This window comes from Punica granatum, chromosome 2 (assembly GCF_007655135.1).
Source record: "Punica granatum isolate Tunisia-2019 chromosome 2, ASM765513v2, whole genome shotgun sequence".
NCBI classification, from domain to species: Eukaryota; Viridiplantae; Streptophyta; class Magnoliopsida; order Myrtales; family Lythraceae; genus Punica; species Punica granatum.
The window spans coordinates 4,851,103-4,910,966 of NC_045128.1; the positions used below are offsets into that span (position 1 = coordinate 4,851,103).

The 59,864-nt window shown below is 37.8% G+C and overlaps 9 protein-coding genes across 15 annotated transcripts; all 9 read left to right on the forward strand.

The window, feature by feature from the left end:
- Positions 1-14,200: 14,200 nt before the first annotated feature.
- LOC116198047 (auxin-responsive protein SAUR24-like) lies at positions 14,201-17,206 on the forward strand. The gene has a single exon (XM_031528358.1). It carries the CDS (start codon positions 16,892-16,894, stop codon positions 17,186-17,188), a length of 297 nt encoding a protein of 98 aa, XP_031384218.1. The 5' UTR covers positions 14,201-16,891; the 3' UTR covers positions 17,189-17,206.
- An 889-nt stretch (positions 17,207-18,095) lies between these two features.
- On the forward strand, positions 18,096-18,808 carry LOC116194706 (auxin-responsive protein SAUR24-like). Its single transcript, XM_031523592.1, has one exon. It carries the CDS (start codon positions 18,403-18,405, stop codon positions 18,688-18,690), a length of 288 nt encoding a protein of 95 aa, XP_031379452.1. The 5' UTR covers positions 18,096-18,402; the 3' UTR covers positions 18,691-18,808.
- A 7,070-nt stretch (positions 18,809-25,878) lies between these two features.
- On the forward strand, positions 25,879-26,474 carry LOC116194705 (auxin-responsive protein SAUR24-like). Its single transcript, XM_031523591.1, has one exon. The coding sequence runs from the start codon at positions 26,041-26,043 to the stop codon at positions 26,335-26,337; it is 297 nt and encodes a 98-aa protein (XP_031379451.1). The 5' UTR covers positions 25,879-26,040; the 3' UTR covers positions 26,338-26,474.
- A 3,475-nt stretch (positions 26,475-29,949) lies between these two features.
- LOC116194508 (auxin-responsive protein SAUR21-like) lies at positions 29,950-30,661 on the forward strand. Its single transcript, XM_031523321.1, has one exon. It carries the CDS (start codon positions 30,229-30,231, stop codon positions 30,523-30,525), a length of 297 nt encoding a protein of 98 aa, XP_031379181.1. The 5' UTR covers positions 29,950-30,228; the 3' UTR covers positions 30,526-30,661.
- Positions 30,662-32,112: 1,451 nt separating this feature from the next.
- LOC116194507 (auxin-responsive protein SAUR24-like) lies at positions 32,113-32,776 on the forward strand. Its single transcript, XM_031523320.1, has one exon. The coding sequence runs from the start codon at positions 32,327-32,329 to the stop codon at positions 32,621-32,623; it is 297 nt and encodes a 98-aa protein (XP_031379180.1). The 5' UTR covers positions 32,113-32,326; the 3' UTR covers positions 32,624-32,776.
- A 1,738-nt stretch (positions 32,777-34,514) lies between these two features.
- LOC116194924 (auxin-responsive protein SAUR24-like) lies at positions 34,515-35,151 on the forward strand. The gene has a single exon (XM_031523847.1). The coding sequence runs from the start codon at positions 34,732-34,734 to the stop codon at positions 35,026-35,028; it is 297 nt and encodes a 98-aa protein (XP_031379707.1). The 5' UTR covers positions 34,515-34,731; the 3' UTR covers positions 35,029-35,151.
- Positions 35,152-39,711: 4,560 nt separating this feature from the next.
- On the forward strand, positions 39,712-40,667 carry LOC116196626 (auxin-responsive protein SAUR23-like). Its single transcript, XM_031526459.1, has one exon. The coding sequence runs from the start codon at positions 39,834-39,836 to the stop codon at positions 40,128-40,130; it is 297 nt and encodes a 98-aa protein (XP_031382319.1). The 5' UTR covers positions 39,712-39,833; the 3' UTR covers positions 40,131-40,667.
- A 1,452-nt stretch (positions 40,668-42,119) lies between these two features.
- On the forward strand, positions 42,120-47,861 carry LOC116196624 (pentatricopeptide repeat-containing protein At2g13600-like). Of its 7 annotated transcripts, none has more exons than XM_031526458.1 (4): positions 42,120-42,986; positions 43,167-44,209; positions 46,686-47,297; positions 47,457-47,861. In XM_031526458.1, the coding sequence occupies exons 1-2, from the start codon at positions 42,278-42,280 to the stop codon at positions 43,697-43,699; spliced, it is 1,242 nt and encodes a 413-aa protein (XP_031382318.1). In that variant the 5' UTR covers positions 42,120-42,277; the 3' UTR covers positions 43,700-44,209; positions 46,686-47,297; positions 47,457-47,861. The 7 variants fall into 7 exon arrangements, with proteins under 7 accessions (XP_031382318.1, XP_031382314.1, XP_031382315.1 ...); XM_031526454.1 differs by having other exon boundaries at positions 42,122-44,209; positions 46,686-46,798; positions 47,119-47,297; XM_031526455.1 differs by having other exon boundaries at positions 42,122-44,209; positions 46,714-46,798; positions 47,119-47,297.
- A 4,084-nt stretch (positions 47,862-51,945) lies between these two features.
- On the forward strand, positions 51,946-52,955 carry LOC116194723 (auxin-responsive protein SAUR50-like). The gene has a single exon (XM_031523609.1). The coding sequence runs from the start codon at positions 52,160-52,162 to the stop codon at positions 52,475-52,477; it is 318 nt and encodes a 105-aa protein (XP_031379469.1). The 5' UTR covers positions 51,946-52,159; the 3' UTR covers positions 52,478-52,955.
- The last annotated feature ends 6,909 nt before the right edge of the window (positions 52,956-59,864 follow it).

Below are 59,864 nucleotides of genomic sequence, written 5' to 3' on the forward strand. Positions count from 1 at the left end.
AAGTCATAACCTACGCCGTTTGACCAACAAAGTGCATTTGCCTCTATTTATCCACAAGTTGCCCTCATCAATCTCTCAAGCTTGCACAAGTTTTTTTTTTTTAATCTAGAAATCATTTTATTTCGGCAGGTGTCACGCCTTGAACTGGGAGTGACCGGCCATGCTATATAGCGGGTCAATATATATAGCATGGGACCCGAAAGAAAGAGATTCAAGCTCATTTAAAAGCCACTCATCAAAAACTGTCTCTTGCCCTTTTTATAAATCATGTACATAGATCTGTGTTCAACATCTTTTCCACAAGAAAACTCGAATTAGAGTACGCAACAACTATGAACAATCTACAAAAGCCAAGAATAGTGACATGCTTCATCTATACACAAATGCAGCCTCCTAGACATGGGAGTCCCTCACCGGCTCGTCTTTCTCGACTCGATCCCCTGAAATGTATTTTGGTGAGCTAAAGCCCAGTAGGTTTAAAGCTAAATTATATACTCCATCTAACACTATTGCAAAGCAAGGACAATCAAATCATGATATTCAAACATTTAGTGGCACCGAGGATATCATATCACATCATCAACAAGCCTAACACTTTAATGGTAAAACTAACGATGTTAAGCATGTCTCCATATTTACCAATCTTTCCATATCGATGCCTATAAGATAACGGGTCATCATTTAGACTAAGAATATATCCAAATAAGAATAATCTTTCAGTAAACACGCAATATATGCAACCACACCTCATTATAACATATATTCACATCTTTGATCCTCGAAACCATCGCATGCAGCAATTAACAACCCTCCAGAGGTTTAGAGTCAACACACACGACGCAAGGGCAACTCGCACGCCATTCCATCCTTGGTGTTCCCATTAGCTCAGTAGATCCATAACTTTCTCAACACAAAGCATCCATTAACATTTACTGTAGCTTCACGGCCACTTCAACTAATATCAACCAAGTCAGCATACCGATGCACTTACCTTGTTTCATAATCATCAATAACCTTCCATGGCTATCTATTCCCATTGCGCAAATGAAGCAATCAGCCTACATATCATATGGGCTTTTCGATGGATCACAACCATGGCCCGACTATTGGTCCAGCCCAATATTTTTCAAACCATTAATCAGGCCCAAATCAAACATATCAAGTCACGGGCTTGGCCCTTTGGCCCGACCCAACACTAATACAGCTTTAGCATAAACATGAAATTCGATAAATTATCAAACAATCATCGAAGTTAAGCAAGTCTCTGAATTCACTAATTCATATCAATTGAAGTAAATAGAAAAAACTAGCATCAAACCATTTATACAAGAAATGTGAAGCCAACACCTATATGCAAGCATGTGTGGGGTGATCATCATATTAATACCAAAAAGAGAAACTCAAATATGCACTCACACACATTCGAAGTTTTCATCTCTAACCGACTATGGATTTCTTCTTAGAATATATAGCCTTAGAGTTCCAGCCAATCCAAACCAATCATAGAATTAAGGCCGAGACCCAAACAAACCATATGTGAACCATACAATGCTCTAGGCGATGCCCTAATAAGAAGCAAACTATAGCACTCATCTAGTTCAAAACTCATCAAACATCATCGAATTCTAGGCTCGGAATAACTATGTGGCATACATCTCTATAATCCTTCCGATGGCCTTAGGTTATAAGTTTCAAACTAATTGGGCCGTTACAGGCGGCCTGCACAAGTTGTCCTCTGTAGTCTTAGGAGAAGTTAATGTATTCATTGCCAATTTCCTGATGTTAAGTTAGAAGACATGACCACGTGAACTCTCATATGAATATATATATATGGTGCAACTACCATTGCCACAGCCACATCAAACACTCAGCTTCTCGAATTATTCTAAGAAAACCTTCAAGTTCTTCTAAGCAAATTTGCATCCATCGTCAGAGTCTTCTGAACTGACTAAGATGGCCATTGTCTGTTGGCTGTTGCTCATGCTAAGCAGGTTCTTCAGCGATCACTTTCCATTGGTAGAGAAGGAATGTCTCCTAGAACCCCAACAGGCCTTCTTGTAGTTTATGTTGGGGAGGACGAGAAGCAGAGATATACAGTGCAGATATTGCACCTGGATCAGCCTTTGTTCCAGGACTTGCTGAGAAGGGTTGGAGAGGCGTTCGGATACGACCATCCCATGGGTCTCACGATACCTGCAGAGAAGATGCATTCATTGATCTTATTTCTCAGTTGAGTGACTCGTAAGATGAGGGAAGCGGAAACAAGGGAAAGCAAATTTTGTACACTTCGATCCCACAGAGATACAATATGTACAGTACATGTTATATCTGTACAGTTTCATGATTTAGTGAAATGTATACTCGTTTACAATCGGTTGACATGGACTTCGTTCTTTTTTTCACCTCTTTATTCACCAATTCTGCAAACAACAAAGGTTCATCACATAAATAATTCCCATTTAGTTTTGTTAGTAAAGAAATCACGGCATACAAGTTTTAGGGTGGTTTGCTTCAGACGATATGACTATGGCCATTGGCCAGGCTTACTTTCAGATGGCCGTTTTCCTTGAAGTCTGGCGGAGAATACAAATATTCCTCGTATTTCTTCTGGTTTGCAACCACTGACTACTTAAAATCTTCAAAAACTCGGTATCTCATTAGGTTCATGGAATAAAAAGTTTTGCAGAAAGTCTGTTACTCTGTATGTGACTTTCACGAGCACTGTCAAAATGAAAATCTGAAAAAATATTTTAACGGACATCTCAAATCAATACTAATAAATTGACATTCATTCGTTTACTAGATAATTTATTATTGCATACAAATTCAAGCAAACTCGATCATAGAGAGGACTTATCTGGTGTCAAAGCCGGCTTTGTGACGTTTCATAATTCTTGTTGATTTGGTAAGAGACAACTGAGAGTTCCGTGCTTTGCACCAACCCTTCAAGTCAGGCCCATGTTTATATCAGCTATAGAAAGGCATCACAAGAGCTGATTGTCGATTATCTTCAGACCAAACTTCGACAATGCTGTTGAATGATCAGGACAGTTTGATAGATCCAGTCCACTTGTTAACGACTGCAAGCCTTGTAGTTTAAAGCGAAGAAAGCCTTGTTAACTTTAAATGGTAGATTGGCACACTACATAGGGTACACGTATGGTGATACTGTAACGCCCCAGTTTTCAAACCACGAAAATCCGAAATACGAGAGATTATAAAAGACTTAATATCCATACATTTCAATAATTCCATAAAAATATACAAATAATAAATAATACATGATTTTCTATAATAATTTGTAAATACAATTTGGACATCAATGATAAAATAGACGAAATCTGTTGCGCCCACTTTCATATTCAATATTAGCCCCCAAGAGAACTTTTTTGAAAAACATGAAATTTGAAATGGATTGATCTCGACAGTCCAGTGAGTAATCACACCTGAACCTTGCCAAGTTTACATATGGGTTCAATATACAAAAAATACCATAATCACGATATCATTATCAGATCATCCCTAGCCCCTTCTCAGCTCCCTGATCACAGTGGCGGCTCCACATCTGGCGGTCTCTTTGCTCCAGTGTAGCCCTTTTCTCCTGCCGGGTCAGTACTCTTTCAGGCGCCAGGGTCCACTAATCACTCGAAATTTGTTTGGAAATGTATCAAATATCATAATCATAATGTCCAAAATCAAATTGCTTCATACCAAAAATATATGCGCGACTCGAACATTGCATGGCCATGACAATGAATTTAAAAGATCATATACATACATTTTGAAAACACTAATTTAGGATAGATTACTCAGAATGCAATGAATCGCCTGACTCCATTGAGAAAAAAAAATGAAAAAGCTTTCAGTTTTCCCTCTAGTATTATTTCTCGAGTTCTCTGAATACTTTTCTAGGGAAAGACGAATATTCTAATAAAGGGCAATATACATACCCTCTCTCTCTCTCTCTCTCTACATATATATATATATATATAAATGAAAATTTGAGAGGCTCACGGATGATTCATGAAGGACAACATGGTTAGCAAAATAAAATAATCTAAGTTATGATTTAAGATCATAATTATTTCCAAAACTAATGAGAAGAATATTAATAGCCTGTCAAATTGAATGAGCAGACTTTACCAATAACACATTTATAAACATCAATGAGTAAATTGCCATTATTGTACATATAACCGTATAGGAATAATTTCTTAATTAAATCAAGTTGAATGAAATCAATCAATCGTTTGGCCTTACTGAGGAGAGATATTCGGGGGAATTTTAATTGATACTTATTAACAATCAGACAACCAATTTAATGACTTTGGATTAAAGGAAAATTCAATAACTACCCAAAATAATATAGTTTGATAATTGGCCCATTAAGCATTAGACCGATAATTATTTCTAAAATAGTCCAAAACATACTCTTAATATATTGGCTTCACAAAATGACATAGAGATAAAATTACACGTGAAAAATCTGCCATAATAGAAAAATATGTGCATTACAGATACCTTCAGTCTCTTTACTAGCAGTCATCAGAAACTTTAAATGGTAGATTGGCACACTATATAGCGCACACATATGGTGATACCTTCAGTCACTTTACTAGCAATTATGTATATTGATTCCCAAGACAAGGCTATCGAACAAGCGGGTCCTTTAAAAAAAGTAATGCAAAATTTAGCAGGAACTAGTATCAGGTTTGCTCATTTGAGAAGTGGAACATGATGTCCATTGGACTGCAATTCAGATTTTTCAATCAGGACGCATGAGTCGATGGACATAACAACATGACCTATGTGACTTCTCAGGTGTCCATGTCTCGTAATGTGTCTTTGTGAAATGGCTCTTCGGGTCTGACAGCACAAGAACTTTAGTAGAACCTGCATCAGACATTGCCCTGGAAGAGCAAGGGCTCCTGGTACCTCCTTGAATTTCAGTCCTCATGACGAGTGAATATATTAGAAGCCAAATCATCAGCTCTGTAGTGAGTCAAACAATTACTGCAAGTCACTTGAATGATACACTCGGATTACCTTTTTCTCCTGTTAAATCCCGAACCTCCCCTCTTTTACTGACCTTGCCTCTCTCTCTCTCTCTCTCTCTCTATATATATATATAGGAATGCATCAAGAACCATATGAAGCATTCAACTTCTTAAGTATTTTTCAGCATATCTTTCGAAGGTGAAGTCGACTATCATGGCTATTGCATTTTTCCCCAGTGAAATCCATAATACAGTTTATTATACAAAAAACTTAAAGAATTCTATAAGCTTTCTTTGACAAGATACAAAACCAATTTAAAATTTAAAAATTTCCAAATTTTAAAGTACATCAAATTACCTGTCGAGTTTTAAAACAAGTTTCTCGAATATAACTCCTTGTTCGGGGAAAAACTCAACCCTTCAATACAGGAAAACGCATCCATCATAATAATCATATAAAAATAATATAAATTGTTTGGAACTTCAATTACAAATCGTAATCCTCTTCGTGTCTTATTTATTATCTCAATAATTTCAATTACATGTCGATTGAATATCCCAGAATCATTTGAGCCCCAGTTAAGCAAGTTTACAGCCAAGACACGCACCTCCACGTTCGAGAAACCACATAAAAAGCTGTCCTTTGAAAATCATTCTATGTGAAGATAAAGTGAGCTTACATAGCTCGGCATGTTTAACTCAAATAACCAAGTTAGTTAGTGTTGGGAATTGGTGTATGCCCTAGAGGCAATCTATAATCAGTTCTGTAATATGATATCTATTTCATTATATTACGAGGCATATCTGTTATTGTGTAGATTGCGCTAAATATGATTTTACACAATAATGTCCTTGGAATAGTAGGTTCAATAGGCATCAAGTGTGACTTGATTGTGAGATCCTATAATTAATGAACATTATTCCTAAATGTCCATAGTCAAAGTATTATCGTTAATTAGGACAACGATAATACGGTTAGACTAGTGTGAGTGTTGATTGATGACCAAGTCTCATAGGTCATGGATATGGAGATATCAAATCACACCACATGTATACATTAAGAGTAATGTGTATTGGACTGACCCACCATGAGATTGCTACATGGTTTGTTACGTGATTGTCATTAGCATATCTCAAAGTGACTATAGTGTAATGGTCCTTTGACTTGAGGTCACCATAGATTCCTACATGTAATGTCATATACTTTGATACTGTCAAACGCCACTGTAACAGGATGGTTATAAAGACAGTTATTGGGTATACCACAGAGCATGGAGAGGAATGTGAGTGATCAAAATAGAATTTGTCCCTCCTACGAAACGGGAGCGATATCTCACGGCCACTTGGTGGTTAAGTCTAAAAGTGTATGCATACCCAAATGAGTCGATATAGCGATATCGAGCTCATTTGTTCTGATAGACTTACCCAGTAAACCAAGAAAGAGAGATATTGAGCCATACAAGGATGTCATCGACCATGCCTTGGGCTCAATAGAGATATAGAGGACAATGGATTATATTACACGGTAATATAGGTTACAAGGTTCGTCGAGAAATTGACTTTTCGATTACTTGAGTAACAGTGATGCATTGCTAGATGCCGCTCACTGTTTGTAATATTAAAATAGAGATTTCGATATTACTATCAACGTAATTGGGAACCTACAGGGTCACACACTACGACTAAATTGACGAGATATTTTGAAACAATAAAATCGTCTAATAGAGATTAGATGATTTATGGTGCGACTAATTAATCGGATATTTAATGAGATTAAATTTGTCGATTAATTAGACTCGATTTATTAGATTAAATGGACCAAATTGATGCACGATTAATACGGTGACACATGGGCCATACATATGTCTACATTTATACATACACATGGGCTAATTAAATGATGCCATTTACCTAGACACATGTCATGTAGGGAGCCCATGTAATTCTAATCCCACATCGGTGGGATTTGAATTTTCTTCCCTTCCTGTTTGTTATATAAAGGGTACAGAGCATACAAATATTATATAGATGAGATATATATGTATGCATGTGTTTGTGTACGTTTACATACACAAATATATAAGATATACATGTATGTATATAAATGGGCATAATTGAGTTGAATTGTTCAACTCATTAGGTCCAATTAAGTCTAATAAATTTCGAGAGTCGCACCAGTGTTTCTTTCGAGTGTTGGTCACTAGCACCGCCGATCTCGAAGACTCGTCGACAAAATCGGCGTGGACACCGGTAGAGGCGTCACGCGTGGGACGCTCGGTCGACAACTTTAAATATTCCAGGTACGCTTTTATTTACTCTTATTCTTCTAGTAGATCCTTGGAATTAGTTTCACGGGTATGAAATTTTGAATTTCTGTTCCTTTTCGTTTCCGTTGCGCCCCGTGAAACTAGCAATTGGTATCAGAGCCTAGCTAGTTAGAATCTGAGTAGATAATAGCATAAAATATGATTTTATGCTTGGTACTGGTATGATTATGTTTGATATTTGCGGTGCATGACTGTTAAACATGGACTATGTCCTAGTTGTGTTAGTATAATAGTTATACGTGTGGACGATTATGTAATAGTTACATAATAGTGTATAGTGAGATCGATTAAATGTTAATCAAATCCCTCAAAATATTAAGTCCATATCCTTCCACCGTGTAACGCTCGTCAAGACCAAGATCGATGAGTGTGTAGACCTTGCCTTCGCAGGATGCCCTTATCTATCCTAGTAAGACGTTGTGTTTACCAGTGGGTCGGACTTAACTGAGCAAGCCTAATAGGATTAGGAGTTCAGAGGCATGTAGTTGGGCATCGATCTATAAGATAGATTTGAATAAGGAGTTATTCACTCAACTAATCAAGAGTTGCATGTGATGCAATTGGGAAAGTGAGTTCCCTACCTAAATAGCCAGTTCTGGGTGAATCAGCCCTCGCTGACTCAGAGCTTGGTGAGATATGGATCTTGAGCTACTATGAGAATGATATTCTCTGAATCAATGTTGAGGGTCATTGATTTGATATAAATAGTGGGAGCAATATTTATAAAGTCCTCATTAAATATTGTTGTGTCATAATACTTATTTTGTATATTTCTATGGTAGTTACCATGGCAGGGAGCACTTCTAGTACTTTCTGTTTGCGATCCGTCCTTGATAAGGACAAACTGTCAGGGAATAATTTCCTTGGTTGGTATCGAAACTTGAGAATTGTTCTCACCCAAGAAAAGAAGCTATATGTCTTAGAGCAACCTCTTCTTGCGCCACCGCCTGACGATGCCCCCCAAGCTGAGAAAGATGCTTATAGTAAGCATCATGATGATGCCGTAAACGTCGGATGTCTCATGTTAGTCACCATGGACTCGGAGCTTCAGAAGCAACACGAGAACATGAAGGCGTACGATATGATCGTGCATCTCAGGCAGCTCTATCAAGAGCAGGCCCGACATGAGAGATTCGAGATCTCTAAAGCACTTTTTCAAGCAAGGTTGACTGAGGGTAGCTCGGTGGGTCTTCATGTACTCAAGATGATTGGGTACGTTGAGACTCTGGGAAGACTGGGATTTCCTCTTGGTTAAGAGTTGGCCACAGATTTAGTCCTACAGTCGCTGCCCAGCAGTTATAGTCAGTTCATTATGAGCTATAATATGAATGACTACAATAAACCATTGCCTGAACTGCTTAGCATGTTGAGAACAGCTGAGCATGATATCAGCAAGGGGACATCCGTTCTAATGGTCCAAGGGACCAAAAGAAAGGGCAAGAGCAAGAGTAAAGGCAAGAAGGCTAAAGGTGCATCCAATTTTGACTTGGGTGCGTTGAAGCCTAAAGCCAAGGTGGCGAAGAATGATTACTGCTTCCATTGTGGCAACACTGGACATTGGAAGCGGAATTGTAAGATATACCTGGAAGAGTTGAAGAAGAAGAAGGGAAGTGAGACTTCCACTTCAGGTATCCATGTTATAGAGATTAATGTATCTACTACTTCTACATCTTGGGTATTAGATACCGGATGTGGTGCTCATATTTGTGGAAATATGCAGGACCTAAAGGACAGTAGATCGTTGACAAAGGGCGAGGTGGACCTAAAAGTTGGAAATGGAGCAAGAGTTGCTACATTAACTGTAGGGACTTATCACCTAGTTTTACCTACTGGGCTTGTATTAGATCTTAACGACTGTTATTATGTACCTGCTATTAGTAGAAACATAATATCTGTTTCTTGTTTGGACAAGAAGGGATTTTGTTTCACTATAAAGAACAAGTGTTGTTCTATGTACATGAATGATGTATATTATGGCAGTGCACATTTAAGTAATGGTCTGTATGTTCTTGATCTAGATACGCCTATTTATAATGTGGAAACCAAACGGCTCAAATCTAATGATTCGAACCCGACTTACCTCTGGCATTGTCGTTTAGGCCATATTAGCGAGAATCGCATCTCTAGACTCCATAAAGATGGATTACTGGACTCGTTTGATTTAGAATCGATCGAGACATGCGAACCTTGCTTAATGGGGAAAATGACTAAGGCCCCTTTTACTGGAAAAGGTGAGCGAGCTAGTGATCATCTGGCTCTCATACATACTGATGTATGTGGACCAGTGAACAAGCTTGCTAGAGGTGGGTATCTCTACTTCATTACATTTACTGATGATTTCAGTAGATTTGGATATGTGTATTTGATGAAACACAAATCTGAATCCTTTGAAAAGTTCAAAGAATTTAAGAATGAAGTGGAGAATCAGTTGGGTAAGAGCATTAAAGTTCTTCGATCAGATCGAGGAGGTGAATATTTGAGCTATGAGTTTGCTGACTATCTTAAACAGTGTGGGATTTTATCTCAACTAACTCCACCTGGAACACCACAGTGGAATGGTGTAGCTGAGAGGAGGAATCGAACTTTATTAGATATGGTTCGATCTTTGATGAGTCATGCAAACTTATCTGACTCCTTCTGGGGATATGCTCTACAGACAGCTGCTCTCATATTAAACAATGCTCCGTCGAAATCAGTTGAAAGGACACCATATGAGATGTGGTATGGGAAACGTCCCAAGATGTTTTTTCTAAAAATATGGGGTTGCGAAGCTTATGTGAAGAGATTGTCTTCGGATAAGTTTGGCCCTAAATCGGACAAATGTTACTTTGTGGGGTATCCTAAGGAAACTCGAGGATACTATTTCTATAATCCCATCGAGGGCAAAGTGTTTGTCGCTCGAACTGCGGTATTCCTTGAGAAAGAGTTTCTCTCCAAAGGAACTAGTGGGAGGAAATTAGAACTTGGGGAAGTTCTACCACAAAATGACATTGACCAATCGACGGGCGATGTTGCAGAACAAGTACCACAAGTTGTTGTGGCACAATCTTCTGCACAAGTGACACAGGAGCTTCGTAGGTCTGGTAGGATACGTCATGAGCCCGAGAGATATGGATTTCTCGTGACTCAAGATAATGACGTATTGCTCATAGATAATGATGAGCCTACAACCTATGCGGAAGCCGTAATAGGCTCTGACTCTGAGAAATGGCTGGTGGCCATGAGATCTGAAATGGAGTCCATGTACACTAACCAAGTATGGACTTTGGTTGATCCACCTGAAGGGGCAAAACCCATTGGGTGTAAGTGGGTCTTCAAGAAGAAGATTGACATGGACGGTAATGTGATTACCTTTAAGGGCCGACTTGTGGCAAAAGGTTTCAGACAAGTTCATGGTGTTGACTATGACGAAACCTTTTCCCCGGTAGCTATGCTTAAATCCATCAGGATCTTGCTTGCAATTGCAGCTTATTATGATTATGAGATCTGGCAAATGGATGTCAAAACTGCTTTCCTGAATGGGAATCTCCTCGAGGATGTGTTTATGACACAACCTGAGGGTTTTGTCGATCCACATTGTGCCGGAAAAGTTTGTAAGCTACAACGGTCTATTTATGGGCTGAAGCAAGCTTCTAGGAGCTGGAATCTTCGTTTTGATGATGCAATCAAAGAGTTTGGCTTCATCAAGAATGAAGATGAACCCTGTGTTTACAAGAAGGTTAGTGGGAGCGTAGTAATCTTCCTGGTGTTGTATGTAGACGACATACTTCTGATTGGGAATGACATTCCTTCCCTACAGTCTGTGAAGACTTGGTTGGGAAGGTGTTTCTCTATGAAGGACTTAGGCGAAGCTACCTACGTGCTAGGTATCAGGATCTATAGAGATAGATCCAGGAGACTGCTTGGCTTAAGTCAGAGTGCATACATAGATAAAGTGCTTCGGCGATTTAGCATGCAGGATTCTAAGAAAGGGTCGCTGCCTATGTTACATGGCATAAGCCTTTCGAAGGCTCAGTGTCCTTCTACTCGAGAGGAGAGGGACCGCATGAATAGGATTCCATATGCGTCAGCTATTGGATCCATCATGTATGCTATGTTATGCACTCGATCAGATGTCTCGTATGCTTTGAGTATGACGAGTCGATACCAATCAGATCCAGGTGAAAGACACTGGATTGCAGTAAAGAACATCCTTAAGTACTTACGAAGGACTAAGGAGATGTTTTTGGTATATGGAAGCGAAGAAGAGCTCGTTGTAAGAGGTTACACCGATGCTAGCTTCCAGACCGATAAGGACGACAGTAGATCGCAGTCAGGGTATGTGTTTTGCCTGAATGGAGGTGCTGTGAGTTGGAAGAGTTCCAAACAGGAGACAGTAGCCGATTCTACCACAGAGGCCGAGTATATTGCTGCCTCTAACGCTGCAAAAGAGGCCGTTTGGATCAAGAAGTTCGTGACAGAACTTGTTGTGGTTCCTAGCATCGCAGACCCAGTGGATCTCTATTGTGACAACAATGGAGCCATTGCGCAAGCTAAGGAACCCAGGTCTCACCAGCGATCCAAACATATACTCAGACGCTTCCATCTCATTCGCGAGATCATCGACAGAGGAGATGTGAAGATATGCAGAATACCAACAGATGAGAATCTCGCAGATCCACTTACGAAGCCTCTTGTGCAGCGCAAGCACGAGACTCACACTAGATCTATTGGCATTAGACAGATGCCAGATTGGCTCTAGTGCAAGTGGGAGATTGTTGGGAATTGGTGTATGCCCTAGAGGCAATCTATAATCAGTTCTGTAATATGATATCTATTTCATTATATTACGAGGCATATCTGTTATTGTGTAGATTGCGCTAAATATGATTTTACACAATAATGTCCTTGGAATAGTAGGTTCAATAGGCATCAAGTGTGACTTGATTGTGAGATCCTATAATTAATGAACATTATTCCTAAATGTCCATAGTCAAAGTATTATCGTTAATTAGGACAACGATAATACGGTTAGACTAGTGTGAGTGTTGATTGATGACCAAGTCTCATAGGTCATGGATATGGAGATATCAAATCACACCATATGTATACATTAAGAGTAATGTGTATTGGACTGACCCACCATGAGATTGCTACATGGTTTGTTACGTGATTGTCATTAGCATATCTCAAAGTGACTATAGTGTAATGGTCCTTTGACTTGAGGTCACCATAGATTCCTACATGTAATGTTATATACTTTGATACTGTCAAACGCCACTGTAACAGGATGGTTATAAAGACAGTTATTGAGTATACCACAGAGCATGGAGAGGAATGTGAGTGATCAAAATAGAATTTGTCCCTCCTACGAAACGGGAGCGATATCTCACGGCCACTTGGTGGTTAAGTCTAAAAGTGTATGCATACCCAAATGAGTCGATATAGCGATATCGAGCTCATTTGTTCTGATAGACTTACCCAGTAAACCAAGAAAGAGAGATATTGAGCCATACAAGGATGTCATCGACCATGCCTTGGGCTCAATAGAGATATAGAGGACAATGGATTATATTACACGGTAATATAGGTCACAAGGTTCGTCGAGAAATTGACTTTTCGATTACTTGATTAACAGTGATGCATTGCTAAATGCCGCTCACTGTTTGTAATATTAAAATAGAGATTTCGATATTACTATCAACGTAATTGGGAACCTACAGGGTCACACACTACGACTAAATTGACGAGATATTTTGAAACAATAAAATCGTCTAATAGAGATTAGATGATTTATGGTGCGACTAATTAATCGGATATTTAATGAGATTAAATTTGTCGATTAATTAGACTCGATTTATTAGATTAAATGGACCAAATTGATGCACGATTAATACGGTGACACATGGGCCATACATATGTCTACATTTATACATACACATGGGCTAATTAAATGATGCCATTTACCTAGACACATGTCATGTAGGGAGCCCATGTAATTCTAATCCCACATCGGTGGGATTTGAATTTTCTTCCCTTCCTGTTTGTTATATAAAGGGTACAGAGCATACAAATATTATATAGATGAGATATATATGTATGCATGTGTTTGTGTACGTTTACATACACAAATATATAAGATATACATGTATGTATATAAATGGGCATAATTGAGTTGAATTGTTCAACTCATTAGGTCCAATTAAGTCTAATAAATTTCGAGAGTCGCACCAGTGTTTCTTTCGAGTGTTGGTCACTAGCACCGCCGATCTCGAAGACTCGTCGACAAAATCGGTGTGGACACCGGTAGAGGCGTCACGCGTGGGACGCTCGGTCGACAACTTTAAATATTCCAGGTACGCTTTTATTTACTCTTATTCTTCTAGTAGGTCCTTGGAATTAGTTTCACGGGTATGAAATTTTGAATTTTTGTTCCTTTTCGTTTCCGTTGCTTCCCGTGAAACTAGCAGTTAGAACTCCTCGAAAGATCAGGAAAAATTATCAAATGACTCAACCTATACGACAAGAGACAACCTGACAAGAGCTCACTAACTTAATCACCACAAACAAGTAACCCCTGAACTGAGAACAGTATTAGAATAATTCCACAAACATAAGACAAGAACATCCCTCGACTGATTGAATCCTTTGAATACATCCCTCAGCAACAACATAAAATCCGTCAAATACTCGCAAGCAAAATCGCAAACATAGCATTTCATTTCCCAGTAATAACGACCAAGGATCTCACGCTTTAAAAGAAACCACTTTTGTATTTCCCATTCAACAGCCAAACAGAACACCAACGGTGGGAATTTAAATCAAGAATCATATCATATACATAAAGATAGCATCTTATATCCCTACATTAAAATCATAGAACTCAATTTACAATAACTTGAACTGTACTGTGACTCGACATGATCCTATCTATCTCCTTACATATCCCCCCTCAACCTCCACAACTCCCATAACACATCTCAATCTCAATGTCAATCTCAATATCATAAATATATCTCAATCTCTCCCTTTTCATATTCCGCCGGGCTCAGCGGTCGATCATGCCTCTTTCTTTATTCTGCCGAGTCCAACAGCTGATCTGGCTCCCTTCTTTATTTTGCTGAGTCCAGAAGCTGATTAGGTCCCGTTCTTTATTTTGCCGGTCCAGCCGCCAATCTGAGTCTTTTTATATTCCGCGGGGTCCAACGACCAATCAACCCATTTCATCTCCCGCCAAGACCAACAGACAACATCATAAACTAACATATAATCCGATTGCTTAATTTAACTTACATGATAATAACCTCGGCATGATAATTAACCTTTATCAATATAAGATAATCCTATAATATACACCTTGCACCACAACAACCTTCAATGATATAACATAGAACACACCACTCACCCTTATATGTCAAATCAAAGAAACAAGATCAAGCAAAGTCAACCACAAGGGCCAATTTACAGCACACAAAGCACCCAATTGCAATTCCAATCAATTCCATAGAAGTCCGACCATCACAGTCATTCAGATCACACTGGCTAATCCACTTAGAAATGAAAGCTACTAATTTATACAAACCAATAATAGAAAGTCGATCGTATAAATTAGATACAGCATTATATCACAATGATCCAAGGCAGCAAGCAAGTAGCTAAAATCAAATCCAGGGCAACAATCTAACCCTAGAAAACTATCAAATCAAAGGCAACAATCTAAAATCAAGCAAACTCAACCATAAGGAACTATACATAGTTCACAAACACATCTATACCCATTCGAGTTCATAAGATTCACTAGCTTTTTCAAATTTAACTAATTTTTCACACATGTCTAGGCTCAAGCAAGGAAAACATATAAAATTTAAGTATATTGGCTAACTTTGACTAATTTGGAGAAACCTACCTCGTTTCAAGTCGGAGATGAAAACAAATCCCAGGAAACTTTCTCAAATCGTTTAACCTTCAAACCTACAGCCAAAACCTCTACCATGGTACTGTCAAAACTAAATTTTCATTTATACAGTAGGATTCAAAGGGCTAGTCAAGAATCAAAATATTCAAGACCAAATTATGTAATATATTGGGAACTGTCACCATAAAAATTGCAATCAATTTCGAATATTCTTTATCTTGAATGTACACCCCATTAACTGAAAACAAAGGGAAAAACAAGGGGGTTCTAGTAGCTGTCCAGAAACAAGATCAAAACAGAGGAATTTTTGCTACGGTTGAAATCTGATTTTTTTTTTTCTTGTCTTTGCACGGCTGATATTCTCTATCCCCCTCACTGGGCTCTGTGGTTTTGCTCCAGCCGAAGAGATGAAAAGAAAAGAAAGAGAACGAATATGAAGGAAAGAAATAGGAGGAGGTGGAGAAGATTGGGTTTAAGGGAAATTCTTGGGTGTATTATGGTGCATGCTGGTCACCACTTAATTCCCCACTCATTTTAACTTTATAAACCTGATTATCAAACTTTAAGAAATCATAAAATTTTTAATACTTATTGCCAAATAAATTACTGATACCTAATGAATGATAAAAATAAATTCTAAATTTAAGCGTAAATATGTCCTATAAAAAATTCGGGATGTCACAGCTATTCACTTGTTGGGTCTTCTTCATGCTAAACACGTCGTTTGCTAGTTGCTTTCAATCGTGAAAGAAGGAATGTCATTGAAAACTAAGAGGCCATCTTGCAGTCTATGTTGGAGAAGAAGCCTTCATTGCCCAGAGCAGTTCGGCAAGGATCTGGCAAACTCAAGGAATTCTGTTATTTAAATGATAAGCAATAACTTACGCCCTTGACCAACAAAGTGCATTTGCGTCCATTTTATCCACATGTTGGGCCCTTATCGTAGATTCCAGCTAGCACAAGTTTTTCTATCTACAAGTCATATGTTTCGGTGCGCCTGCACAAGTTGTCCCCTGCAACTAGGAGAACTTAATGTATTCCAAGGAAGACACAAAATGTCAGTCGTTGCCAATTTCCTTGCGTTAAGTTAGAAGACACATCCATGTGAAGTCCCATAGGAATATGTCTCTAATTCGATCAAACTATCCTGAAAATAAGAAATTCCCCCACACCACTCATCCCGAACTTCCAAAGATTTCTGCACCATCTCGCTAACACTTTTTTTTTTTTTTGATAATTAAAAGGCCGGGAGGGGGAGAGACCAGTGTAGCAACCCCTCTGGAGACCAGAGGGGCCCCACAACCGCCATGGAATGTTCTATTCGCTCAAATAGGTAAAGGGTTCGGTGAGACATAGCCCACCTAGGTCACCATGACCCTACCAAAGCGCACAGTGGACCAGAACAACTTCCATAGGGTAGAAGACAAGGGTATACTAACGCAAGCGCTTTCGTGTTTGAGTTGAGTTTCGATCCCTTGATCTCCCCTTTGGAAAACAAAGTCCGTTACCAAGCTACCACCTTGGTGGTACCATCCCGCTAACACATATCTATATATATATGGTTCACTTAGCTTTGCCACAGCCACATCAAGCACTCAGTCTCTCGAGTTATTCTACACAAACCTTTCCGTTCTGCTGATCTTCACAGTCTACCCAAGTGATTAGCATTTAAAATGGCCATTCGTCGGTCAGCTGTTGCTCATGCTAAGCAGGTTCTTCGGCGATCACTTTCGATCGGTAAAGAAGGAATGTCTCCAAAAACTCCAAAAGGCCATCTTGTAGTTTATGTTGGCAAGGAGGAGAAGCAGAGATATACGGTGGCAATATCATACCTGAATCAGCCTTTGTTCCTGGACTTGCTGAGCAGAGTTGGAGAGGAGTTCGGGTATGATCATCCCATGGGTGGTCTCACAATACCCTGCACAGAAGACGCATTTATTGATCTTATCTCTCAGTTGAGTGAATTGTAAGATGAGTGGAGTAGAAGCAAGCGAAACAATTTTGTATATATAGATCCAAAAGAATACGATATGTACCATTATGTTTTATCAGTACAGGTTCATGAAGTGAAATATATACATTCTTTAGATCAGTTGATGTCGACACTGTGCATTCTTTCCCCTCTTTATCCACCATTTCTGTGAAATTCTCGGCAACCATAAAGATTCATTACATCAATTATTCCAGCTTAGGTCTATTCAGTGAAGAGACCGCGAATACCCACCGTCTTCCTAGAAGCCTGAAGGTGACCACCAGTGCTTGTATACATATTATCCAGTTATTGGCATTGGCTACTTATTCCTTTCTCGTTAACAGTACAGGATCTTTAGAACTTGGTCTCTCGACATGTTCATAAGATGAACAGTTCTGCAGAAAGTCTGTTACTCTGTATATGATTTTCTCAGAATGTGAACGCAAATGTTGAAAAGAAATTTTCAGGCTTATCTTGAATCATTGTATTTAAGGCTTTCATTTGATTTCTTGATATATTATCTTCAGATATAAGTCAAGCCAGCTCAATCATATAGAGAAACTTATCTGATGTCAAAGCCGGCTTTGTGATGTTTCATTATACTTGCTAATTTGGTAAGAGACAGCTGATGGTGATGTGATCTGCACCAACCGTTCAAGTCAGGCCCATGCTTTTTTTAACCTATGGAGAAACATCAGAAGAGCTGATTGTCGATCATCTCTAGTCCAAACTTCGACAATGTCATTGAGTAATTGAGATAGTTGGAGAGACACAGTCCATCTGTCAGAAAGATCTCTACCTGACGGGAATGCCGCCATTTCTCCTGCAAGATGGGACCATAAATTCAATATCCCCGGGTGGTCCATACAGAAGTTAAACCATTTGGATATATCAATGTATTCCAACAAACATACAAAACCCGAACCAATGCCACGTTTCTGATGAGATAGATGACAGGACAAGGTGAACTCTCATATGAACATGTCTCTCATTCGATCATAACATTCTGAAAACAAATGGCCCCAGACCACTCACACCGAACTTCCCAAGATTTCTCTGACCTTAACCAAGCCCCTATATATATACATACATAACTTCATCCTCAGCCATACCAAGCATTAAACTCCTCAGGTTATCCCAAGCACCTCTTTCTTTCTTCCGATCCCAAGATTCTCAGGATATCCATATTCATCCCCTTTAATATCTTCTAACATGGCCATTCGTCGATTGGGTGTCGCTCACGTACTTCGCCGGTCACTCTCAATCGGTAGAGAAGGAATGTCTTCAAAAACTCCGAAGGGCCATCTTGTGGTTTATGTTGGAGAAGCGGAGAAGAAGAGATACATGGTGCCGATATCGTACCTTAACCAGCCTCTATTTCTGGACTTACTGAATAAAGCAGAGGAGGAATTCGGGTACGATCATCCCATGGGCGGTCTCACGATTCCCTGCAGAGAAGAAACATTCATTGATCTCATTTCTCAGTTGAGTGAATTGTAAGAGAATAGCATAGAATGGAAAACAATTTTGTATACTGAGATCCCGAAAAATACATGGACAGTTCATTTGTTTTACAGCAGTTTGGTGAAGTGAAAGTAATCTTGCTTCTAGCAGCTAACGCGGCTTCTGTGTTCTTATTTTCACTCTGCATCAATTGCTGCAAATGGAATCACATAACTAAAGGACCATGGTAGCAAGTGTTTTTAACACGAGTGATTGTGGGCCCTGTTGGTGCGGGAACTCAAGGCTGATGAAAATGAACAAACGGGGAGAGATGGCTTCTAGGCATGTGATTGTATTCCTTAACACTTTATTCGCTTCCACCAATAGTGTGCAATCGGGATCTACGAAAATAAATCTCCAGTATACAAAGAAGCCAATGACCGCTGACTGCGTCTTACAGTGACGAAAACGATCCATTAAGTACTTGTAGATGTTTACAAGATTACAAAATCTCATTCTAAGTCATCTGCAGCAGACCGAGAACGAGAGCATTATGAGAAAGATGATAGAGAGAGGGGAGACGAGAATTTCTGATGAGAATGTTCCTTATCGTACCTTCTAATGTGAGAATATCTATTTGACACTTATGAGAGGCTTATGTGTCTCTTCGAAGGGAAACGTCCATTCGACTATTCTTGTTGAAGAGAGATGTCTTTTACGTCAAAAGGTTCAAGCAGTTAACATGTCTTTTCACGCACATCTATTTATATTATATTAATGTTGACTACTCAAGCAACGAAAGGCTCCCGTTCATTTCATGAGAGGCTGCCACTTCAGATTTTTCAGCATTTTCTAGGCTCCTCATCGAATGTCCTTTAGAATGCATCTAAATTAGTAAATTTAGACAAATGAATTTATTTTAATAAATAATATCAATCAATATATTTATTTATTGCAATAAATTAATATTCTACTATCTTCCCTTCTCTAGAATTCTCTTCTTATTGGCCCTCGCATCCCTCCCATTCCAACTATATATAAATCATCTCCTTGAAATATCATTGTTTAATGCAATCAAAGCACCTAATTAGTCGCCAAACACTCCATCTGATTCCTCAAGGCCAGGAAATATGTTGAGTGAATTGGCATCAGCGCTTCTATCTACCTCGCCGTTGTCCTCGAGTTTTTTGCCGCTGAGGTAACGATTGACATTCTTCACTTTTGATAATTTAATTTCAACCTTTTTACGTGGATCTCAATTCGAGATTTGGTGATTTGATTGATGTTCTTGAATCGAGGTGGAGGTGGCGGTAGTGACCGCAAGGTCCCATGGTTGGCGGGGAACATGGCGAGGGTAACATGAAGACACGGATCGTGCCAAGGCAAATTTGGTTGGTTGTGAGGAACAACGAGGTGACGATCGTGAAAGATGGCGTTCTGTCGAACATCCACAACATGTTCCTCCGAAAGAAGGCCTCCTTTGGGTCGAAATGCGACCACACCGACAACGTTGATTGAGCCCTTTGTGGATCATTGTTATTACCATTCTTTGGTTCTTTCAGCTTTCATGTATGACACTATGACATTGTAGTTTGAATTAATACTGCAAACCTAAGAGATTGTTTTTCGCCATGGACTAATTGCGTGAATGTACTCTCTTCATCTTCTTTTTTGACAGGAAAACAAAATTGTCTAATATTGGTGGATTGGGTTAATCATGGAGACTCAAAATTGCTATCGAGCTATTGGACTCAAAAATTTTCACTTTACAGTGGTATAAAGATGTTGGTTAGTTAATAAATCAAAAGAGTTGAAATATGAGATTGTTATATATGGTAAACTTGAATTATTAGGAATGTAAGTTGTGTAAATAATAAAATGTTATTTTCATAAAAAAGGTAACAAAATGCCCAAAAAACAGAGGAATTAATTCCAGGTTTGCCTTTCAAGGGTTGTTGGAGTTATTTATTCAATTGTTGCCTTACTAATTTTTGTCGGGCTTGGCTGTGCTGAATTTTCTTATTAATTGTGTACAAAATATTAACTGAATCGTGACCCGCGCAACGCGCGGTTTAAAGGACTAGTTTTGTTATAAAAATCTCTCTCTCTCTCAACATGGTATAAAACTTTTTATATTTACAAATCTGCCCCACTTTTTCTATATTATTTAATTATAGGCCAATTTCAAATTAATGAAGTTTGAAAATTCCCCGATAATCCCCTACCATTTTCAAATCTTCAGTAATCCTGGAACCTCGTGCGTAAATGAAGGTGTCTTTTGATTGAACCTCCACTTAGTGAATTCATATGCGAACTAATCTGAATTGCATGCTAGGCAAGTTTTGAACCAATTATCTTTTCTGAATAGTCTTGCACTCAATCACACACAAGATTACTACACTTCCAATTGCTCGGAATTATATTGACACTTTTAAGGCCATGGTCCGTGTCCTTTTCATAAGTATTTGATAGCGACGCCCTAGCTCCAAGAAGCCACACCACTTCACACTTATATAGGTAGACTCTATATCGAAAGTGCCTCTGTAACTAAAACACTCCAACAAAAGTATGTTATATGTCCATTAAGAGCATTTTGCTCAATATGCTCTTTCAATCTCCTCATGCACAATAGGAGATAGATAATGGCGTACTTTTGTTAACGAATTAAATTACATAGGATCTTCGGTTGGAATCGCGGACTTTGAACTCTTGCATTTCCTTCTAGGGGATATTCTTCGGAAAAACCAATCAAGAATCCTGATTACTAGAACCAAAAACACACTTTCACAACTCAAATTGCGAAGTTAGTAGCCATCTCCCTAAGTGATGCAAACGCTGTTTTCGCCAACTGAAAAATAAAGCCTTAAGATTGTTGGTGCAGGATCTCTGAGTTGACGAAAATGAACAAACGGGAGAGATGGCTTTCTAGGCACGTGATTCGCTTCCCTTAAGGCTTTATTCTTCCTTACCAATAGTGTGCAATTGGGATCTCCAGAGGAAACCTCCAGGATACAAAGAAGCCAATGACTGATTGCATCTTGCACTGACGAAATCAATCCATTGAGCACTCGCAGATGTTTACAAAATTACAAGATCTCGTTCTAAGTCTTCTGCAGCAGACCAAGAACAAAAGCGGTATGAGAAAAATGAGAGAGAGGGGAGACTAGAGAATTTCTGATGAGAATGTTTCATATTGAAACTTATGATCTGAATATATCTATTTATATTCGAAGGGAAATGTCCATTCGACTATTCTTGTTGAAGATAGATGTCTTTTACGTTAAAAGATTCAAGCAGTTAACGTACTGTGGCTTTTCACACACATTTTGTTATAAAAATCTTCTCTCTCTCAACTTGGCACAGAACTTTTTAATATTTACAAAGTTTCCCCATTTTTCCTATCAATATATAATATAAAGAGGAGTTGTGATGGCCCATCTGAACAGCCTCAAAATGTCCGGATTGATGAATGGAATTTTCTCAAATTTTTTTTAATTTTTAAATTTTTATATTGATCTTTTAATAAAAAGGATTTTGTTTAAATTCTTTAAAGTTATACAATATGATAAAATTCGATATTTTAAATTTTTATAGATATAATGATGATTGCGATTTCTAAACTGTGACACATTATATATATATATAGGTTTTAGAAACAAATAGTGCACACATGTCTGCAAACAAAGGAGCCCATGCTCTCACGACAAAATGAGCCCAAATTCGATTTTTTAAATTTTTATAGATATAATGATGATTGCCATTCCTAAACTGTGACACATTATATATATATATATATATATATATATATATATATATAGGTTCTAGAAACAAATAGTGCACACATGTCTGCAAACAAAGGTGCCCATGCTCTCACGACAAAATGAGCCCCAAGAACAAAGGCATTAGAAAAAGACTGAGCAAAACAAATCAAGGTAACGAGTGTATAGACTCACCGATCCCTCCATCAACATTTACTTATGTGATTAATGTATAGATTTTTTTCTTTAATTCTGATTTATGTATTATTTTTTCTCTTTGATTTTTTAGCGTGTCTTGCAATTTATTTAGTGAATGAGAAAGATTCGTGGAAGATAAAATTTAGAGCATTTCAAATTTTGGAACATAGTGAACACAAAGAATAATGATTTAATTGGCATGAATACGTTCCTTCTTGATGAAGAGATACAAAATAATTTATAATTTATTGCAATATGTATAATGAATAGGACAAATAAGCCAATAGTCCCACACTAATATTTTCTTGATTTTTAACTTTCTTACAAAAAGATTTTAAATTTTTTTATACTTTTAAAGCAATATAATTTGTGGGAGTTGTTGTTATTTTCTCAATTTTTAGCATCTTTTGAAAATGAAATTTTGATTTATTTTAAAATTTTTAAATATTTATAAATATAGATTTGTACTTTCCGTCATTATTTTGTCGATTATTTTGACTTTCTATAATTTTTTTAAAATTTTAATATATTTAAATCAGTATAATTCATGAGATCGTTTGCTATTTTCTCAATATTTTTCAGCATTTTTTAGGAAACAAGTTCTCGATTAACTTTCTTTAAAAAATATTTTTTAAATATTTTTAAAACCGAATAATTTATGAGATTGGTTGTTATGTTCTCGATATTTCAGAATTTTTTTTGGAAACGAATTTTCTGATTTTTGAATTTTTTAAAACATATAGATATATATTTGTACGATCTACACAAAATATTATAAAAATAGATATTCTATATAAGATGTTAAAAGATATGATGTGTTATATGATTTCATTAACCGTAAGTCACATATGCTATTATGTATATTAAATTTGAGCAGAGTTTTATCTATAAAGATAGATTATATTTTGCATTTTCAAAGACTTATTATCATATTTGCTTTTTAAAAAAATAAATCAAATCATAATTTTTATAGATATGATTTGTTATCATATTTTTCAATAAAAATAGAAAATGTTTTCTACCATGTCACACATATATTTCTAATTATATAGTTTTGATTATGGTAATTATGATTTATAAAATATACTGATAATATGTAACGCCCTGATTTACAAACATGAAAATCCGAAATACGAGAGATTATAAAAAGACTTAATATCCATACGATTCAATAATTCCATAAAATATACAAATAATACAATAGTACATGATTTTCTACAATAATTTGTAAGTACAATTTAGACATCAATGATAAAATAGACGTAATCTACAGCGCACTCTAATCTTCAATATTAGCCCCCCAAGAGAACTTATCTGAAAAACATGAAATTTGAAATGGATTGAGCTCGATGACCCAGTGAGTAACCACACTTAAACTAGCCGAGTCTACGGATGAGTTCGATATTCAAAAAGAACAATAAACATAATGCTGATCATCCCTAGCCTCTTCGGAGAACCTAGGTTCATTAATCAACTGAAACCTCATTCGAAAACATATCGCTTATCATACTTATATGATCAAAATCGATAATCATCATAACGAAAATACATGCGTGACTCGAGACATCGACATGGCCATGACAATGAATTTAAAAGATCATAAACATATTCATTTCGAAAACACTAATTTAGGATAGATTACTCACCTTGGTGAACCGCTCGAAATATGACGCTACATTCTCTCAATAATATAATACTTTATTTCTCATAAACCCTGAATGGTAGGTATGCTCTCTCTTACATCAGATTTTTTCTTAGATCCTAAATGATTGTTGCGCTCTCTATTCAACTTTCACTATCTAACATATATTTTCTCTCTCCTAAACAATAAATGGCAGTTCACTTATCTATCCCGTATTCTCTCTCTAACATGACACTTTCTTTCTTTCAAATCTTAAATTGTAGTTCCGCTCTCTTTGACACTTTCTTTCTCCTAACCATAAATGGTAGTTGCGCTCTCTGTTCAACTTTTTCACTCTAACATGACGCTTTCTCTCTCCTAAACTTAAATATTAGTTCCCCTCTCTATTGCATTTTTTTCCCTAACTTAACACTTTCTTTCTCCTAAACCGTCGATGGTAGTTGTATAATAGTCAATACGAACCTACGTGGAGAGAACACAAGTTCAAGTGTTATCATATGCAATGCACGGGTTTCACGACCAGTATTACTATAATTGTGAGCCAACTTCAAAGTAATGAAGTTTGAAAATTCCCCAACAGGCCGTCAGATTTTGCATTAAGATGTTAACTCACGAAGCCCATTGCGAAGGACACGTCTATTGAAACAAACTAAAAGCCCCATGATGAAAGAGCAATGATCCAATACTTTACATGGTAGATTGGGCAACTAAATATAGTAACTTGTCACGATACCATTAGAATGAATTGTGAATTGATTTCCAAGTCGAGTCTATCTAACAGATCGATGGACCTCCCGGGATTTCTTAATAAGCATCTTTCTCTTAAATAAAAGGTGGCTTGAACACTTTGGCCTTGATATCATACGACTTTACCAACTGTGCGCTTTCATGTTTATTTGTCATCCATCAAAAGGACAAAATAAATTCACTACACAATTATAAACCAAATAAGAGATCCATATAAGGAAGCACCAGGTTTATGATATATGTCCAATCTAATGGACTCATGACATAAGAAGCGGAACAAAACCATGTGAATTCTTCTACGTCTCATATGTCAATTTCCTACTGCGATGAAAAGAAAGGCCCTATCTGACTCAACCAATTTGTTCCCAAACCTAGGTCCTAAATTATCAAACTGACTGAGCATCCATTCCAAGGACATCATCAGATTGGAATCCTTAGTCAGCAACAATTTTTAGCAGAAGCCGAAAAGAGAGGATCTGAATGTGATACAAGTACATGACTAATCATACTATGAGCCAAGTATCAAAATGCAGTTCAAAACTCTGACTCAGGTAATATTTACAGTAAGATCACACTAAAATGTGGCGAGTTACGGGAAAGCTTGAGATTGATCATCATTACTATTGAAAGATTTCACCTTAAAGAAACTACCAACAGATCTTCTCTTATCAGAAATCCAATATTCCATATGGTCCACACAAGTTGCCCCCAGCAAATGCCTGGAGAAATTAATGTATGCCAACAAACATAAAAATCTCAATCAATGCTGATGTCCCCTGATGATGAGTTAGAAGACAGGACCATGTGAACTCTCATATGAATATGTCTCTAATTCAATCAAACCTTTCTCAACACAACTGCATGCCTTAGCACCACTCGTTCCGAACTTCAATGAATTCTCCAGTTTCCCACCACCACCTATATATATATATATACCGCAACTACTATATTTGCAACACATCGAGCATTACACTTCTCAAGTGATTGCAAGAAAATACTTTACTTTCTTCTGCCCTGAACCAGCAGTCTGAAATTCCTCATTCATCCTCGCAGTCTTCCAAAATGGCCATCCGTCTCTTGAGTATTTCTAATGCTAAGCGGGTTCTTCGGCGATCACTTTCAATAGGTAGAGAAGGATCATCATCGAAACCCCTGAAAGGCCAACTAGCAGTTTATGTTGGAGAGGAAGAGAAGAAGAGATATATGGTGCGGATATCATACCTGAACCATCCTTTGTTCCAGGACCTGCTTAGCAGAGCCGAGGAAGAATTTGGGTACGATCATCCCATGGGCAGACTCACTATTCCCTGCACAGAGGACACATTCCTTGATCTCCTTTCTCAGTTGAGTGAATTATGAGATGAGAGAAGTAGAAACAGGCTAGAACAATTTTGTGCACTGGATCGGGGAAATAGCTGTACAGTTCTTGTATTCTTTTACTCATGTACTATATCAGTCTCTCGAATGAAATGAAATGATAACCCATGTTCAAAGCACATGTTCTCTAACCGTTGCATCAAATTCCTGTCATCTTGACTCAGCATAACATCATGAAGCAATTATTAACGTTCAAGATAGCCATTCGTCTATAGGCTGTTGCTCATGGTAAGCAGGTCCTTCAGGGATCACTTTCAATTGGTAGAGAAGAAATGTCTCCAAGAACCCCAAAATGCCATCTTGTAGTTTATGTCGTAGAGGAAGAGAAGCGAGATATACAGTATTGATATCATTCTTGAATCAGCCTTAGTTGCTGGACTTGCTGGCCAGGGTTGGGGAGGATGATCATACTATTTTTGGTGTCACGATACTCTGCCGAGAAGATGCATTGATTGATCTTAATTCCCAGTTGAGTAAATCATAAGATGATCGAAGGGGAAAGAAGCAGAAACAATTTGGTGTAGTTCATGTTATGTTAGTAGAGTTTCATGAGGTGAATTGTATACTCGGTTTTAAATCAGTTAACATGGACTTTGGCATTTTATTTCCACTCTTTATCCACCAATTCCGTGGAATGCTCCATAATCATAAAGTTTCATCACGTCGATAATTCTTGTTTAGGTCTACTTGATGAAGAGAACACAAAGTCTACAGCTTTTAGGGTAGTTATCACCATATAATATGACTATAACCAGGCTGATTCTTCTTTAGGTCTACCTGATGAAGAGAACACAAAGTATACAGCTTTTAGGGTGGTTATCACAGTATAGTATGACTATAACCAGGCTTACTATCAGCCGGCTGTTTTCCTAGAAGCCAGTGTAATGACCTGACCTCAAAATCACCATTGCTTCCAGACTCCCACACCCCAAAATCCCACAGTGGTTGGAAAGGTTGTTAGGCCAGTTTTGTAGATTGGGTCGGGTCGTTACAAGTGGTATCACAGCAGTGTGGGTGGGAGCCACCTCTTGAATCACAGGAGCCACCTCTAGAATTCTACCTGCCTGGAGAAGTGTCCTAGGTCTAGATATGATTTGTTTGAGTAGCATGACATCAACAACTTGGGCCTAAGCATTTTGTCCCAGTGGTTGGGCTTCTTGACAGGTTGCTATGTCAGTTCCGTAGATTAAGTCGGGTCGTTACACTAAGGGTGATTACAAATCCTCGTAATTCTTTCGGTTTTCGAGCATTGCCAATCAAAATCCTTTGATACTTTGACAGAAATTTTCATGGATATCTTAAATCATTACTTACAAGCAACATTCATCTGATTCCCTGATATCTTGGAATACTGACCGACACAAACTCAATTATTGAGAGGGACTTATCTACCGTCAAAGTCGGCTTTTCGATGTTTCATAATACTTGCTAATTTGGTAAGAGACAACTGTTGGTCCCATGCTTTGCACCAACCCTTCATGTCAGGTCCATGATTTTATCTGCTACATGAAGCATCACAACAGCTGATTGTCGATCATCTTTAGTGCAGAGTTCAGAAATATCATTGAACGATCAGGTTGCTTTTGAGAGATCTGGTCCACTTGCTAGTTGCTACTGACAGTATGCCTGGTACTTTATAGCGATGAAAGTTCTTTAGCTGATGGGAGTCCCACCATTTCTGTTGCATCAAGCTGACCTAAAGAAGATAGCAATAGCTCTTTTTAATCCATAAATCCAATACTTCAGGCTAGTCCACAACGAAGTTAAATTGTTCGGAGAATTGATGTATTCCAACAAACATACAAGAACCTGAACCAATGCCACATTCCTGATGACTAGTCAGAAGACAGGACCATGTGAACTCTTATAGGAGTATGTCTCGGATTCAATCAAACCAATTTGAAAGCAAATGGCTTCACACAACTCATTCCGAACTTTTGAAGATTTCTCTGACCTTCCACCAACTCCTGTATATTCACAGCACAAAGACTTCATCCACAGCCATATCAAACATTAAATTTTTCAAAGTTATCACAAGCAACTCTTTCTTTTCCAATCTCAAGATTCCCAACTAATAGCTTCATATTCATCTCCATTATCTTTGAACATGGCCATTCGTCGATTGGGTGTCGCTCATGTATGCGCAGGTCACTCTCCATTGGTGGAGAAGGAATGTCTTCTAAAACGCCAAAAGGCCATCTTGCTGTTTATGTTGGAGAAGAGGAGGAGAAGAGATACATGGTGCCGATATTGTACCTCAACCAGCCTCTATTTCTGGACTTGCTGAACAGAGCAGGGGAGGAATTCAGATACAATCATCCCATAGGCTGTCTCACGATTCCCTGCAGCAAAGACGCGTTCATTGATCTCATTTCTCAGTTGAGTGAATTGTAAGAAAATAGAATCAAAATCAATTTTATATACTGAGATCCTGAAAAATACATGTACTTATCAAAGCTTTTGTGGTTTCTTTCTCTCTCCATTGATTGCCACAAAATGCAACAACAGAACCAAAGGTCCATTGAAAGAAATGCTTGAAATATGAGCGACCACGCCATCGAACTCTTTTGCATGCAGAGGTTAAGTTCATAGAGTTGGCTCCAAGAATGAACCTATTGCAACAATCTAAATGCCCCGTTATAACTGGAACCTTCAGGATTATTTTTTGAGTAGCACCTTCTCTAAAATAATATGTATTTTGAACACTTAGGCTTCAATTGATATGACTTTGGTAAACTATGAGCATTGATGTCCGTTTGTTACCCATCTACGCAGACAAAATAAATTGATTTCAGTAATAACTGAATCAGGAATCTGTACAGGACGCACGAGGTTTATGTAATTATGTCCGTTCTAACAGATTCATGACATAAGAGATGGTGAAGTGAACCAAGTTAATCTTCTTCATCTCTGATGCCAATCTCTGATGGGTAAATGAGAAGGCGTTTTCTGACTCATCCCATCTGTCCCCAAACTTTAGTCCTAGATTATCGATCACGAATCATTAGTAGATAGATTAAACCATGTGAACTTTGGTACCATGAATGTATTCATATATCTTTAAATTACTTTTATGTAAGTATACAATCATTTGAAGACAACTGATGGTCCCGTGATTTGTGTCAATCCTTCAAGTCAGGTCCATAGTTCTATCGACCATTGGGAGCATCATATGAACTGTTGACCGTCCATACCAAACACATAATCAATCCAGGGTCCTTGGTCAACAAAATTTTTTATCAGTAGCTGAAAAAAGAAAATGGATTTAATGTACTCCTACTCCTGACCAGTACATCTCACACTACAATCCGAGTATCAAAGTGCAGCTTGAGACTGTGACTCAAGCCAATCAGTAATTTTACCTCAGCAAGGATTGCCAAACTGGGTAATATGATATAGTTACATCATATAGGATCTAACTTCTGGCCAAGGTACGGGAAAAGTCGGGATTGCCCATCATTATTGTTGAAAGATTTCACCTGAAAGAAACTACCATCGAGTATTCTTTTCCCAGAAATCTAATGTTTCATGTGGTCCACATATGTAGTCCCCTGCATGTGCTTGGAAAAATAAATGTACCAACAAACATACAAAATCTGAATTGATGCTGATTTCCTGATGATGAGTCAGAAGACATGACCATGTGAACTCTCATATGGATATGTCTGTAACTTAATCAAAACCATTCTCAAAACAAATGCCTCGGCACCACTCATTCTGAACTTCAATGATTTCCCCAGCTTCACAAAAGCACCTATATATATCTCAACTACCATATCTGCAAGATGTCGAGCACTACATTTCTCAAGTAATTCTTAGAAAATACTTTACTTTCTTCTGCCCCAAACCAGCTATCCACATTCGTCTTCTAAAATGGCCATCCGTCTGTCAGGTGTTTCTCATGCTAAGCGGGTTCTTCGGCGTTCACTTTCAATCGGTAGAGAAGGAACATCATCAAAACCTCCAAAAGGCCAACTTGCAGTTTACATTGGAGAGGAAGAGAAGAAGAAATGCATGGTGCCAATATCATACCTGAACCAGCCTTTGTTTCAGGACTTGCTTAGCAGAGCCGAGGAGGAATTCGGGTATAATCATCCCATGGGTGGACTCACTATTCCCTGCACAGAGGAGACATTCCGTGATCTCATTTCTCAGTTGAGTGAGTTGTGAGAAGAGAGAAGTTGAAACAAGCTAAAACAATTTTGTACATTGGATCCAGAAAATCACCCACCGTACAGTTCTTGTAATTCTTTAATTTTTGTACTAATACAGTCTCTCAAATGAAATCATGACCCGTTTCGAACTACATTGTTTATTTTTTCTCGGTCTCTGATTGATGCATGAAATTCCCGTCATCTCGACTCGCTGTAACATCAGACTGTCACAATCGGTTTAGAAAATCATCAATATCCATGATCTCAATGAATGCAGGGGAATGCAATCAGTACATTTATCTGCTCCAACGAATAATATGTGTAGAACATAGAGGTGATTCCATTCTGCATCTAGTGGGCAATCTCAAAGATGTAAATAAAACTAATAACAAGTTATCGGCAAGACTTATGTTTAATGGTTTACAGAAAATCAGGGTCCTAAAAATATAGCAACATCACAGCAAACAAATGTTTCACTCGTTGTACCAAAACAGGGCATATTAATTTAAATAACTTATTCTTGTTAATTATTTTATTCGCAGTTGAATTTTATGATTTAAACAGTTTATCCGGGCTTTGAAATCTAAGCTTTCGCATTCCGTGAATTTGGACAAACCGTTGTGGCTAAATTAGTTAATGATTTTGCAGTGTTGATCAGAAGAGAAATCCATATCAGAGCAGCATCAAGCATTCACTGCTTCCAGTAGACTAGGAATGCTGTAGTATATATATGAAGAAGAAGTCGTACGAGAGGGTTAATCAATTCTGATATTCTAGGGGTTAATAAGAACAAGATATTGTCTGAAAAGCATATTGTGTGGTTTTCCTAAAACTTGGAGGAATTTCACCAACAACATCATTATCTGCTCAGTGGGATACTAGAAAAAAAGTTCGATGTTAACATGCGATATACCCCACCAGCATGTGCCTGTAAGTTCCGAAGGATGGTAAGTAGGAAGGCAAAACCATGTGAACATTTGGGTGATTATGTCTCCAAATTGAACAAACTGTTCCGGAAAACAAATGCCTCTGCACCCATCACTCCGAACCTCCAAGATTTCTCAGAAGTCCATGCAATCTATATATACTTGAACTATACATATCCAAGACAAAATAACCCCCGAAAGGTCAATTTGCCTGCCACTTCACGACTACATAACAGATGGGACCTCTGGGAATTCCATTAAGAAGCAGCTTCTCTGAAATAATAGACCAACCGATCAGTACTTGAATTACCACAGACCAAATCTCAATATCAAAAAATGCAACTAGGGGCTCTATCATCTGAGTTGAGTCAGTTAGTAATTGCCAAACTGGGTGATATGTGGATTAAATAACATCGTTGACTCTAAGTTCTGGCCATGTTGTAACGGCTATACTTTAAAAAAAAAAAAAAAACTACCAACTGCAGGTCTTCTCTCTTTCCAATCATCTATTCAAAGTGGTCCACACACGCTGTCCCCTCAGTAGGTGCTTGCATAGATTAATGTACAGCAACAAACATACAAAATCTCAATCACTTGCTGATTTCCTGATGATGAGTAGAAGACATGACCATGTGAAAGTCTCACATGAATATGTCTCTGATCCAATCGAACCATTCCATAGACAAATGATCCACACCACTCATTCTGAACTTTATCTCTCCATCTTCCAGCCACCACCTTTATATATATACACACCGCAACCACTATATCAACAGCATATCAAACGCTGCAACTTCTCGAGTGATTCTAAGCAAACACCTTGTTTTCTTCAGATCTGAACCAGCAATCTCCAATTTGTCTTTCAAGTTCATAAAGTGATCAGTGTATAAAATGGCAATTGGTCTCTCTGCTGTTTCTCATGCCAAGCAGGTTCTCCGGCGCTCTCTTTCATTCGGTAGAGAAGGAATGTCCTCAAAACCCCCGAAAGGCCAGCTTGCAGTTTACGTTGGAGAGCAAGAGAAGAGGAGATATATGGTGCCAGTCTCGTACCTGAACCAGCCTTTGTTCCAGGACTTGCTCAGTAGAGCTGAGGAGGAATTTGGGTATGATCATCCCATGGGAGGACTCACGATTCCCTGTTCAGAGGACACGTTTGTTGATCTCATTTCTCAGATGAGTGAACTGTGAGAAGAGAGAGGGGGAAAAAAGCTAATACAATTTTGTATAATGAATCCGGAAAATCACCAGTCATTGTATTATTTTCTTTTTGGACTGGAACAGTCTTATTATTAAATGATGACCCGTTTCAAATCAATCAGTATATTCTTTCACGTTCTTGAACCACTGCGTGAAACTTCTTTCATCTTGACTCGGTGTAATGAATACAAAAAATCATACCGTCACTTTTGGCTTGAAAGAACATCAAGACCCGTCGTCTCAACAATTTCAGGGAATGTAATCAGTATATTCATCTGCTCACGCTTACAATTTGCTTACAACACACAGGCCATGGAAGAAATTAAAGAAGATCCATCAGGAAAAAAATATGAAAAGTAAAATTACAATCCACAGGTCGTACAGGTCGTGATTTGGGGCATTGGATTTTATGGAAGATCAGTGTCCTAAAATATTGCAGCTTAACAGCAAGCTAATGTGTCTGGGCAGCGGGCATTTTACATATCATTAAGAGGAAACTGCTTCTTATTGCTTTAATATGTCCTAGCAAACCACACCTTGTCCAGATAATGAGCGCTAAGCTTTCAATCCCCGTGGATTTGGACAAATTTAATGTTGATTAGATCAGTTGTCAACTTAACTGTTTTGATCAGATGAGAAATCCATATCAGAGAGCAGCATCAAGTATAGAGTTCTTCCAATATATATTTTTAAATTTCACACCTATCAATTAGTTGGGAGTCAGAAATTCTGCAGTAAATGAAGGAAAAGTCCTACGAGAGCTTTAGACAACTGTATCCAATTCAATATCCTAATAGTTAATAAGAATAAACTATCATCTGAACAGCAAATTGTCCGGTGCTCCTAACACTTGGATAAAATGCATTGACTGCTTCCTTATCTGTTCGGTGGAATAATAAGGAAAGAGTTCGATTTTGACATGTGCTACCTACCAGCATGTGCCAATACCTCATATGTCTAACTCAGGTCATCTGCTTCTGCTATCTCTCAGATCAAAATCGAAGGCATTCAAATTATCCCGTTTCATAGCTAAAAAATAGTGGACTACGATCCATGTCCTAGTGGTCCTCAGAAATTGTCCCTTGGAAATGTTTGGTGACATTAATGCCAGAAAACAAACAATTGTGAAGTTCTTAGCAGCAAATCCTAGTCGACCCCAAGCTCCAAATGATAATGAGTTGGAAGACAGAACCATGTGAAAATTCAGGTGAATGTGTCTCCAGGTTGAACAAACTGTTCCGCAGGCGCAAATAAATGCCTGTGCACCAGCCTCACTGAATCTCCAAATATTTCTCAAAAGTTCATGCCATCTTTGTTCCAACTTCTCGTGTTTCTTTTAACATGGCTACACATGTCTCTTCATTCATGCTGAGCAGATTGTCCGCTGGTCACTTTCAATATTGATAGAGACAAAGCGCTGTTGAAAAACTGGATGGCCCCTTTGCATGCCACTTCGAGACTGCATATCAGATGGGACCTCTCGGTTTTCCTTTGAGAAGCGTCTTTTCAAAAATGATAGATACAGCAATCAGTGCCACACTTATCACAACCGATCTGAACATCGAAATAAAATTCGAGACTCTGTGTTGAGTAAATTAGTAATGCCAAATCTGGATGATACATTGAGTGACTTCATAGGCTGTAAGGTCTGGCCATATTATGGGATAACTCGGGAATGCCCATCATTTGTGTTGTAACGGCTTCACCTAAAAGATTTTGCAATCCAATTCCCGGCAGTTGTTTAGAGAGATTAATTTATGGCAACCAACCATCATACGAAATCTCAATCAATTGCTGATCTACTGATGTTAAGTTAGAAGGCAGGACCACGTGAAACTATCACATGGACATGTATCTTATTCAATCAAACTATTCTCGGCACAAATGCCTCCACACCACTCGTTCCAAACTTCCCCAGATTTCTCCATCTTCCAGTAACCACCTATATATATATATACATATATCCTGCAACCACTATATTGACAGCATATCAAACACTGCACTTCTTGAGTGATTCTGAGGAAATACCTTGTTTTCTTCTGATCTGAACCAGCAATCTCCTTTCGTGTTTGCAGTTCTTAAAGTGATCAGTGTCTAAAATGGCAATCGGTCTCTCCGGTGTTTCTCATGCTAAGCGGGTTCTTCGGCATTCACTTTCGTTTGGTAGAGAAGGAATGTCTTCAAAAACCCCGAAAGGCCATCTTGCAGTTTATGTTGGAGAGGAAGAGAAGAAGAGATATATGGTGCCGATATCGTACCTGAACCACCCCTTGTTTCAAGACTTGCTTAACAGAGCAGAGGAGGAATTCGGGTACCATCACCCAATGGGCGGACTCACGTTTCCCTGCACAGAGGAAACATTTATTGATCTCGTTTCTCAGTTGAGTGGATTGTGAAAATCAGAGAAGTAGGACTAAGCTAAAACTGTTTTGTACATCGGATCTGGAAAATCACCTGTACAGTACTTTTATTCTTTTCTTGTACTAGAACAATCTCATGAATGAAATGATGACCCGTTTCAAAGAACATCATCTACTCTTTTCAGTCTCTAAATGTTGCACCATGCATCTCAACTTGTTGTAACAGAGGCAGGCGGCTTAGAAAATAAAAATCCATCATCTCAATAACTGCAGGGAATGCAATCAGTACATTTCTATGCTCAATCTCATGATATGTTTAAATCACAAAGGCAATTGCATTTTGCATCTGGTGGTCGAGCTCATGAAAGACAAGGAAAAAGATACAAATAGAAAAATTAATAGGTCATCAGCAGAACTTATGGTTGGTGGTTCTCACAGAAGATGAGGGTCGTCCTGAAATATTGCAATGTCACAATAAGCAAAAGTTTCATTTGTTTTAACAACAAGAAGGTATAAACTCGATCACCTGCATATAATAATTTGAATAACTTATTCTTCTCTCTCAGCTAAAAAAAAAAAAGAATAACTTGTTCTTATCAAAGATTTAACGTGCAGTACGTTGGCATTTTACAAATTAGTAGGAGGGCAATGCTTCGTGTTCCTTTAATATGTTCCCGTGAAGCACAACTTGTCAGAGTTCTCCAAACCTTAGCTTAGCATTCCCATTCCCGTGAATTTGGACAAACTAACATGATTAGATTAGCTGTTATTAGTTTTGATAAGACGGGAAATTCATCAGGGTAGGCATGAAGCATTCATGATCAGTGATTCCAATTTAATCAGGAACTCTGCAGTACATGAAAGTGAAGTCGTATGAGAGGTTTAAACAATTATAACCAGTCTCATATCCTAACGGTTAATATGAAGACGATGTTATCTTAAGAGCATATGTGGTTCTCCTAATACTTATGGGGAATTGCATCACCAACTTCATTATCTGTTTGGTGGAATACTAGGAAAAGAAGTTCGATGTCAACATCTGATATACCCTACCAGCATGTGCTGATAATGGGCTGTGTTTAATTTAGGTTGTATGCTTCTGGTATATCTCGACTCCAACGCCGAAGGCATCCAAATTTGACCCATTTCTTCTATTTATGAAAGAAGTTGCTCAGCTTAAAGCAGCGGACTACGATTCATGTCCTAGTGGTCCTTGAAATTGGTCCCTTGGATATGTTGGGTGAAATTAATGCCCGAAAACATCTAATCCTGAAATTCGTGGCAGCAAATCATAGTCGGCCCCAAATGCCGAATGATAATAATTTGAAGACAGAACCATGTGAACATTCAGGTGAATATGTCTCCAAGGACAAACTATTCCGCAAACAAATGCCTCTGCACAAGCCACTCTGAATCCCCAAATATTTCTTGTACCATCTTTGTTTCAACTTCTGATGTTTCTTTTTACATGGCTACCCATGTAGCAGGTCTTATTCATGCTGAGCAGCTTTTCTACTGGTCATTTTAATCGTTAGAGAAGGACAGTCCTGAAAACCTGGAAGGCCACTTTGTGTGCCACTTCGAGACTACATAACAGATGAGACCTCTCGGTTTTCCTTTAAGAAGCATCTTGTCCAAACAAATACACACACCGATCAGTATTTGATTTACCTGAAACCAATCTGAATATCGAACTGCAACTTGAGGTTCCGAGTCGAGTCAATAGTAACTGCCAAATTTGGGGAAATAGTATGAGTAACTTCATAGGCTTTAAAGTCTGGCTATATTTTGATATAACTTGGGAATGCCCAACATTCGTGTTGTAACGGCTTCACCTAAAAGATTTGCAATCTAATATTCCTTGTGGTCCACATTAGTCGTCCCCTGCAGGTCCTTAAGAGATTAATCATTTATTTATAGCAACACACACAAAATCTTAATCAATTGCTGATCTCGTGATAATCATTTAGAAAACTGGACTATGCGAAAGTCTCACATGAATATGTATCTGATTCAGTCAAACCATTTCTCAACACAAATGACTCCACACCACTCATTTTGAAAAATCTGGACTTCTTGAAGATTTCTCCATCTTCCAGCCACCACCTATATAATATATATATATATATATATATATATATATATATATATATATCCTGCTATTACTATATCGACAGCATATCAAACACTACACTTCTCAAGTGATTCTGAGCAAACACCTTGTTTTCTTCTGATCCGAACCAGCAGTCTCCTTTTGTGTTTGCAATTCTAAAAGTGAACAGTGTCTGAAGTGGCGATCGGTCTCTCTCATGGTCCTTCAGGGTTCACTTTCGTTTGGTAGAGAAGGGACATCATCAAAACCCCTGAAAAGGCCAACTTGCAGTTTATGTTGGAAAGGAAGAGGTATATGGTGCCAATATCGTACCTAAACCAGCCTTTGTTTCAAGACTTGCTTAGCAGAGCAGAGGAGGAATTCGGGTATGATCATCCAATGGGCGCGCCTCACACTTCCCTGCACAGAGGACACATTCCTTGATCTCATTTCTCAGTTGAGTGGATTGTGAGATGAGAGAAGTAGAAAAAGGCTAAAACAATTTGTACATTGGATCTGGAAAATCACCTGTACAGTGCTTGTATTCTTTTCTTGTACTAGAACAATTTCATGAATGAAATGACGACCCGTTTCAAAGCACACCCTATTGTTTTCGGTCTCTGAACATTACTCAGTATAACAGTCATTGTCTCAGCCGGCTTAGAAAATCAAGATCCATCAACTCAATAACTGCAGGGAATGCAAACAGTAGATTTATTTGCTCCATCTTACGATATGCTTAAGCACAAAGGCTATTGCATTTTGCATCAACTGGTCGAGCTCATGGAAGAATAACGATCATCAGTGAAAAAGATACAAATAAAAAAAATTAACAGGTCATCAACAAAACTTATGGTTGATGGTTCTCACGGAAGATCATGGTCCTAAATATAGCAATATCACACAGCAAGCGAACGCATTTGTTTTGCCAACAAGAAAGTTATAAACTTCATCGCCTGCATAAGGATTATTTGAATAACTTATTCTTCTCAAGATTTAACCTGCAGTATGTTAACATTTCACAAATCAGTAAGAGGCAATGCTTCATGTTACTTTAATATGTTCTTGTGAAGCACAACTTTTCAGACTTCCAGACCTTAGCTTAGCGTTCATCACATTCCCATGACCTTGCACAAATTAATATTGATTAGTCTTTGATCAGACGAGAAATTCATATCAGAGCAGCATCAAGCAACCAGCAATTCCAATATAAGCAAGTACTCTGCGGTACATGGAAGAGAAGTCGTACAAGAGGTTTAAACAATTGTAGCCAATCTCATATCCTAATGGTTAATATGAATAAGATGTTATCTTAAGAGCGAATTGTGTGGTTCTCCCTAATACTTAAGAGGAATTGCATCACCAACTTCATTATCTGCGCTGTGGAATACTAAAAGAAAAAGTTTGATGTCGACATAATATACCACCAGCATGTGCTGATAGCGGGTAATGCCTAGACATATGTTTAACTCAGGTCGTGTGCTTCTTCTATATCTCGACTCAAAAATTGAAGGCATTCAAATTGACCCATTTCTTCTATATGTGAAAGAAGTTGCTCAGCTAAAAAAAATTAGTGGACTACGATTCATGTCCTAGTGGTCCTTGAAATTGGTCCCCTCGAAATGTTGGGTGAAATTAATGCCAGAAAGCAAATTATCCTGAAATTCCCAGCAGCAAATAGCAGCCGGCCCCAATCTCCGAATGATAATAAGTTGAAGACAGAACCATGTGAAGATTCAGGTGAATATGTCTCTGAGTTGAACAAACTATTCCGCAAACAAATGATTCTGCAATCCCCAAATATTTCTTTTTAGTACATGCCATGTTTGTTCAACTTTCCATGTTACTCAGCCAAAAAAAAAAATCTCCATGTTTCTTTTTACATGGCTGCCCTTGTCTCGGGTCTCATTCATGCTGAGCGGATTGTCTGCTGGTCACATTCCTTTTTTTTTTTCTTTTTTTCTTTTTTTTTCTTTTTTCGCAGTTCACTAGCGGAGCATAAGCCCGGTACAAAGAAGAAACAAACAACTGTCTGCTGGTCACTTTAAACTGGTAGAGAAGCAATGTTGCTGGAAACCCAGAAGGCCACTTTGCTGCCACTTCAAGACTGCATAACAGATGGACCTCTCGGTTTTCCTTTGAGAAGCATCTTCTCTAATTTATACATACATGATCAGTAGCTGACTTATCCCAAACCGATCTGAATATCCAAATGAAATTTGATACTCTGAGTTGATATTGCCAAATGGGTGACATATAGAGTGAGTGACCTCATCGGCAGTAAACTCTGGCCATAATACGGGATAACTCGGGGATGCCTATCATTCGTGTTGCAATGGCTTCACCTAAAAGATTTGCAATCCAATATTCCATGTGGTTTACACAAGTTGTCCCCAGCAGGTTCCTAGAGAGATTAATGTATAGCAACAAGCATATAAAGTCTCAATCGATTGCCGATCTCCTGATGATGAGTTTGAAGACAGGACCATGTGAAAGTCTCACATGAATATGTCTCTTATTCAACCAAACGATTCTCAACCCAAATGCCTCCACACCACTCATTCTGAACTTTTGAAGATTTCTCCATCTTCCAGCCACCACTTATATATATACAATGCAACTACTATATTGACAGCATATCAAACACAGCACTTCTCGAGTGATTCTAAGCAAACACCTTGTTTTCTTCTGATTTGAACCAGCAGTCTTCCATTCGTGTTTGAAGTTCTTAAAGTGATCAGTATCTAAAATGGCAATCGGTCTCTCCAGTGTTTCTCATGTTAAGAGGGTTCTCCAGCGTTCACTTTCTTTCGGCGGAGAAGGAATGTATTCGAAACCCCCGAAAGGCCAACTTGCAGTTTATGTTGGCAAGGAAGAGAGGAAGAGATATATGGTGCCGATATCATACCTGAACCACCCTTTGTTCCAGGACTTGCTCAGTAGAGCAGAGGAGGAATTCGGGTACGACCATCCCATGGGCGGACTCTCTATTCCCTGCACAGAGGAGACATTTGTCGACCTCATTTCTCAGTTGAGTCTGAGATGAGAGGTGCAAACAAACTAAAAACAATTTTGTACACTGAGATCCCAAAAATTGCTTGTACAGTCATGTTCTTTTTTCTTGTAATCGAACAGTTTCATGATTGAAATGATACCCGTTTCAAGTACATCATCTGTTCTTTCCTGCTTTTCGACCATTGCGTTGAATTTCCTTTGGTCTTAAGCCAGTGTTATAATTCGAATACTGTCAGAATTGGTACAAAAAGCATCAAGCTCCATCTCATTTACTGCAGTGAATGCTATGTGTACATTCATCGCTCAAACTTAAAGATGGGTGGTTGCCAAGCCCACGGAAGAAAGGTATATCCATCAGAAAAATGAGACACACACCACCAACAGACCAGGACCAAAACTATCGTTCGATGGTTTTCATGGAAGAACAGCATCCTAGACGTGGCAAAGCTACAGCAAGCAGATGTCGTCTTTGTTTTACTTTCAATGAAGTATAAACTGATGTTATCCTAGACCAAAACTATCGTTCGATGATTGTCAATGAAGTATAACCGGCAGTTGACATATTACAAATCTGTATGAGGAGGGAATGCTTCATTTTGCTTTGATACATCCAACTGCGGCACACTTTATCAGAGATACGAAATCTGATTTCTCTGGAATTTGGATGAATTAATATGATCAGATCAGTCGTCAATTCCACAGTTTACGGTAAATCCATACCCTGGAAGCATCACACAATGAGTTCGTCCACTAAATCATTTTTAAATTAGCTCATCATCAATTAGTCAAATACAGGAACTCTGCAGTAAATGAAGTTCTACAAGAAGTTTAAACTGCATCCGATACGATATCCCAATGGTTGATGAGATACAATTTGGAAGAGCAATTATGTGGTTCTCCTAATAATAAGAACATAGTATCAATGATGTCATTGTCGGGTGGAATACTAGAAAAAAGTTCTATGTTAATGTGATATACCCTGCCAGCATGTGCCGAACCGGAAAATGTCTAAGGCTGACAGTGCTATCTCTAGGCTCAAAATGAAAGGCATGCGAATTATCATAATTCTTAGATTAAAGAGTTTGCAAAACTAGAAATTTAATGCACTAGAATTTCTGTGCTGGTGGTCCCTCGAATATTGTCCTCTGGAAATGTTGGGTGAAATTTAATGCCAGCAAACATACAAATCCTGAAATTCCTACTAGAAGAGAATCCACAAATATGAGCCCATCCCAAGTTCCTGTCGATAACAAGCCGGAAAACAGGACCATGTGAACATTCAGGTGTACATGTCTCCATTTTGATCAAACTGTTCCGCGAACAACTGCTTCTGCACCACTCGCTCCGGATTTCCAAATATTTTCTTCAGACTCGCGCCATCTATATATACTCGACCTCTGAATCCAGGACACAATATCACTCACTCAACTTCTCGAGTTTAAAGCCAATCTTGGCCTCCATTCTAAAGACATCAGCATAACATGGCTATTCAAGTCTCGGGTCTGGTTCATGCCAAGCGGATCATCCACAGGTCACTTTCAATTGGTAGAGAAGGAATGCCTTTGAAAACCCCAAAGGGCCACTTTGCAGTTTACGTCAGAGAGGAAGCTAAGACGAGATATATGGTGCCGATTTCCTACTTGGACGAGCCTTTGTTTCGGGACCTGCTGAGTAGAGGAGGAGTTCGGGTACCATCATCCTATGGGCGGCCTCACAGTTCCCTGCAGAGAAGACGCATTCCTTGATCTCATTTCTCGGATAAGCCGATGATCATAGGATCGAAGTAACAATGGCAAGCAACAAACGAATTTTGTATCCTGAGATTTGCTAACCCGATGTAAATTTAATTCTTTACACTTGTACAGTTATCCGTTTCAGCTCGATTACGGATCACAGACTACTGAATATCATTCTGTGTTATTTGATGCGTACGTGTTGTCATTTGCGCGATCACCCTAAATTTATCGATCTTTAATGGTCCCGGGAGATCTCAGGTCCTATTTTGGGTACGAAGGTCTTCCTCAGAAGCAAGGACGAACAAAAAAAAAACAAGAAAAAAAGAACCCGGCCCAATTGTTCCATTAACATAAAGTCCGTGTTTTTGTGGTGTTGGGCGAAATTGAATTTGTGAACGTCTCACTTCATCAGGGAAGGAATCCGACCATAATCAAGATTCATATGTCCGAGCGAACGCATAGCCAAGTTGCCCATGTTCTCGATCCGATCACCACATTCTTGAACCGATGTGCCCAGAGCAAGAACTCCATCGCCATCAAGAAGCTGCACTGCCATCTTCTGAGGACGGGTCTGCTGTTCTCCTCCGTCGCCTTCCACGCGAAGCTTATCTTGTCCTACGCCTTGTGCCACCAGAGCAACGACCTCAAGCTGTCTAATTTCTTCAAATTCATCGACCCCACCAACGCCCTCCCCTTCAACATCCTCATCTCTGATTTTTCCAAAAATGGGTTATGCTCCAACGCTCTAAAGACGTTCTCTTTCATGCACTCCAATGGCGTTCCTTTGGATAGCTATGACATGTGCAGCACTCTGACAGCTTCAACTAGCAGCCAAAGCTTCGGTTTCGGTACGCAGGTTCATGCCCTCGTGGGGAAGCAGGGTTGGTCATCTAGTGTCTTTGTGGGCAGTGCTCTGATCGATTTGTACGCGAAATCATCACTTGTCAACGAAGCAGCTAAGATGTTCGATGAAATGCCCGTGAGGAATACTGTTTGCGCGAATGCCCTCTTGTTGGGTTTTACTGAGGCTAAGATGTGGAATGAGGTCCTTGGTGTTGCTAGGAACATGCCTGAATTGAATATGAGCTATGATAACTACACTTTTTCGGCCATATTGCGCTCATGTATCGGGTTATCAGCGGTCGAATTGGGTAGGCAGGTTCACTGTTGTATTGTTCGTAATATTCACTACACCGAAAATGACGTTTTTCTGCAGAGTTCTCTGATTGAAATGTATGGGAAGTGCGGCTTTGTCAAGAAAGCTCTGCTATTGTTTAATGCTCTGGGAAATGGAAGAAAGTCTGACCTCGTTCTATGGACTTCAATGCTAGGTGCATTTGGACGAAATGGGTATTACAAAGAAGTGATCCAAATGTACGAAGAAATGCTTATGAGAGGGATAATACCCGACGAAATTGTGTTCGTGACTGTTCTCTCAGCATGTGCTCGAACAGGCCAAGTAGAAAGGGGAATCCAGTATTTTGAATCCATGACTGGGGAATATGGATTGACTCCTTGCGAAGAGCACTACAGCTGCCTCATTGATCTGCTCTCTAGGGCCGGTGAGTTGGGCAAGGCTCAGAGTTTGGTGGATGAGATGCTTCTCAAAGGGTTTGTTGGTGGTGTTTCAATGTGGGGGGCTCTGCTGAATGCATGCTTGGACCGTGGGAATTTCGAACTGGGCAAATTCGCAGCTCAGAAGGCACTGGATTTGGATCCTCAGAACATGGGAGTTTACACAATGCTCTCAAACTTGTATGCAAAGTTTGGTATGTGGGATGAGATTGAACTTCTGAGGGCTTCGACAAAAAGGAGGGGATTAAACAAAGATATTGGGTGTAGTTGGATTGAGGTCACAGTTTGAACTGTCAGATATTTTGAGATAGCAAACAGTAGTTTGCTTGATATATATGAGAATGCTCTTGTGGTTTGTTAGTCCCAACTGGTTTTTCTTGCACATAGTTGACTCCAAATTGAAGGAGCGCCAATGTCTCATTGATAGTCCAAAGACTACAGAGAGAAGAAAGTGTTAGTCGCATACGGAGATTATGTGTTCAGCGTTAAAGTCCCGGGAGATGTCCAGCTTGTATATCATATCAATATGATGGAGGCACGCTCTTGAAATCCTTGGGAAGTTAAAAGAGATTAAATATGAAGATAAATCATGGAATACCACTTTCTGGAGTCTGGACTGTTGGTACGGTCGAATGAGCTTTATTGAAATGATAATGCAAAATAGACCAGTACTGTCATGGTTGCACTGTGGAAAGTACCACTTACCATTTCTTGACAGACACCACTGACTAGCATTTAGTGATACTGGTTGAAAATGCAAGGTTAACAAAGTGAAGAATCTTCGTTTACTTGCTAGCAGGTTAGTATAAGTATAGTGCTTTTCAATTGGTTTTTGTATAAAAATTTATCTCTTTTGTGCTTATACATTTTGCCTCATCCAATTGGTTATGTTCTTTTCAAGAATCATGGGTGTGAATATCTTGTCTAGATCTTCCATGCTTCCTCTATCTCCTCTTACATAAATTAAACCTATGAGTTCCCATCTATGCATACATGTGCAAATGCATAACAAAACATGAAAAATAACGACCAGAAAACTTGTAGTGGGAACCTCATAATGTTGATAGTCAATGAAGGTATTATGATGCAAGCTCTGTCAATTGTTTTCTAGAAGCAGAAATTGTTCAAATGAAAGTTCTTCACAACAGAGAATCCATGACTATAAGAAGCTGTTCTTAAACAATAACGTTAGCTAACGTATGTCTCAGTTCCTAAAATAACTCAACTGCCTGTAAAAAATTGTAAGAGGTTTCAGCATAAAAAAAGTTGGCTCTTAAGAAATAATCTGCAATAAGATTGTAGTTTTGGCAGTGGAAATGATCCAAGAGCGACTAAATTACTAGCGAATATTGAAAATCACGAGTGCTTTTATCAGTCTCCAAAAGATACGTCTTGGCCATGGAAAGGCATTAGTCCATAAATGAGTTACCTTTTACGCATTAGGCAATGACTGATATAAGGACTAAAAATGTAAATTGCTAACATATATAGCAAAATTGTCTGAATGTGGTTAGCTGCTAATTGTATCTGGTAATAGTGGCATATTATTGATACAGCGGCAACTTCCTTCTGCAGCTCCTTTCTCAGCCACAGATGACCGACCAGTCCCTGATGCGCTATTACTTTTATTGTGGATCTCCCATTTTAGTTTTTTTGGTTGCAAATGAATTTAGTAGCTTTACGATTCGAGTCCTAATGCTCAAACTGGCTCTATTCTAAGATAAATTGAAGCTGAAACTGCGATGACTATGTGCTGCCCCAAAGCTGCAAAAGCTAACCTTGTGATTGTTTTTTCAATCATGTGAACAAGTTTAGCTCAACTCCAAGGTGATAGTTTGTCGCCTTGATAGGAACAATTTCTTTTATGATTGACTCATCATAGGAAATAAGTTTTCCAGTCTGGAGAAAAATAATTCACTGCATGAGCTCAAATAGTTTCTTTTTTTCTTGTTCTTCATTTGGACACCTAATAAGAAAATGGATTTATACTCCATGTTTCCGTAACACTTATTAATCCATAATATCGCCAATAGAGCTTCTTACTGTTTTGTGTTTTTTGATTGGAAATTAACTTCCTTCTCGTGTGGCTTCAAATAAATGTCACTTGCACTGAGGAAAATATTAGTGAACAGTAGTTTATGTACACAAATTCATTATTCATTGTTCCACAAATGTTGACAAGATTGCCAACTATCTCTGACCTATGATTGTTATTTCCCCTTTTTAAAACTCATCTACCAAAAGATGGCGTATAGCATTATCTTCTTCCTGTAAATATTCTATTACCATTGTAAGCGTTATGCTCCTTAATGGATGATAATGTTCCATATCAGCCCTTAATGAATGACACTTTATAATCTGTCTATAGGCTTAAATAATACTGTAGGCACCATATGACTTTACCTATTTCCGCAGATAGCGGACCACCTTATGTGTGAAGTTGTTTCATGAAATTTCACGCGGCATTCATCTTTCACAGACCCATGTTGGGGACATTACCAATAAAAAAGAAAAAGGAAAAAAAGGCCAGAGATCCTTGATTCTTTTGTTGCCCTATATCTTTGGTGGGGTGGGGCGAACAGAAGGCTGTGTGGTAGTTCGTGCATTTGTCAGTTACACATCTTATACTGCTTTCTGTTCATACGTTTAATTAGTCCAGAGATCAGCAGATATTATGTATTTGGCCTGTTTTTCATGATTATGATGTTTACTGTTTCCCACAATGGATTACTTTCTTTAGATCTGAGCGCAGTAATTCTCTTAAATTAATTGAATAATCCTCTCTCATAATTGAGGCAAATGACACAGACTGGTGTAGGCAAAGCCTGATGTGAATGGCCTCCAGATTTCTGTACTGTTGAATAAGTCTTTGAAACTCTTAGGTCATAAGGAGTGTGGTATCTTCGATATAAATTTCACTTACAATTTCTGGCGTGATTCATCTTTTTCTTCCTGACATACCTTCTGCTCTTCTAGAATCCGTCGGTTTCCTTGACAACTTCTATATTCAATAAACCAAATGTGTACATTCCTGAAATACTGGTCATTGTTCTTTTGTTTCAAGAGAAGTAAGAGTTTTAGCTCAAATTGCTGTATTCGGTTTGCAAAGTTGAAGAGTTCCTTTCAGCCTACTCTCTCTTTTTCTTTTTTTCTCTTTTCTTTTTCTGGCTCATTATGTGCAACTCTGCTAGACAAATCTCAGGCCCTAGAAATCTTTGTTAGTAGATGGCCTCAGTGCTCAACCTCTATCTCTTGTGCTTGAATCTCCATTGCAGGTGCTGATTCTTGAGAATTTCGTTGCAGTTGATTCCATGGAAGAGACACATTTGCATTCCGGCATGAAGAAGAGATTACGACCCTTCCCTCTTCTTCTGGGAAGTTTGCATCTGTAACTTTTCTTGACCTTCTCTGTTTCTTTAATCTCTGAGAGGAGTTTGGCCTCTGTGCAATACCATTATTTCAAAGGAGAAGTCATACTGTTCGCTAATTATGCTAATCTGCGGGTCTGGTGTGTCCTCGAGATTATGTGAGTGGAGAATAGGCAACATGAATTTACTTCCAGTTGCAGCTTCTCACGTTCTGATTATTCAAAAGAATACTGAGTCACAGAATTCATCACATCCTGAGATATTGCGGCTGCAATAACCTTTGTAGCTCTAGTATTCCCTTGCTACCGCCTTTACGTTTGTGATGCTGATCATTTTTCAGTCCCCAAATTGTCCAATTACGTGCTAGTTTGTCATGTACTTGACCTTACAACGGTGACCCTCCGTGAACGTGATTCTTACGATCCCCATAAACTCGAGCGGGGCCCTTCGGAGCTAACTTTATTTAATCGATCTGACAACGCGGGGAGGGAAGAAAAAGATGAAAACTGAAACTGAAAGGTGGGCCGTCCGCTCTGGCTTGTGCTGTGTTCTTTCATGTGCTGTCATGGTCATTTCAGTTATAATTCCATTGTCCCTCTCATCTGATGAGTTTCTTGCTTCATACCTGTACTACCTCGATTTGAATTTCGTAGTCTCTCTGTATTACTGTTCGTGCAGGTCCCGCGCAATAGTCTTTCAGCATTTCACTGTCTACATACCTTAAGGTTGCATCCTGTAGCAAACCCCCAACAAGCTTCTTATGATTTGAGTTTGGATATATGGTTTGACAGCAAACGCACATGTTGATGCTAACGTACAACTTCATTGCGTGCAATTATCACACCTTGAAATGAGGCCTCAACATTTACCCGTGAGGGAGGAAGCGAGTCAATCTCGATTCGGCACGCATCTGTAAAGGGAAGGGTTTGTTGCTAGACACTATTATTGATCGATTGTTGGTACTTTATTTGGGAAAGCAGAAGCTTCCTCTTATGTTATAAGCAATCCTTTCGAAGATATGCCCTAAAGTGAAAACTCTCAAATGGAATCATCAATTAATAAATGTCCACCTAAGGTTTATCAGCTTCCCTTAGTTGTATATTATATACCTATATATGTATACATATACATATGTATATATTATATTTTTTCAGTACTTTCAGGGATATCATTTCCTGGAAATTCACTATTTGCCCAGGTGGTAATGCAGCTGGAAGAACAAACATATGCAGAACAATTTTTCCAGGGCTCATATATATATATATATATATTCCAAGTGGGCAGTTACAGTTATGGTCATAGCAGGTAGCTGTCTGAACTTCATTAAAAAAAGGGAATAGAATGAAACAACCGAAGCCTGAGCTATGTACAAACTTCAGGTTCCGATCAGGTCTGATGTAGATGCATTTCCTGACCAAAGCACTGGATTGGAGGTGGTCCAGCTTGTGGCCGCCGCACCCGGTTCAAGGAGCTTATTTATTCAGTCTGATACTGGAAACACCGCCTGTTATCCGGGAACTGACGGAGAAGCTTCGTATTTTCATCGAGGGGTATAATCTAGTAGACCAGGAGTTTTCTGAGGGGAGCAAGAGTAACATGGGCTTCATGTGCAGACCACAGCCTATGTCACAATCCAAAAACACCAGCACACAAAAATTGTTCCTTCCCAGCCTCTCTTGTTATGGTCCTGCTTCAGATCACCGCCTTTTAGTTTTTCCTTTCTTTTTTGTTTTGTTTTTGGTTTATATTTATTTTCGGGTGAACCACGAAGTATCCTCAACCAATTAATTAAAAATCCTTGCCTAGTTGGTGGCATGGCCCTAACAATAAGGTCTTTTTAATGGATTTCGAACTCCACAGTGCAATTCTAATTAAAATACATCCACTTAAGAGCAGTTTGACAACTGAATCATATCTTACAATTTTTTTTTCAATTGAAAAACAAAGAAAGATAGTGGGCCTTTTCCTCTCTCTCTCTCTCTCTCTCTCTCTCTCTAGGTTGTCCCAAAACAATCTCATTCACAGAACATGCAGAGCTTCAGCCCCTGTTCTCTTCTCACGCTTGAGAGATCACTATAATTCATTCTCCACTTCATCATTTGATAATGTCTCAGGCCGTTGGATCTCTTGCACCGTATCATTTGGCGATAGATTCATCATTCATTCGGTTTTACGTACTAAGAGAACTCGAATATTGTCAGCTGGCATGTAAAGTCGTCGTTCACCCACACCATTGAAAACCAAATGCAGCTAGCTAATAACTCCCCCGAACACCAAGGGCCCGTCACCAAATGTGACCGGTGTAGGTGCGCTTTGACAGTGAGCTCCAGACTCCGGTCCTTGTAATCTCGGCAACCTCCTAAGTCCTAACGTAATAAGATATATCGAGAATCTTATCCTACAAGCGATTCAATATTCTCTATTTTGTATCTTCAAGAAAATTCACATATATTGTTCGTACCCATTGCACAACTGACGTGAGATTCATGGTGAGGATGACATACAAGGGTCGTACGTGACATAATGTGACATTGTAACTATTGCTCTGTGGGCGTCCATGAAAAACAAAGGCAGAAGGGACTGAAAGACGACACGCACACAAATACAAACTTACCAAATCATCATTTAACAAAAATCTTATGGATCGCTTTCTGAGCCTTAGAACATGCAGGAATTAAAATTACTCTCCCTCTTTCTTCCCTCTTTTTCTTCTCCTCCACAAAAGCCAATGTTAGCACTGGAGAAAGGGGTCGGGTTCAGTACAGTGATACTCGTACGTCCTCGATTCATATTCAATAAAGGTTCTGCATGCATTCAGTGGAACTTTCGGCTTTTTTCCCCTCCCCTTGTCACTTGTTAGACCTATAGATGGGTGTATGTTGTTAATCTGTAGAGGTGAATTTTCAAGCAATTTTAACTCGTCACGACTAATTAAGAGAGTACTAATAAAATTCTCATACAAGTGATTGGGCAACAAGCAGTTTGCCTGGGGAATGATTCGGATTCATTGCGGTGAAATTTCGCCCTCCATTCTCATCAATGAAGCCTTATGCCTCATTTCCTCTTTTCCTACCTTTAACTAGGTCAATACGTCTCCCTTGTAATCGAAAAAATTGTTGCAATGGAGAAATTAATTTTCATATGATTTATCATCGTTGCAATTAAGAAAGTACAAATAAAGTTCTAACCAACGAGTGATTAGACAGCAAACACGGATAATGTAGTATAATAATTTTAACTACGCTGATTTGATGATCAGTTTCTCATCGTCGCATCACTGTGAATGCTAGCATCGATGATTGAAGTTTTTTTTTTTTTATGAGGGGGAGACGATACTGGTGGCTCAAGTTCTACCTGCATATATATTTATTATTTTTGTCTATATTTTTTTATCAATAAATTGAATTGAGTTAATATATAGATATGCTTGTCATTGTTTCTTGGTGGGGGTGGTTCAAGGGACAGTCGGAAGGACCACATTAGGAGTCCCCATTTATGTTATGGGGACATCAAATCTTCCTTTGTTAGAATCACCCTTAGCACTGCATTAATGGATAACGAGATATTTACGTTTATTATTATTTAATTAAGGCTCAATATCCATTTTCTTAGCCCCCTTATTTTATGAAATTCTTTTTTTATAGGCAGTGCTATGTTTTCGAATTATTACCGGCGAGATTTTGCTCATCTTCCTGATATGGCATTGCATCTAAGTTTTAATTGACAAAGAATCATGACAAACTTATTATTGATGAGGTCACCCGTATATTTTTTCGTAAGGAAGTACGCCTAAAAGAAATTGTCCAAGTTTCCGGCAGCGGGGACACTTTTTAACGTCTCAATATTAAGTGTCATTGAGGGTTCAAATAATAGTTAGACCGCATCACATAATTATCATCTTTTAGTACGGATCTGCGATGGCTTCGGTGGGGCTTTATACATATCGAGTGGCACGCAAAAACTGTCGGTGCGTGCTTTTGTGGTTCATAGGTCGCACAACGGATAAGAGTTATATAACAAGTCCTGTGGCTTCTTGCCATCACTAAAATTGATTTGATAGGGAGCTATAAGGATCATTTTGAGCATAGAGAAAAAGAGTAAAGGTTTTGCACCTATCTCTGCAAGTTTCCCTACATGAATTGAGGTTATTGTACTTTCTTGTTCGAGAAATCCTATATTTGGACACACCATTAAACTGTTACAATTATTAAAAAATTGTATTTTTAATACTTTCTTAATAAAATTGTCGAGTGATAATAAATTAAAATCAAAGAGATTATTGACTGTTCATGAATGCAGAACAATTGAGGCATCTCGTAATCATAATGAAGTTGAAATTAATTTCAGGATAAAATGAATTTTAGTCAATAAACTAAAAATACCTGTGTTTTCAAAATACATAAAAAGTCCCTATCAACGTGGGATAGATTTTTAATGTTATACCTGCAAAATCTATGTTGATGCTATCAGTTGTTTTGATGAATTCATCTATTACTACTTCTAGACCCGGTCTCTACTATATCAATTCAGAAATACTGCGTTAGATCCATGTTATATACTCAACAGCTCAATTAGGAGTTCATTTGGATTATGACCCAAAACAGATAAGATGTTCGCTCAGATAACTAAGAAGTTTAATCGGTTTTCGAGATCTCGAGTTCAAATCTCATACTGAAAAGTTTTAAAACTATAAACGAGTGTTCCGGTATAAACGACCAGAGTAGACCACTTTAATGTATTTTCATGAATCTATTCAAAAGTTCTATCTCGGATACACTTTACATATTTTACTCTTACGTGTAGCAACGACTATGTATATATACCATCGTCATTATACTTGTAAACAGGCATTCGGTCCAACATACAAATAAATTATGGTTCTTTTCGACGTCTCATCTCTATAATTAGTCAAATAATGGTTCAGGCAGACTGTCAGCAACTAGTTCAACTCAACATTAAGTTAAAGAAGGTGCTTGATAAATCGATCCGACTCGACCATCATGGGTCCAATTGTTGCCATTAGGAGGGGGCCAACATTGAAAATACACCCTAGAGGGGGGCCTTCTGTGCTTCCACCTTGTCCCTTCTATACTCTCTCAACACAAAGCCCCAAACTCCTCGTGCCATGTCCTTCCTTTGCACTTCATCTCTCCCTCTCTCTCTCTCTCTCTCTCTCTCTCTCTCTCTCTCTCTCAACCTTAAATTTTTCACTTCTTTATGTTCCATTTCATGAGAGAGACCTTCTGCTCATAAATAGCCACCACATTCTCCCTCACCCCTCCATCCATACCCACTCACCATTAACATTCCTCACTTCACCTTCCCAACCAAACCAACCCTCTCTCTCTCTCCCGCTCTCACTGTAACCCTAAAAGACTAAAATGGCTCAAAGGAAATCCAGCAGGCTGACACACTCAACGGTCCTCAGGCAGATCCTCAAGAGGTGCTCGAGCCTCGGCAAGAAGCACCTCGAGTACGACGATGACGGCCTCCCCTTGGACGTCCCCAAGGGCCACTTCGCGGTCTACGTGGGCGAGAACCGCAGCCGGTACATCGTCCCCATCTCCTTCCTCACCCACCCCGAGTTCCAGTCCCTCCTCCAGCGCGCCGAGGAGGAGTTTGGGTTCGACCACGACATGGGCCTCACCATCCCTTGCGAGGAGGTCGTCTTCCGGTCTCTCACTTCCATGCTAAGATAAATAAGAATATGCATTCGATTGATCTCCGTTATTAATTAAGTCGGAATGGAGGACCGTAGATGGCCAAGAGGAAGCAAGCTGACTCTATGGGTTATTCGAACTCAATGCTTCTCTCTTTTTTCCTACATCTTTAGGGGTCTTCGTTCATGCAATCCTTGATGGTCTACATTCCCACTGTCTTGTTCATCGACTTTTTTGAATTTTTTTTTTTTTCATCTTCTTTTGAACCTTGTGGGTTCTTAGGAAATAATTTGATGGCTACTCCTCTAACCCAAGTTCCCAAGGGGGCAGCAACATCTTCTTGGGTTAAATTTGTATATAAGGTTGTTGTTTTCCTCGCAAGGTGTATTAATGTTGGAGAAGACCTTGTAAGAGAAGATGTTCAGGAGCTGATTGTAATTAGCGAGACCTTATTTATTGTTTGCAAGTTAACTAATGAAGTTATTTTGCATGCTCAAATGCCAAGTAATTTTATAAATTGATATATCTTCAATCCGTTATTTAATAAATTTTATAATTTGGCATGTAATCAAAAGAGATTTGAAGCACTTCACAATATACTGATGATATATCATGATTTCACTAGTTTTTTTCCTCTTTACTTAACTCTATAATACGAAGTGGCCAAAAAGAGACGCTACTCACTAGAAAGTTTATGAGGTTATGTGGTTGCTGTCGAAATTTCATGTGAATTGCGTGGCATTTACCGGAGATGGCAGCATTCAATACGACACATCTCTTCATCTCTCTTAGTATCGGACAGTGAGGGGACTATGCATATGTTTTTGTTTTTATTTTTTTTCCTTTTCGGTAGGACTACGTATACGTATTCGGATAACATTTTAAGATTCAATTATTTAATCAGATTTCGAGCTTTATGGGCTCAAAATATACGTAAATTAACGTAGATGACCAAAAGTAGGCATAAATGATTTTCGGTTATAAAGTACACGTAAATTTACTTGTAAGTAATTACGAGGTGGAATGGCAATATATTTATAATTTATCATGCAAATTATTATTTCAGAAAGAGAAATTCATTTGCTAACTCGCTTGCTAAGTCAGGAATCAATAGGACCCAAGACTATATTGTTTGGCAGTAATTTCTTGGTGTTCTCTCTGTTGTTCTCCTCATTTTTGTGGTACTCCCTTCTTTCTCCAGCTTTCTTCTTCTTCTTCTTCTTTTTTGTATTCCTTCCGTACTCTCGTAGCTCGATGTATTGAGCTGTAAGTGCTATGAAACTTCATCGAGTTATATATAAAAAAAATTAAAAAAAACTGGATTTAAAATATTACAGTGATATAATTAACTGACTTTTCAATGAAAGATTTTCTCAGAAATCTGTCGGAAATTATTACTCTCGGGGAAATTTTTTTCTCAAAAAATCTTTCTAGAAAATTATTACAACGGATTTCGGATAAGACTTTACAGAATTTACATTTTACGAATTCTCATTCTGCAAGCGCCAACAAACATTTAAATAAATTGATCAAAAGCACTTTCATTAGTTCAACCTCCAATAATGATATGATCTTAATATCCTTGTTGATGTTCCTCAAATATAATGATTATTACTTAATTATTAAGAACTATTTTTTTTTATGCATCACCTGATATTTTAATAATTATTGAGAATTATTATACAACTAAATTTAATAGAGGGTTTGATTATAAATGTACCACATTACTCATGATTGCCATTGTTGAGGTTTCATTTGATAATTTTCCCACCGCCACTCATAATAAATGGAGCAATTTTCTCTACAATAACCTTTTGCATGTATAAGTTGCGTAGACGTTATTACAGTTCTTTTTTTTTTATGGTGGAATGTGGTATTTTCTTCAGATATATGTACAAAGTCCATTGGTCTCTCTTCGACATGGGTAGACATAAGGCATTAACTCAGATTGCTCAGGTAATACAGTAATTTCTAAGACTATACATTGATCGAAATAAATTCAATTTAATTAGTTATCATACCGCAACCTTGGAGATCATACCAATGAATATGGGCATATGAAAGTTCATAATTGAGAAGATAGTGCCTTAGAACTTAGTAATTAGTTAATTGACATGCCAAAATAAGGAGCATTTACGCAATGATCTTCCCAAAGTATGTAAGTTATCTGCATTAGGTCCATTAATGAATTGAATTAGCCAATTTCTTTTTCCAATCGGAGCCCAATGTCAAATTCTTGATGATAAATCTGACAGTAACTAAATATGGCCAAGACGATATGACCGTGAATTCTGTCAAAATCGTGATGTACGTTTATGATTGTCCTTGTGGGTACCTCTTTTCTTCTAACTTGTCTTTTCTATTTGGACAAATTATACAAAAAATATAAATATATATATATATATAAATTTTGTAAAACGTCTTAATTTTGTCCTAAATTTTATTTTATAACAAAACGAAGCATAAGTTTTCTAAATTGTCTCAAAAATGACCTCCGTAATAAATTCTGTCAATTTTGCATAGGTGAACTGTTAACTTCAGACATAAATTAATAAACAAATAAGATAGATTAAATAAAAAAATTCAAATTTTTAAAAAAGTTTCAATTTCATCATAAATTTGGTATGTAATGAAAAAAAATCATATGATTTATCAGATGATGTATAAACTTTGTGAGTCCCATGAAGTCCACGTAGGCAAATAGACGGCAAACTTAACAGAATGGTAACGGGATGTCAAATATGAGACGATTATCAAAATATGTTGTTTTTTTGTTATAAAATAAAATTTATGACAAAACTGAGACGTTTTATAAAATTTAAGTTTTTTTTTTTGTGTAATTTGCCCTTTCTATTTTCGGTGCAATTCTTTCTTGTCCGTTTATTATCTTTGGTCGGTTTACATGCATATAACACCAATCACAGGCCTGGCTGGAAAACATATTCTAAATATAATCTATCCGAAGTAGGTATATATTAACATTTCCAGATAATCCAATTCAAAAAACTTTATGTTCGGAAATCAATTACTTGAGAAAAAAAAAGGATATTTTACAGTGACTCACATTTTGTCTAGAAATGAAAAATGTTTCGAATTTGATTATTATCAAGCTTCTCCCTTTATTTCTCATATTTCTTTTTCTTTTGCTAGGCTGGTGCATTTTTTTATGACAAGAAAAATAATCGGTGTTCCTCATTCTTAAAGCATTTATTAACAAGAGGGTCGATGCTTTGGAGATCCACCTTCTTGGACATTTTATTTTCTTTGTTAAGCAATAAGGGTGTGTCCTGAAATATATATATACTAGATAAGACATCGAACAAAACGTTAAGGTCATGTTATTTGAAAATAATAAAAATGGCTGATGTCGACAATACAAAACGTAATTACGCTACTAAGGTGTAAAATAAAAATTATTATTTTGAAGTAATAGTGAGATTTGATTATTCTTAAGGGAATCAATGGTGCAAAAAAAGAAGATGGGTCCCAAGTGTTGATATAAATGAGATGTGTTAATAACAAGAAATGATGGGATATAGATACTCTTGTCCTCAAACGTACTACATATATATAGATAGATACATATATTTTATCACATAAATGGCTTTAGATCCAATTGCAGCCTTTCGTTTCCATTTACCATCTCTCCTTGAAAGTAACAGTAAAAGCAATTCTGTTTTTTTTTTTTTCATCACTGGGACGACGAATTTGAATGATGGGAAATTATAACCCCCCCAAATAATGACTCAAATTGATTGATCATAAATAATTCTTCATCGGAATGAAACTGTCTTTTCTTGGTATAGTTAATTGATTGATATCGATGGACAAACGAAAAATGTCTTCCCCCATAAACTTTTTTTTTTCCTGCCCCGTGGTACGGTGACGGTCCCTAAGCCTAGCACAGAAACAATAATCCCTTCCCGATCTAGTTATTTTATATGCGATCGATGTAATCATTAGGCATTGTGTGGCCATAATTGTTTTTCCTTTTCCTGATCTCTCTGCAGGTTTTGCCCCGTAATGTCACAAGGATGACATGGGTAAAATATTTAGTTTTGTGACTACAAGAAATATATGTATATTTTATTTGTTCATAAAAATGGCATAATAATATATTAAGGATCAAAACTATTTGATGAAAAGAGAACGATAGAATTTTATGGCTTTAGGACAAATTTTTTAGTTTACCCCATTTTTTTAAAAAAAATTGAACTTTGGAAATACTTCCTAGAGGGTTACAAATCTTTTTAAAAAGATTTTACATGCCTCCTTATTTCTTTTTAATAAGATCGTGAATCACCACTAATAAAAAAAATACTTTTCTTGGGTAAAGTTATTATTTTTCTCTTAGAATTCCCTTTTTGTGTGAGAGATGGTAGCTAAGCCCAAAGATCATGAAGTCATTGAATACCATTGCAATTGAATAAACGCTTTTTTATATTTTCTTTTTCTTTTTTAGAGTAATTTATGTGACACCAACTATATTTCATAATAAACATTATTACCATAAGGATGGAAGGACCAGCAAAACTTCAATTCATGAGATGGTCCTCTCTTCCTATTTATCTCTTTCCTTTTATAAATATCACATTGCATTTTTTATTTGCAGCCACAATTTTTTCTTGTTGACGTGTAAAACTGTCCCAACTACTTTTCCATAACTTACCAAAGAGAATATTTCCTGCTGCCAATTCCAATATATATATTCATTCAAGAATTTTTCCTCCTCACAATGGATTACTGAAATATCTCTTTTGTTCCCTATTTTAGAATTCTAGGTAAAATCCCTAGAAGTATCTACTAATGTATTATGTTTGGAAGAAGCCGTATGTTACACCATATTTTATTAAATAGATATTTGTGTTACTGATCTCCCTATGATGGGTGCCTTTCAATCCTTCCTTCCCAGGGGTAATATACAATCTGCAAGTTACATAGTAGTTACTCGATTTCACCCAGAAACCGAACGCGTGAGTGGTTTATCATTCTTTAATAAATGATCATGCTTACGTGGAATGAAGTAATTTTAAGTGCTTGTTTGAATTGAAAGTTATGAAGGATTATGAAGATATGGGTTACGGAGGGATTGTAATCGCCCATGTTTGGCTTTTAAAATTTTTAAGGGGATGGTTAAGGAGGGATAACTAATCCCACCATAACCTTTCATAACCTTTATATTTTAATCCCATCAATTTTGGATGTTATGAAGGGATAAAAAGATCAACAATCGAAATAACATTATAATAAATAATCAAGGGTGAAGATCTTTTTCAAATTCACACACAATCTCACCCCACTACCCTTTAATGAAGTTTATCTAAACATAGGTTATGGAAAATTAATGAACCGTTCCATAACCCACCCCCACCCCATCTCCTCATAACCCACCCCACCCTACCCCTCCTTAACCTTTTATAAGATGCTATCCAAAGAGTAAAAGTCCAGCTATAGCGTGCAATTGATTTAAGAAGAGATACGGCCAGGCATGCTTCGAGTTTGGGTGGATTCTGGAGTCTTATCATTTCTATATTGATGTAAATTCTAACATAAGGATTCGACGAGGACAGTTAAAACCTTGGTTAATTAAGAGAGAGAGAGAGAGAGAGAGAGAGAGAGGATTTCCATCGATAACTATTGAAATAATTTCTTACAAAAATTTTCGCCTATAGTTTGTTCGTAATTTCCACGGATGTCAGAATATGCCATCGAAAATTCTGTGATATTGGAGTGTTCCTCTCCAGTTCCAAATTAATGTGAATTTCAATTTTATGGTTGCTAATGCTACTTTCTATTGAGCATTATCTGAAATCATTTTAAGGAACCGTTATCTATACTTAATTACAAGTCGTTAGATCTACTTTTTACGGCAGAATTCACTGTATCAAGTTGATTAAACATTATTCTTTTTTATTATAAAAGATATTTATGAGTTTAGTACAATAAAATAAAAACATAAATAATTAATAAAGAGGTATGAATAGTCTCACAATAAATATCGAATCCATAATTTCTTGATTATCAAGCGATGGCACGAGTCATGCCCTGCACCTCTTCTAATAATGATGCATTATTTTGTCACGGGCACCAGAAAATATTCCCATTTTCTGTGGTATTTGTTGACTACATTGCCCCTAATTAAAGATTGGGTAATCTAACCTAACCAAAGGGAGAGGGGCCCTCGACTCTACCTAATTACTTCGATACCCCTCAATTAGGAACCGTGGACAAGGGAGGGCCCACAAGAATGAAAGCGATTGGCGCATGGATGTGTCTCGGGCATGCTGGGGCACGCTAACAAATCCGAAGAGATGCCCTCACCATCAACGGGACTTGACCCTTGTTTGATGATTAATATAATTTGTCGGAGCCGATAGATACCTCCCTCTCATATTCATTTGTGTTGCCAGAAAATAGTAGCAAATAATTTCTTTTATTTTATCAATTGAAATCACAATCCTCCTGTAAAGGAATATAGATATAAATAAAATGAAACAAATAATCATCTTATTAGTGATAATCGAAAGTGAAACTTTTTAATTTTCATATAAGAATATGTATTGTTACACTAAATTCTCTCTCTATAATATTAAACATAAATTCGTACTTTGTTAATTGTTCATGAAAATATTAATAGCATTTCGTAAGTAAATAATACATTAACTATATATACTTCATATCTAGAAACTCGTATTTTGTAATTTTATTAGTATTTTCTCTTGTTATGTAATGAGAATATGATTGCTTAAAATTATAGTCTTGCACTCTCTGCAAGAACTTGTTTCGATGTTATAAAAAATCAGGTTGTGTATAAGAGCTTATCATAGCAACTCATAAGTTTTTCGGCCTGCAAATTTTAACTAGTATCAGCACAGGGCGAGTTTACATATACATAGACCAAGATATTTAGTCAAATCAACCAACTATTATAATGATTTTTTCCTTTTTCTTGAAAGATATTTTAAAAGTCCCGAACATCCTCAAACGTATTCAACAACAAACATATTAACTTCAACTATGAATAGTGATCAAATACAAATAATATTTCTAACAATCAAGGTAGCTATAGGCGTTCCGTGCAAATTATTAAGGTAATGAGTACTCATGACAATTACGTAACTAAGCAAATCGAGTACCTCAACGATGTACAATTAAATATGCACTGAGACGGTGCGTTACAGCATCACATTCACTTTGTCTAATCCACTTTTACTCCTAAAAAAAATGTATATATATGTATGTGGATTTTGTGAATCTATATATTTATCTCTCTTTATTCCCTATATATCTTCTGCCAAGTGTAGTGTAAATTGATTGATTATATCAAATGGTGTATATTCACAGAGAAAGAAGTGTAATGTAGGTGGGATACAACTTTATTTAGTTATTTAAAGATTTCCGGCTTGATTTTTCTGGTGAGAGTATT

Bases quoted from the DNA above. Each gene is read 5' to 3' on its own strand.
- LOC116198047 (XM_031528358.1), top strand. From the start codon at position 16,892: ATGGCCATTCGTCGGTCAGCTGTTGCTCATGCTAAGCAGGTTCTTCGG.
- LOC116194723 (XM_031523609.1), top strand. From the start codon at position 52,160: ATGGCTCAAAGGAAATCCAGCAGGCTGACACACTCAACGGTCCTCAGG.
- LOC116194706 (XM_031523592.1), top strand. From the start codon at position 18,403: ATGGCCATTCGTCGATTGGGTGTCGCTCACGTACTTCGCCGGTCACTC.
- LOC116194705 (XM_031523591.1), top strand. From the start codon at position 26,041: ATGGCCATCCGTCTCTTGAGTATTTCTAATGCTAAGCGGGTTCTTCGG.
- LOC116194507 (XM_031523320.1), top strand. From the start codon at position 32,327: ATGGCAATTGGTCTCTCTGCTGTTTCTCATGCCAAGCAGGTTCTCCGG.
- LOC116196626 (XM_031526459.1), top strand. From the start codon at position 39,834: ATGGCAATCGGTCTCTCCAGTGTTTCTCATGTTAAGAGGGTTCTCCAG.
- LOC116194508 (XM_031523321.1), top strand. From the start codon at position 30,229: ATGGCCATCCGTCTGTCAGGTGTTTCTCATGCTAAGCGGGTTCTTCGG.
- LOC116194924 (XM_031523847.1), top strand. From the start codon at position 34,732: ATGGCAATCGGTCTCTCCGGTGTTTCTCATGCTAAGCGGGTTCTTCGG.
- LOC116196624 (XM_031526452.1), top strand. From the start codon at position 42,278: ATGTCCGAGCGAACGCATAGCCAAGTTGCCCATGTTCTCGATCCGATC.